The following is a 72,089-nucleotide window of genomic DNA, read 5'->3' on the forward strand; positions in this document are numbered from 1 at the left end:
GCTATAGAAATCGTTCACACACTAAAATCGTGGAGAAACTACTGTGTACAACGAGCTATCATATTACGAACTAGTGATCCTCGAAAAGATTCCGCAGCCATCGTCCACCAGAAACATTGTTTACTTTATTTTCCTATGGCCACTATATGCTCCTTTCTCTTACCCTCTATCTCCATCTCTCTCTTATATATTTTCCTGACTTATATCTGGAATCAAAACATATTCCAGAATTTTCTTTCTGCGTGATTAGTGTTCTGTGTCTAGGAACAATCATTTCCTCGCGAAGATCACGATTATGGCGCAATAGTTGACAGAAGCAGCAGGCGACACTCGTCGCTATTTCTGGCAAAACGGCCGACACATCCTTTTTTCGCATTTTCGCACTCGCTGTCAAGGATGAGCGGGTTTGCTTCAATCAGCAAAATATGGCCGCCGATGTCTATTTACTGAGCAGTCGTGCCTGTCGCCATCCCACTTGCTGGCTTCGCGGGTGATAATATCAGACACAAAAAGGCACACCGAAAGAGAGAAGAACTCCCAAATACTCTAGCCCCGCCTAAATAAAAAAAAAAAAAAAAACGTAAACACCGTCGCCATGTTACCCTAGGAAAGGTTAAAATCGCGACAGTGTTTACGTTTTATGTAAAAAAAAGCATGGCGTGTAGTACAGGCCGGATTCTTACACGAGGTACAAGGTGAGCCCTGGGAACCTATCTGCTGCCCTAGAGTACTTCGTGAACAACATGCTACAATGTTCGCGCCAAGGCCCCACCAAAAGGACGTGATCTCTGTCATGCTCGACGGGGAGAAAACGTTCGTGCCAAAGCGCTTCCTGACTCGCTCAATCCGAAAGGCCTTTCGTGTGGACAAAGACAAGTATGCTGATTCCGGCGTTGGGCTAACGAAATTTTATTCCTTGCGCCCTAAATAGGTCAAATGTATTCCTCTCCAGGAAGTCCGCGTTTGTGTGCGCTGCGCCAATTACTACCTTCGTATTGCCGCTGTGCAGAACGTTACAGGCTCAACAGTCAACACTGGTGAAATGAACTCGGCATTTCTGTGCGACCCAGCAACAGAACTGTGCCTTCAAGGAGACTGTGATCACTGCCCAAAAGGCCAGTTTCTTACACTCCAGGAACTTGATATCCCGGAGGATGAAGAGATTGTGCTTGCAACATGGGAGTCCGGTGACCTTCTGAAAAAAATATTGGACACTAAAACTTTCTTAAGTGTCGTTCAGGTAACGGTTGAAAGTTGGGCATTTCACAAGCATATCCAACAAACGAAAACTAAAGCGACCTACGATGAAAAGCTCTGCATGCAACGCCGAAGCATGATCTTTCATTTTGACTTTGCTGAAATCTGGACTATCGTGCTCCTGACGAAGTTCAAGCATACCACTGGAAGAAAAAAGAAATTACGATATTTACAGGTGTAGTGACGACAAGAAAATCTACAAACAGCTTTGCTATCATCAGTGAGGACCTGTAGGACGACGCCACTCACTTGGCTCCACTCACGCCGCTCACTTGGCTCCAGAAAAAGTGAAAAAGTAGGTTGAAGACAACGTTGCGGTATGCTTGCACGTGTCGTACGAAAATGACGGGGCCGCCAGTCATTTTAAGAATCGCTACAAGCTTCACCAGTTCGCACAGAATGCTTGCCCACATGTCCAGTGATTATTACCTGCATCATAACATGGGGAAATGCATGCGACGGAGTTAGCCGACTCGTGAACCACCAAACTGCGCTGAGCATCCTGAGAGAACATTCAATAAATGGTGTTCAGACGGACAGGACAATGATGAGCGTTCTATCCGAGAAACTGGGTGCATCTTGCGTATCTGGACGAAAATGAGATTGTTCGGTATCGTAAAAAATTTAAAAAAAAGATGAGTGGCTCGCGGTGCGCGCTTTTTCTGGCTTAAAGTCTTGGCACAGGTGTCGATTGTGCAAGTCATCAACAGAAGGAACCTGTGACATATATGCCACACGGACAGCCGGGTCTGGTTAGGAGAAAATTTATTAAATGGGTACATTGAAGAAATCTTTAGCGTAAGGTGCCGAATTTGATTCCCCAAGGACTATTTATTTTGAATGCAGGAACATCTTATTTATCACAGGTTTCTTTGCGGGGTATTTAACCTACTGTTGTAATTGGTGGTAGCTTAAAATCTTTATCTGATCACCATATGAGAATCACAAAACGTTCTCCCCACGCAGGATAATATATCTCGGCTTGCAACGATCCATTCCTACACCGAGAGTATTGAAGCTCTTAAAGTTCAGTGCGTCGTTTGTTTGTTGTTTCCAAAAAAAATATTAGAATTCTTCTAACTGTATCGTTTTAGTTATTCACTTTCAAACGTGCCACCTCCATCAGTGCGCGTTAATGCAACTGTACACCTCTTTATGCCTTACGATTTGTCCTGTCCCCAATTTTTTTCTGGTCAAAACTAAGTGTGAATTCGTTTATACCAGACATTAGGCCATAGCTTATAAAAATATCTGTTGATTTAAAATGTTGACCAGCCACCCTTCTTCGATCTTATCTGAAATCACCCAGCAACAACTGCACATGATTGCATAACAAACAAACAAAGCAACAAAAAATACCTAATCACGTAATTCAAAAATGGTTGCCAACGACAGCCCGAAGACGTTCGGGATCGGTCTCGGTGACGATGTCATTGGGGAGCGCGATGGACCAGGGGAAATAAGTACACAAGTAAGATGGACCTGGGGAAGTAGGTACACAAGTAAGATGAAGACTGGCAGGTGTAGCGGTCAATTTTGCAAGACAGATTAAAACGATGTGCATTTTTTTTAATTTTCTATGTGACCAAACAAAGGCGTTGAAATGTGCCATTGTTCCCATTGCTAAGCAGTCGAAACTCAATGAGAAACGAAACAATAATTCTTCAAGTAAAAAAGCCTCAACAATGAAACGGGACAAATGGCGCCTTCGCTCATAAAAAAAAGAAGAAAGAAAATTTACAAAAACAATAAAAAAAGCAAAAAGGTCCAGAAAACGACCTAATTTGAGAACGTTACTTAGCGGCGATCGAATTTCGGTGAGCCCCGTTTGCTTTGCAGAAAATAAGATCTACAGCCGCCCCACGCTCTGGCAGTTTGTCATGCCTGACGTGCCCCGTTAGGGGACACACGAGGGGAAGCGCCCCGTGTCGATGCCGATAAGGTTTCCCTTTTTTTTTTCAGAGCTTTAGCCTTTCGTTGGGGCCTAGTTGGTATGCAGCGACGGGGTTTGGAAAGTGGACCGCACCGAGATGTTGACACAAGGCACCAGAGTATGATGCATCAGAGTTGCAAAAAAGGCCGTACGTTTTATAAAAATACTTTTCATGAATAAATACCTTTATTCAGAAAATATCAGACATTACATTATGCACAAACTTTGCACACCTATTTCTCGTTTTCTAATTTTTTTATTCGGATCCAAATAGCACTGAATTGCCTTTTACCAGATCTCTGTATACGGGAAATTGGACCGGATTGGCCATTCAGAAAAAGAGGCTGTAGTAGACCAATAGACGAAAACGAATGAAAAGGTTATATTATTTATACAGCGAAATAAAATTTTAGAAATAAGAAGAAAGACTGTCAGAAGCAGCTGAACCGTCCCTAAACCTTTAACATAACGCAAAAGTAAACAGGTATAAAAAGTAGTATTATACATTTGTTTAAAAAAAAAACAAAAAAAAAACTTTGCCGAACTTTTAAAACATTAAAACTTACGTAAACCCGGTCCTATAAAAATATATATATATTTTTTTAAATATGAGTACGGTCAATTGGGCCGAGTCACCATCTGCGCATATTTAGACGTGACTGCATTTAATAAAAAAAAACCTTGGCAAACTTTTACAACGTAGCAAAAATAAGTAAACTCTTTTCCTATAAAAAATATATATATATAAATATATATATCAAATATTGACACGTTCAATTGGGCCGAGTCACCATCGGCCCATATTTAGACGTTACCCCATATTCCATAGAAACTATAAAAAAAACATTCCATAAACGCGTGGCGGCGTTGATCAGCCGAGCTTGTATTCGTCCGGTTTTTCTTTCACCGTGATAACCTTATTTTGCTTGATTCATTTTAGATGGAAATTCCATCACATTACGATTCTTTTTTGCGTATCATCAACCGTTGCTGTCACGGCAATTGTTATATGTGGTGCCATCTCTCGGAAGGAGCAGACTACCCGATGGTTGCCGCCATTCGGGCTTTTACCTCTGGGTGGTTCTCTTTAAGACAAAAAAGCCAAACTTCATTTTTTTGCAAGTGACCACACAAAAAATTGAAAAGATATTAAACTCTATACTAACAGGAGTCAATTTGCTAAGATCGCCACGCCTGGTATTCGATGTGTGTGTCACCCAATAATCGACATAAAAGAATAAGCTGTTTTATATTTGAATACAGCTTCTTACTAAGTTGCGATAAATTATTTCAAAATAATTAATTGGCGTTTGCCGTATCTACTTACATTGTTGCGAATCGGTCTTGCATGTCCACAATTTTTTCAAGCTTGGGTTTCAATAAACAAACTTTATCGTCCAGTCATTACGCAGTTTCTTGCTACTTAAATGTTTTAAAGTATAAAATAGTAATGATTTGATGTGTTTATTTTTGTCTGTTTGTTTTTCGAGGATCTAGAAAAAATTTTCTTTCTTTACCATGACGTATAATAAAAGTAAATAAATGCGATGAACATTTCCCGATAGTAACTGAGTGTAATATTTTTGTAAATCCCAGCGGTGATGTCGGTAACTAGCAAGTTCTCTGATAATTCGTATATCCGACTCAATGAAGGGTTTTCTTAATGTTACAGACGATATGTACAATCCTCCCGAGCCGCCATAGAAGGCCAAATTTTGATATAATCCTTAATTCCTTAAGAAAATAGCCATATTATATTAAAATGTAAGGCCGCGCTAATTACCAATCTTTAAGCGTGCTTGGGAATGGGTAGGAAAAGATTGCTCGAGCCCAGAGAGAATATGCTGCCCCATCTCGCGACTTCTCGGGTTCACCAAATCCTTCTTCCGAACTTGTTAGCATCATACGGGTAATTGGCTGAGAATTAGTATCATCCATCGAAAGTGGAGAATTCCAAGTGTTCGGGTGGTTTAGCGTTTTTTGAAGCTTTGACGTACCGCCGAGGCGGTGTTGGGGACGTTGCCATCAACGAGCCTCAAAAGGACATGGCAGCAGTTAGAGTGTCTTTAGAGAAGAATGTTTAACCTTAAACAGGACCACGGGTGCCACGTCATATGCTTACATCCAGAGCCTACATCACCTTAGAGAAACAAAACAAAAAAACATGGAGGGTTGTTTCAGTTTCGCCTTTAAAAACATAACGCGTTAGCTAATCATAAAATCTCGCACTCTTTCCCAAGCCGCGCAAGCGTCTCGGCGTGACCAAGTCATTAGCATGTTTTGATCGCCACCGAAGGGTCGTGCTTCCAAACCCCGCCTAAAATTCTTTAATTTTTTCTTTTAAGAAAATAATTAGTTTATGAAGTAAAAACCTTTGAGACATTCGCTTCCCTTTAATTCGGATCGCATGTCGTGTTTTAGTCACTTTCATTCCACGCGTGATGTCTAGTTTCACGTGAGCGCTGTGGGTTGTTTGAAACTCCCGCGCGCGGTCATGTCGCTTTCACGTCATTACCCTATTGACCAATCAGGATTTTCCTATCACGACGCTACCGATGCATGCAGGTTTTTCTGTGACACGAGCTCCTTAACCGCATCACGTTAATAACGAAGGACAACCTCTGTAGGAAGAGAGTTGTTATTGGGAGACTAAATAAGAGGAGAGATTCTAATGGCCGTGATGCTTTTCTGCGCAATTCAACCACCATAGAAGAAGAAACCGAGCAGGTTTCTACAAGTTGGAACAATTTTTCCGGTCTTTGGTTGGGCTATTTCTTTTTTTTTTCTCATTATTTTTCCACCCGACCAGACAAATATCTTTGTGAGCTGTCTACTTTCCGAACTTTCTGGCAGGTGGAAAGAACAGATTAAATTTTTGATATTCAAAAAGGAATTTCACACACTTGGAATTATTTTTCAATGTTTTATATTGTATTTTCTTTTTGTTTAATCATAAACTTAAGAACCGAAAGAGAAACGTAGTGTTTTTTTTTTCGCTTGTTATTAACGCGACTTAGGGGAGACATGTAACCTATTATGCACACAATATTAAAAAATGTTCAACATTGGTTAGTGTATAAATTGCTGGCGTAGCTTTCTGAATGCATATCTTAAACTGGAGAAGTATGGCAAAAAAGAGAAAACAACAATGCGATTGGTATTGTGTGTTATATGCCGTGTTGTCCGCTTTTTTTCTTGCCGTCGTGTCCAGTTTAAATTATGCGGGACTTACTCCAGTTTGCTAGCTCGCTAACTTTGTCTTCCATCTGAAGGCAACTAGATTGGGGCGAATGATGCATTTTGAGAGCAGCTATCAGCAAAGGATTGCGATTGCAATGCAGAGCAGAACCACACATCCCGAACAAAGAAAATGCACACAATCAAAACGTAGCGGAGCACACTTTCTTCCCCAAGCAGAAATCCGGTGCTTTCCAGTCAATCTGTGCGATCTTATAAAATACTAAGCTCCTAAATTTGCAGCTACCCTAACGCGATCAACTGGGAAGACTTTTTTAGGGGCGCAATTTTCCTCCATTCAGGACTTGCCTTTTTCTTCTGGTTCTAAAGGATCTTACGTTTCAGGATTAAAAGCGCTAAAAAACGAGCTCTACTACTGCGCTCTACTGTGTGCGTGTCTTCTTTTACTGGCCCTCGTTTTTTTAGCGCTTTTAATCCTGAAATGTACAACCAAGTAGCCCAAGTGAATACCCTTTTAAGGGATCTTACGTGCAGAGCAGGAAGCTGTAACGTTTGGCGCGTTCGAGATGATAAACGCAAAACTACGCAGGCACAATTGAGTGAAAAAAATTTACGGGTATGAAAGAATGGGAACTAGTGTGCGTGTCAGCGTATACAAAATACAATTTGGGGAATTCATGCATCTGTGCCAACACACCAATAGGCGTATGGTATGCGCACCTGTAACGAACTGATACTCAAAGGGGTACTCCGGTGTTTTCTTCATAATATCCGATTTGCCTTAAAATTGGCTTAATATACAGGAAATGTTTGCTGTAATAGTAACCCAAATATAGAGGGGCCAAAACATTTTTTTTCCGCACAGGTATTGAATTTATAATTTTGGTCCACACCGTGTTCCTCAAAGTAAAAGTTCCCACTGACGACAATAAAAAAAAAGTGACGTCACGGCAAGGCAGGTGTTTACTCTTTAGACTCTAAAGTTTGTGTCCGGGTGATTCCAAGCAGTTCCATGGGGTCAAATAAACTCTATGTAACCTCGCTCTAACACCAGTGCAGCAGCACGAATTAAATGCTCGGCATAGTTCTTTTTTTATACTTCCCGATCGACATGCAAGCCTGCCTTCCACTGACCTCACGCCACTGAAAAGCACGGGTATATTTAAATGTTGGTTTTGACATTCTTTTCGCTTGCCAAATTCACAAAAACTGCTTTGAATATCACGATACTAAATACAATACGGGAAGGAGTAAAAGCTGGTGCTTCATAAGTTATATTTATTTGGTGTGGCTAAAAAAATCAACGTAGTGCACCTTCATACAGACCTCCCGGAGTTTTTTTTGACGCGAAACCAAAATCTCACCTTCACCAGACAAGCGCAATAAGCTGAGTAATTGTTTAAAAAAATAAACTTCATATTAAATTTGAAGATTGCAAGCCTAGGGAACACGCAATGTTGCAGAAAGTGCGGCACTTCATCAAAAATATTTTAACGTATTTTCTCAGCTAACCAATACTATCTTGTATTAGTGTAAACTAAGGTGGAATAAAAATTGTCAGTTTGATCAAAATTCGGGTGCCACTAAATCCAGTGTTCTTTAATTGTGTGCTCACCTATGTTCGCTGTAACTAGTTTGTAATGACTATTTTAAATCTCAGTCGACTATCTCCGCTAATAATACGCGAGCCTTTCGGCTTATGCGGGCGTTCTGTCAAATATATATAAAATTAGGTTAAACTTCATTGAGTTGACCTTCACGACACCTCCAGCGTATGATGCATTGGCTGATACGTGAAAAAACTAGAAAGTTTATATTGGCACAACGGACAATGTCAGAATTTTAACTGAAATTATAAAAGAATACACAACCAGGCGACCATTTTAGTTGTAAATGATCCAAAAGACAAGAATGCCGGTTTTGCCATACTTATTTTAATAAGAAGAATTTTATTACGCCTTTTTTGTAGGTTACCTCAAAAGCCTTTTCCTGTCGCTGAAAAATTCCAGGAACTATTGCATTCTGAATGAAATTACAATGAATTCTTCACTCTCCCGAGACTCAGGACTTAAGAGCCGTGGCATTTCTGTGTCATTAAAGAATACTACTAGTACCACCACTACTTGCCTCCCCCATGGACGGGGCTAAGACTCCCAACAAAGTGAGATTGAACAAAGTGCAACAAAATTGGCACTGAAGATTACTTTGATTGAATAAATAAAGAAACAAAAAAAAACGAATTGAACGTGAGCAGTGCAATTAAACATAAACGGACAAGTAGCCTTTAGTCAATTTGAAAACTATGTCCAAAGGTACACCCGAGTCGATTTGCTTGATGAGCTCACGCAATAAAACAATCACTGCTCTGAAAGGGAAGCGAATTGTTGAATGCCATCGATAATTGCCCGCGATATTATTCAAGGTTTCATAAGCATTTTGCTTAATTTCAACAATCGAAAATGACGTTTGTTTTCAACCAATGTTTGTCCCCTTGTTGCTAGGCGATGCCATAAGATATCACTTTGGTGCACCTGCTGTAGGACAGAATACTGCAGCATTCAACCGCGTTACGTCCCACACTCTAGCTCCAAGGAGCTATCCGGGAAAAACTATAGAAAGTTTTTTTTTAGTCTTTTAGATACAAAATGGGTTTGGCAAATTCTTATAATCACAATACTATTAGACGCTGATTACATTTACTGAATACTTCACACACATAGATGCGCACGTGAAACTCCAGGCCTTTCCTTGCATGAAATCATCCACAAACTATGCTGATATGGCTTAGGCGCGCTTGAAGACAAGTATAAACGCTTGTTAGACTGGAGAAGTCACATTTTAAGGAAAAACTAGCTTTTCTTCCGTTTTTGGCAAGTTGGCGCGGCGCTCGGTTCACTAAAAAAATTTCCTATTTCTTTTTAATATGGGTTTATACATCTTCCTTGTAGAAGACAAGCCAAGGAGTGGATATAAAGACTGTCGGAGCAGAGAGGACTCTTCAGGTGAGCCACAGTGTCGCGATCTTGACATAAGCAGACAGCGCGACGCTAGTTCGTTTTACGCTGCCCCACTGGTTAGAATATGTGACTCCTCTTCTAGCCTGTTCCATACAGTCCGCTGGTAGGCAGGCTACAGATGAAGAGGTATATGGTGTTTACGTCTCTGCGGCCGGACTCCAGTGTGGTTTCCTAAACAAAATTCAGTTTCGTGCGGTTATGGTAAAAGTCAACACTTTCTCATTAACGAAGGTACAAGACAACGCAAATAAAATAAACATCACTATATATTGGAAGCTTGAAAATATTTGGAAGACCAAATATATATCGGTTGAATAGTAGAAACAAAAATATAAACAACAAATAAAGCAAGGCAAAACAGCACTTAGTCCATAGAGCACACATGATATATTTATAACAGTTAAAATATAAATGGGTATTTAATTTTAATTAGAACTGATTTTAAAAGAAAAGAGAGGTGAGACTCAAACATGATCCGTCTTTCCCATGTATTTATCACTGTCGGTAGACATTGCAGGAAGGAAATTGCCACAGTAAGTTGAATAACTAAAATTTCTTTTTAACATTTCAATTATCGGCTTTAGGGGGTCGTTTTTGAATTGCAGTACGTAAGGTAGTTGCTGTTTGAGGCCAGACCAATTTAAACAATTTGCGAAAAGGTAATGGCATCTGCTATGCTAATGGATCAATTTTCGCGTTTTCTCTTGCCGATTTAACGAAGTGTGCAGGGAAAAAAAGCGAGTCAAGCCCTGCCCACAAGGACGCTTGGAAGAGGGACGTAGTTGTTTAGGTAACGTGGTTACTTCTGCCGTCGAAGCAACAACCAAGCACACATCACCTAGATTGATACGACATGACTTATTCAACGGCGCCTTTCTTCCACTCCTTTTGTTGCCACGCCTTGTGACGAGCTGATGAGCTCAAGTTTTAAGTCAGGTGGGAAAAAAACTTTAACATTGATGGTCGATTAGTATTCACAAAACCACTTCCTATTGGAGAGTTATTTATTTCATTCTGGGCCCTGATAGTAGTTCAAGTCAATAGTGCAATTCTAACATTAACTTTAAAAGCAATAACTAAAAATATAGCATAATTTAGTTAACTTTACCACGTTTCATACTTAAGAAAAACGCTGTCAAATTTGCTGTCGCGGGCATGGAGCTTGGTCTCGTTGCGTTGTCAATCAAACCAAACTATATATGAAGCCACACCCTCGCGCCAGTTGCTTTGACAGCGTTGTAGATTAAGTATGAAACGGAGTATAGTCAACGTACCATAACGATTATCTCCTGAAATAATGTTCATCTGTATGGATAAATACATGGGAAAAAAGGGCATGTGTTCCTCCTGTATTTACAAGGGGAAGAAAATTCAAAGAGAAGATATCGGGTAAATCTCACCACATACTTAATCAAAAAATTTAATTACAATCAAATACTTTGAATATTACGAAAAGGCAATTTAGACGACCTTCTCTGAATTATTTTACCCTTAATTACTGTTCGCAATGTCTTAGAAAGAGCTTGGAATGACATTTCTTTGCAAATCCAGCAAAACACGCCGCTTCAGAGGCCAAACAATTTAGAAGTCACTGACTAGACCATGACGTAAGCGAACGAGAAGAAAACTAAGAATAGAAACAATACAAACATAAGATCAAACACAAGTATCTTTAGGCTTCAGAGGCACTCAGATAATATAATTGTGTGTGTGTGAATGCATCAAGATATACATTCGCACTTGGATATTTATATGCGCAAGTGTGTGTCTTTTTTTTTTTAAATTGTGCTGGTGTATTTTCAAAAATACCCATACATCGACCTGTGGAAGAAAAAAAAAAGCACACACTGCGTCGCAGATGCAAAAAGCAAGTGACGAGCGCTATATTAGTGCCCCTTTTAGATAATCTCATCTGCACGTTTCAGACTTCTGGGACGTAAACAAAGACCCCGGCTGGCACGTTCCATTTTGTTGCTGCGCGAATCTTAAAAAAAGGGGTAAACCAAAAAGGCTGCGCGAAACGGAGACAGTTGACAAACGACTATGGCTTGACCCAGAACGCCATCAAAAGAAACACACCAAAAAAGCGAACCCAAGATTGAGAAAAAAAAATTCCGAGTCGGCCTGATGTGACAGTTTAATGAGATCATTAGGGTGATTTATTTTTATAAATTTGACAACTCACTTCTCGCTTTACTCTTTGTGCGCGAAAATGTACAGGCGACAACATTTGAAGAGAATGCCTACGTACAAACGACCGAACTAATAATATAGCTGAAGTGGAAATTGAACACTCGAGTACGCTGAAGCGGAAATATATCGAACGGCCCTATGGAAAAGTCAAATTACATGTAGTTCAAATATATATGACTATAAATAAAAATAAAAAAATAAATGATTGTTTGGATAAACACTAAAAGCCACAACCAAGTCAGTTCAGATATTGCTCCTTCCTGAAACAGCGATGTATGATATGGAGCAAAACTGATGTATTTTGATTGTACAGAAATGTGACTTTTTGGAGTGGTCTATTATTACGACAACTTTTACTTTCCTCGAAGGGAAGTGAAGGAGATTGACTTTGGTCCTACTTTAGAGCACATACACGCCTCTTCCGCGGGTAAGGTCGAAGTGGAAATAAAATTGCTTCCAGAAGCCCACATAGCTGCTAGAAGAACATTCGCAAGCGAAACCACACACGGCTGAATAATAGATTGCGCAGCTATCGAAACGCGCAGTCTAAAAACAACGATAGTGCTTCATAAATGACACATTGAGCAATATATGAAGCTAGATAAAGAGCTGAAGAAGAAACGAAAAAGAGCACAAACAGGAAGCGAGTGGATGAAAATACAATCGAGTAATTTGCCCTCAAAATGTTTTAAAAAAAGCAGAAGAAAAACATGATTTTGATGTTATGGTTGCCAAGGATATATTGAGCTTTGGGGTTGCACCCCGGAACTCAATAGAACATACGCGTGAGGAATTCATTTTGGTGCGCCGAGCAGAGCCGGGTCTTTGAGGACCCATATTTTGAGGCAAGTACTCCGGTGCCTGCCACTCAGACGTAAGCCCCCGTTTACGTCCAGCAGGTGCCACGTGTTCAAATGGGTTCACGACCCCATCTAGAACCTTCCCCCCCCCTTGGTTTCCCCCGCTCCCACTCTAACCCTCTGCGGAACAAGTAAAGAGGCACGAGCTTTATGTTTCCCGTTATTGGGGCAGGGGCTGTACGAGATCGTTCTTCTACTTGAAAACGCTCGGAATGCGATTGGTTCTTATTAGTCCGTCAGTGGCTCATGCGATCCCAACTGTCTAGTTTTTTAACCATCGCTGTAAAATAGTACGAAACAATCAGAGATCCACATGTGCCAGACGGGATGGTATATATTCTTTGCCTTAAATATATTTCTCTAATCGGTCTTGTTTCCCTAAACCTTAAAACAATGTTTTAAGGTTTTTAATATAATAATCCCACTACCTTGTATTCACTTGGGTCTTTAATTCTTAATTTTTATGTCGCGTAATTTCATAAAGCGGAGGGTGGTTATTTTGTTCCTCTCCACATAGCTATACAAAGTCGAAAATGCATCTACTTATTTCAAGATGTTGATAAAACAAATCTTACCATTGTCAATATTAAAATGTCAGAGTATGTTTATTACGACACTACAAATAGAAAAAATTCAATTTTGAAAAATACATTGCATAACCCACACACATACCATTGCCCTTCTAGTGTACAAATAAATTTAGTCCAGCAAGTATACTTTATAAACTTTCAGTGCGCGTAAACATGCGGGAAAGTTTAATTTCAATAAATGATGTGCCTCTTCAGAATGTGTGATGGAACAGCGTGATAATAACGCCCGAATATTTGTACACCCACTTCCACCTTTTAAAGTGCTTTGGATTTTTCGGGTTTTCAAAAACAAAAAAATAATAAACAGAAACGAAGACAGAAATAGTGCCGAGTATCCCCAAAAGTAAAACGCCAGCTTCAAGCTCCAGGGAGCGGAACAATTAGTTCCGGCCGACACTTCCTATCTTCCGGGAGTGACGTGTTCTTGATTAATATGAACAGAGGCCGCTGCAAAGAAGCTGCTAAACAAGCGCGTGGCGAGAAACTCTAGCTGTTCTTGTTATTTAGGGAGCGCCCATAATGGGCCTCTAATTAAAGGGGCTTTACCAGTATGTAAAGAAAGGTCTTTCCAGCTAAAATTCCTATACAATCTTTTATATGCCTTGTGGAGGTTCCACGAGATAATTGGAAGCTTAGAAATTGCTCGTGCATAGGTTTGTTTTGGGTAGATGATTACAAACACAATTCTTTTTGCTTCAATAACGGATACTTGAGCTGTGATTTCTTTCCAAAATCCTCCTGGCTTATTTATTTTTTTTTCTGACCGCCTGTTTGTCTGTTATTGGTGTACACGCTTTGCAGTCACGAACACAATATTACATGTTACATGTTGAAGAATGAAGAAATGTAGAATCCACTGGGGTGATCATCTGTGAATCCGATAGCATTTATTCTTGCACACACGGGCAACTTGGGGAAAACTGAGTTGTTGCATATTTCGCGCAACGTAAATTTCCCTCTGAATTTACCAGGGAAAATGAGTATCTTTGCAGGTGTTGCTGCTTTAGGACACGTGACATGAATTTTCTCGCCAAATTTAGCAAGGAAACAATATTGGTGCCAGGTGTCGTGACGCCTTTTTTTCTGATGAATTTAGCGAGGAAACTAAATTGCTGCAGAGGTCACTTGACGTCAATTTTCCGCAAAATTTAACAGGGAAGCTTAATTGGTGCATAGGTAGTGACGTGAATTTTACCGGTAAATTTAACGGGGAACCTGAATTGCGGCATAGGTCGCGTGACATCAGTTGTTTTGCTAAATTTAGGGGGGCTATGAATTACTGCATAGTAAGGTGAAGTAAATTTTCCGCTAAATTTACTGGGGAACTTAAAAATGTTGGCCAGGAAAGAAGATACACATCAAGCTCATAATCGGGAGTAGTAACTTAATACTGCTCTTGCATTAAAACAAATATATGCCGCAGCAATTGGGTTGCTAGTTATGAGGTGGTGGATGCAGAAACACATTTCAAAGTGGTCAACTATAGTAATTGAATCAACTGCAGCCTATTAAATAACGGCTCTCGTTCAGACTATTATAAATGACATATGAATAAGATATGGTATATATTGATGCGGGAGAAAAAAAGCCGATAAAACGTTTTAAAGCTGTATAATCTAAGCCTATATTGTTGCCATGTCTCAGAGGTATGGTGGCGTTATTTAAAGTCAATATAAGTCCAAAAACAACCCGATCATTGTGTGGCTACTGTTTACAAAAGCAATGATCACATTTTTTTTAGTATCAATTCATAAGCAGTTAAGAACAAATGCCGCATAACCGATTCAGGAGCGTCCAAAAAAATCTGTACCTGTGATAACGGCCTCTCAGAGGCTTTCAGTGTGCATGCGAAGCAAAATGCACAACGGAAAGCAACGAGCACTTGCTGGAGTCACGGCATCCAAAAGAAATGCCTTCTCGGGTAACGCAGTTATGCGAACCAAAATTTAGGTTTGGTTTGAAAATTTAGGGCCTTATAATATTCTAATAAGCCAAGGTGCAGCAAAACTTGTCATTCTTCTCAACTCAGTTTGGGTATCTTGACCCCAACTCGTCAAACAAGTGCCAAATATAAGCCTCACTGCAGGTAGTTTGGCTGTAGTCCGACATTCCTATTGGGAGCGTAAGTTCCTCTGCTTCTTTTGCAGGGGTTGTGGTGACGTCAGAACGACGAGCTCTGATTGCTCTGATTGAACTATAGAGGGGAGACCCAAAAGCATGCTGTCTCAATATCTACCCAATATCCTTCAGTCAGAGCGAATCAAAACTGGGCATCTTTCTGACGTCATCGCAACTCCTGTAAAAGAAGCAAGCAAACTTGCGCTAGGCCTAGATCACCAAAACAAATGCCAGAGTTAGACTTCGCTCCTTTTAAAGCGCAGCGCTTAGGGGCCCGTTTCCGGCTTGAGCAGCGTCGGCGTAACCGTGATGTCACGTCACCCCCCCGAGGTCACATTACCCCCCCACCCCCCCACGGTCACGTGACTCCTCCCTCCCAGGGTCACGTGACTCCCTTCCCCGAGGTCACGTGACCCCCGAGGTCACGTGACCTGGGGGGATCACGTGCCGGCTGTGAAAGGTGTCTCTTCGTATTGTTTTCTCTGCCGGGCACATTTAAGCATGCCCGCAGACACTTGTTCTCAAAGATTTCGAGCGTACGGGTGATATTTTGAACGTAGAACAAGCATCTTCGCGCGGAGCAGAAATAATAAAGCGGTACTTACTTATTTAAGATCGGAATATATTACGTGACCTTCAATTTATTTTGATCGTACATGCACTGGTAGTTATTGATCCAGAGTTAATGCATGGTTCTTCCCTTCTCTCTCTGCTTTCCAGATGTCCTTCGTTTGTAGGGAACCGTTTTTGCACGTCCAATATGGTACGATGGGCACTGCAGTACGAACCCCGCATGTGCCTCCGCAGAAGACTCACATATCCACAGTGAGTACCGGAGGGCCCGTGGTACCGTAACGGATGTGAAAAAACAGTTACCTGAAATGCTGCAACATCATTCTGGAGTTTTAGTGAACCGTTTTTGCACATCGGATACGATACGATGGGCCCTCCGCCGTACGAACTGTGCGCATGCGAGTCTTATGCGGTGGCGCCTGCGCCTTTCGTACAGGAGGGCCCATCGTGCTGTATCGGATGTGCAAGGACGGTTCGCTAAAACGCTCTATTTACTATAACGTTCCTGAAAAATTTCACGGTTTCAAAGCATGAAACGTTTCTTAACGCTGCCAACCCCCCCCCCCCCCCCTCTCAAAATGTTGATACTCCGTGCATCCGTCCATGCATTTCTAGCTATATTTAGCAGATAAAGTGGTGTCACGTGACCTCACGTGACCTATACAAATCGAGGAAATTGGCCGCACGTGACCTACACGTCAGATCAGTTCCCCCGCTAGATTTAGCGGGAGAAATGCAAGCCTTGTTGACAAAACGTCGTTGTCACCCGCTGAATAGAGTGGGAAAATTCAGGTTTTGTGGCCCAGTCACCGATCCAGTTTCCCGATTGATTCAGCAGGAAAATCGACGTCACGTAGCCTGGTGTCACGTGAACTATACAACCGTTCAGTTCCCCAGCAAAATTTAGCGCAAAAATACGCGTCATCTGACACAGAATTTCACTCACCGATTTCCTTACCAATTCCTTGTAAGGCATTTCATGCATTATACTTTTAAAACAAAGGTCATTGTCAATTTTCTCAACAAGATTAAAATAGGTAATCTAAATACAAATTCAGCAATCTAAGCTAAAATCATTGAAGCACACATGCGCCGCCATCTATACTCAAAATAATTCGTCTTATTTTGCAGGTCAATTTATTACGGGGCTCTTTCTATTGAACGACACGTTACGATATTATAGATTACAAACTTTTGTGTTGCTTTTCAAAATCTTGCTTTTTCATATATGTTCTACCTCATAACGTCATATCAAGGAACAATGCAATTAAAAGCCATCACAAAGTCAATTATCGATGTAAATAATTCTGTTAATGAGAGGGCTGTTTTCAAATTGTATGCTTTTTTCATATGACGTCCATAACATATGAGTGGTAAAATTACTCATCGAGCTTTTTGATTGGTTGAATTGACGAAGTCTTTTTTTTTGTTATGATTGCCGTAACGTTGCAATGGAAACCACAAAGAACACGTATGCGACCCAAAACAATTTTGACTGCAGAACACATCTAAATATTACCTCGACATGGTAAGAAATAATACAACATTCTTTGGCTAAGGCGGCTCGTCTAATAGGTATCCTAGAGCACAATTCATCGCAGACTTAGGTTTGATCAAAGTGATTTCAGATTGTTATAAATAATATGTATTCTTCAATGCGTGTCAAAGAAAAATGATAAAACTAGAGACCTACAACAATAACTAAATTTGAAATAATTGTACCGACAACTTCGACTGAATTTGTTTACTAAGTTTTGGACTACTGGGCTGAGCAAAGCTTCATTTTACCGGTATGCAATTAACGGGGCTCAATCGCTGAGAGTTCTAATTAAACGCGGGGCCTTTCTTAGAACTTAGCCTTCTCCAAAGTTTTTGTCTTTAAACATTGAGCAAGCAGTTCTTTTTTTTCTAAATACTGTAAAATTGAATTTACAAGTCTGCCTATCTTGCGATTGAATTTTTTAGGCATTAATTATACGCCGCCACGTTCGCGATTGGGTTCGCCCCGCCAGATTCAAGTTGGAATACTCAACAAAAATTGCGCTCTCTCCACTGCTGTTTTGTCTGAAGCTCCAAAATAGAAAACGTTATATGAATTCGGACTCATTATATCTATGTATAATTACAATTATACTATTTAATTGGGATCCTCGGATTCAACATTTTGTGCATAGGTGCGATTGTAGCTACCAGGGACTAAATTAATACATCTAATTTCAGTGATGCTTTCAGTTCACTTTGATATTTCCCAAAATATGCTCTTTTATCTCGATAAGGTTTCTCATTTAACTTATGTGATGATTATTTACATATTACGCGCCATTAAAGTCCCATTCAAAAGAATGAAGCTTTGATTTACATAATGCTTAAGTTATTTTCTTTTCAGTTCTGAGAATTTCTAATATGTAACTTCTTAAAGAACACGTTGCCATGTTCAATTAGGAGTCAATGTTTTTCAATGCGTGTTTATGAGCTTCAGTGATAAAAAACCTAGTCAGTTGCGTGGATAAAAAGCGCATCTATAATAGCAGTTTTTTTTATCTGCATGCGGCGGGAGTCGGCATTAAAAAAAATATTGACATTTAAGTTCCGTTTGCCTCCTTCGAAACTTCTGTATGGGTTAAAGATATGGGCTTTACTATGAAAATGACTTAACCTTGACTAGAAGACATTTTCGAAAACATGAGGTCATGTAATTACTAACCTGTTTTCAGCTGCAAAAATATTGTTTTACCCAATACAAACTACTGAAATATATGAGAGAGATTCGATGTCATGTAATAGTCGACTACAAAAGCAGGATACACACCACATCCAGCCCATAGAAAAGCACCCTCTCACTAAGCATTTTATGTTTTCTTTCTTAAAATAAAAGATACTTAATTTTAATTCGAATAAATCAGGAACAGTTTTGTGCCACCTTCATTCAATACGTGATATTTCGGTATTTGCTTTGCAAAAAAGGTGTGAACACTCACCCGTTCTTAATAACTAGGTAGTTTTTGTGCGATCCATAGTAATTTTCTAGGCAGCAAGCCAGTGAAAAACGTGACTTGGAAAGCCTTTCGCAAACAAAAAGCTTTTTTTTGTCTTAAGCCCAGCATTGTATGCAACGGTAAATAATAAAAGAAATATTGTTACTATTATCCGAGGTGTTTAATATTGGCCTAATGAGGTTTTACTGTAAAGCTCTGGTTAGGGCTGAGGTTAATTCTCTTGGCCCTAACTAGTCAGAGAAAAATCGAAGTTTGGTGTGTCTGGTTCCCCACATGAGTGCCAGAGTGCCACACAAAACCAAAAAGAAAAAGGTGGAAACAGAATTCGGCACTGAAGCCCAACCCTTGCATTCCCTCGGAGAATGATACCGTTAAGGTGATATGAAAATAGCCACGCACTGAAGCCTAACCCATGCACTTGTTTGGTAATTAAAGGCCTAGATGTCCAAACTCCTGTAAAAAAATTTCATGCTTGGCTATACCTTGGTTTCTTCTGGCTGTTTAGGTTCCTAATTCTCGAATAAAAAAATTTTGGCCCAATAACATCTGCCACCCGAATTACATTATGAAACAACAGCGGTAAGTCAGGTATATATGCTCCAGCTTTCATATTCGTACGCTTGCCTTTTGATGCGCTTAAACATTTTACATTTAATAAATTCATGGAAGACCGGTTGAACACGTGTCTCGAGAAACTAAAGATGCTGCTGCTTTCGCAAATTTAATCGTGCTCCAACTCAGCGACAAACTGTTTCCACTCGGGTTAAAGCTAGGGTAGCCAGCGAAAGCACTCGATTTTTAAGGGGAGGGGGGTGGGAGAGGCATGGGAAGCATGTAAGCCCGACTTCTATTCGTAAGTGCATTCTATGATTGCGACATTGTCTTGCGAATTATTCCGTTCTTTAATTCTGTTTCCTTCTACACTAATTTCATATCTACTTTATAAAGTAGTAAAACAACTAACCAGATTAAGAAGTCTGCACCGCAATCGAGCGTTTATACTTGTGCGCGAAGTAAATTTATTAACACCAAACCGCCGACCGCTTTTGCGTCCTTTAAAACTATGTTTGCCATTTGCGATAGCCACAGCTCGAGATGTTGGCATTAAATAAGTTTAGAATGCTATACAATTTTTACAAACAACAGATATCTCACTCTGTGTCACTACTTAAAATTTCATTATTTTTATTTATTTCTTCAGTTTTACTAAATTTGGACAGGTTAATAATTTTTCATAATATTATGAATACAGCGGGTGTTGTGATTAATATAATTGGTGGCTTTCTCTAAATGTCGCACCGCTATACGCCTTTTAGGGTAAACAAACAAAATAAATGAAATAAAAAATAGTAACGCGGAATCGGTCACGAGGTCATTAAGTTAACTCGGGAATCGCCATTGTCCCCATGCCTGCCGATCTTGTAGCACAAAGCCCCCGTCTTAACGGCCGCTCTCATTTTTACACTTCATGACACTGGACTTCGACGTAATACGTATTAATAAAAAAATAACATTAAATTAAATTCGTTTAATTGTTTAATTTGTTTTGAGGTACCCAATTACTGCAATTTAAGGTAGGACTATATGTCAATGTTGCCTATTGTTTTCTTTGTGATGTTTTGTGATGAAAGCTAGTACGTTGTATTACACTGTGATTGCTTGTGTTCTTTTTATATTTTTTCTTTCCACCACTGTGTGCTTCAGGCCTAGGGCTCAGATCCAGTCAAGCAGATTATACGTTTTTTTCAACTCCCATCATAATTACTTAAAAAAAAAACTAGTTTCAATATTCTTAATAATGTTAAAATAGGGAAAAAAAAGAGCAACACCTACGGGATTCCTGTTTACAAAAAAAAAATATTTCACAAAAGCAGAACCGTGTCTTTGTCGTACCTTTCTTTGGGTAAGTAGAGATAGGCAGTAGAAAGTCAAAAAGGAAGGGGAAAAGATAGAGGGAATGAAAAGAGCAGTGTGAATAGAGGAAGAAAAAAAAAAGGCAAGATCGTAGCTGGTTTTAATTGCAAGGAGTATCCCCCAATCTGCTGTGTGGCGCGCGGCATATATTTTATTTCGCGTCAACCCAGAGAAAACGATGTAAAAAAAATAGCATGGGTACATAAAATTGGTAGATATAGACCTAAAAACAAAGGCGTTTGCGTAAGGCTTTTTGCGACTTAGCGGCTAATATCTGTGATACCAACCGCTCCCGGTGTTTTGCGTCGGCTGCACAAGTAATCCCCGCAATCTGAAACAATAAAAAAAAAAAAAAACTTGTTGCCGAAACGTCACACGTGTTCGCCAACACTGGCGCCTTCATAATTCGGTATCAACAACTTCGCAACTGCCGCCGCAGATGACAGTAGCATTATGTTTTGACATGTCGCAATTTCGAATGCAATGGCGTGTCTCCCCTGTACGTTTTTTGCTGGAAAGCGTTATACGTGTAGTCCTGAGTAGAATTAGATTAACAATATCATTTACATATTTATTACAATTTCAGTTTTGAAACTGGATCGTTTAAGAGAATTGTTTTAGAAAATAAAACAAAAGTATTTTCTTTTTGTATATGTCAATATATTTGCAGTATGTACTGGCGTTTTGAAATTGCGTCAACAATACACACAGAAACTCGCATCAGGAATTTGAGGATTTTACTTTGTTTTAGAACAAATTCAACTGTCTGAAAGTAGACTTCGCTAGAGGTAAATCCAATCAATGCTGACTGTGCGCTGCCATCTTTGTTTAGAGGGCTATGGAATGCATTCTAAACATGCGTCGTGGCTTTTTTTTTCTTCTTTTTTTTGTGAAATGTTTGTCGTTTTGCGTGCGTTACAACCTAATGACTCATTATTTTTGGTCTAATGACATGCACTGGAAATGCGTAAAGAAGGCGTCAAGACCCCAAGGATAATTAGGTTAAAATGTAACGATACTCCACGTGTCTATAGACCTCTCCAGCGCTTAGCCCCACGGCGAGAAATCCTGAGCCACTTACGTGCGGATGAAAGCGCCACGTTCGCTATACCGCACAACACGGCTACAGCGAGATGCTTAGAAGGGGTTCCACAGCCCACCAGACAACGGCAGAAAAGATGTCAACGCGCAGAGGGAGCTTTTTGGAAAGGTCTACAGTTGCAGTGCGCATGTAAACAGCAGTTTTTGTATTCCTTTCTTTTTTGTTGTTGCTTTAAGTTGTCAGACTAAATATATTATCAACTATTCTCCCATTTTGCACTTCACCGGCTTGTTAATTAGGCCCTAGGGTGCAAAAACGTTCCTAAGATGCAAATAAACTCACTGGATCCTGGGAAAGTAGCCTACCCTATTTAAAATTCCATCAAGATACGCGATTTGGGACACTGACTGCCAGTCAGCAGCCTTAGTGGAACGTCATGGACCATCAGATGTCATCTGATGGTCCATCAGATGACGTCTGACTGCCACTGCCAAGGGATTTTCATCAACAAGGGCAGCATTTATATAAGAGTAAAGCTATAGGCACTCATAAATATCGCCAAATGCCTCAAAAAACAAAATGTTCGAAAAAAAAAGAAAAAAGAAAAAAAGCAGGACCATTGCGGATCGAACGCGCGACCACTTGCGTACAAATCGGACACCTTAACCCCTATCCTACGGCGTTGGTTAGAAAACTCGATTTCACCATTCGTTTTAAACGAGATGCTTCGGTTGCAAATGCAGTTAAGACTTCAGCATGTTATGCAAAGCACTCGTACATCACTCGCCGAACTTCAGTTCTACTCACCTGCCATGTAGAGTACTTTCGCGCCGTAGAACGATCCTTTTGTTCGCGCGTCTCCGGCCCAGTAGACCTGGTACACCTTGTCGTCTTCAACTACACCGCTAAAGTCCCTTACACCGTCGGAACACACAACAGGCTGGGCCTTATCGAGTAGAAATTCTACTAAAACATGAAACACTGTAGAGCCCGGGCAGGATTGACAGGTTGGAGCAAGCGGGCAAACAAAACGAGTCGAGAGCGATCGTTCATGAAAGCTCGGCGAAGCCTCTATGGGCGAAGCGAAGTAGCGTTTTCGGCGTTTCGGCGGGCTTCTGATCAAGGTTGTCGGTCGGTTGCGTGTCATATCTCTAACATCAGCGGTTTTATTGGCTCACGTCCCGAAATCGTTTTCTTGTGCATAGATTATTTTTCGTATTCATAGATTTGATGAAATAGTGGTATCCGAACGAACTTTACGTCCTTTGACCGTACGTCTGTCTGCACGTCAAAGCTTTTTGACGTACAGTCAGAGCCAATCGATGTACAATCAGAATCGCCACCAAGACATCTTGATGGAATTTCGCGGCGGCCGACTGCCACCAGGAAACCATCAGAAAGCTGACAAGTGGAGTCTGACTGGAGTTTGACTGTCGGTCAAAGTAACTTGTTGGCCAATCAGACATGTTTGACGTACAGTCAGGCACAGTCAGCGGTCCACTAGAAAACATTGACTGCCAAACAGGGTTACATTGATGGATTTTTCCTTCGGGTATGGTCGCCATCTTGGACCATGAAATGAGGAATTTTTCATTGGACCCCTCCGTTTTTGGTGAGCCGATCTAAATTCGCTGGTGAAGGCTAGCTCTATGGAGACGTTTTTTGTTTACCGAGATTTTGCTATCTACACACCGGCGAAACAAGGGTACATATTCGTGCACACCACATACTGTGCCGGTTCTTGGAGGCGCTGAAAAATAATTTTTCTGATCTGAAATACGCAAGAGGACCAATATAATTGTAAGAGATCCCTGGAGATGCGCATGATTGATACGTTGACTGCATGCACAGTGCTAAAGACGCTTAAATTGGCGAGGAACGCTTCCAGTACGATGATGCTTCATGGTGATCTTGGCGCGACTGGTTTAGAACGACCCTCTGGAAGCTTCGAAGATTTCAATGGACCAAGATGGCGATTTCCATGGCGACGTAAACAGATTAGCGAATCGCCTTTCGAGGTTTTCGTTTTTGTATGTTAGCATCTGTTTGTGTCAGGCTAGCAGGTAGGGAAGGCAATGGCTTTACTTTCCCAGGACACAATGAATTTAGTGCAACTAGAGTCACAGAATGTAGACGCGACCATGTATTGTCCGTTCAGCCTTAAGCTGAGATTGTAGCCTATGCAACAAGCGCGAGAGCTCGAGGTCGCTGCTCTAAAGCGTTCTTCCGCAAAACGACCGCTCGCGCTAGAAATAGATGTCCATAGCCTCCTCTATACTGACAAAGCCTAACAGATCGCCACAAGACGCGGCCGCCGAAATTGAAAAGGTAAAGCGACAGACAACGGATGAGAGGAGAGCAAGGTGACGGGCGCCCCGCCTCGGCGAGACGCCTAAACACACTTTTCCCGAGCGATGGAATGTCCGCTCGTGCTCCTCGAACTCCTCGCGCTACCGCCTTTTTTCTCGTGGGGTTTAAAAACCATGTTTTATGTCCTTGCCGCTGTAAAGGCTGTGCGCTGACGACCAGGTTCCCCGAGAAATGCTCTGTGCTACCAGATTCTCGCGCTCCAAATCTGCCACTGAGTACTCTATGGCTCTGTCGTCGAGCTGACAGACTTTGTGAGTATAGAGGAGGCTATGGCATGTCTCCAAACGAGGAGCGCGGGCTAGCTCGCGCTTGTAGCTTTGGCTGCATTCACAGCTTAAGGGTGAACGAAGTAAAATTCTTTCAACGGGCATAAATCTGCACTTCAGTGTTCGGCCATGGTAAAACCATGGAAGCTTGCAAGTGTGTGTCAGCATCTATCTAAACGCGGCAAAATAACGTATAAGAGAAAAAAAAAAACTAACATGTGGCCCGCGCTTTTAGTGTTCCATTAAATATAATAAAGATGCTTTCCTACTGTATCTTTTTAGTTCTTGTTTTCTTGCACAAAGTTTTATCCACCAATGTATTTCGGTGCGCGCAACGTTCGCGAAAAATCTGAAAAATCAAAATGACGCACAACTATATCGCCATTAAGGATTATCTCTTTTTTTTTTCGCCAAAGTCGCTGCGTCGAACTTAAGATATATAGGCCTATTCGCCTCCTACAATTTTTATTTGTATTTGTTTACTTTAAGAGCCCAATAACTGTCGAAGCCTACACATTGGCGCACTTATTAGTCACGGCCCAGATTAGGTCTCACCGGAAACATAAAATCTAGGACCGCAATATAATATAATTGGTACAGAAATGTTAACGGCTTAACAAGAATATCCTTATTCTACGTGGGGTTTAATTTTAATCTGATTGATTAAGATTTAATATACGAAAAAAGCCGTGAAATATACACTAATTCAGCATGGGCAGTCTAGTTACGCAACCAGGTCGACGTAATATAAGGGCTTGTTTTTCACCGAAACTCGAGAACTTATCTAGGAGTTGTCACTTAACTTTTTAATTAGTGGACAAACAGATAAGGTCCCAATAGGATACTTGCTGAGCGTAAACTAAAACCACTATATCAGTCATTTAAGAATGATTTGAAGCGCTTGGTAAGCCCGGGTGTGAGATTGATTTTCCACTAGTTGAACAGGCGTAAAGCTGGCGGTCGTAAATGCCGAATAATAATCTTTTCAACCGTGTTTTTGAACCGCCAGCTTTGCGCCTGTTGAAAGAATTGAACCTTAACAGAGCACCCCCGCGGTTATCACGTGCTTCGCATTCTTCTAAACTTGACTAATTCAGTGGTTTTTGGTAGCGCTCAGCAAGTTTGTAATGAGAACCATTAGCTTGTTTTAATATATTAAAACGTTATATAGCATTTGTTGTTGTTAGTTACTCGACATATTTGGACAAGCATTCAATTATGTTCGGTACCCTTGGCAATATAACTCTACTACAAAACTGCAATGTAATACCTCTCAAGGCATTTTAAAGCATGACGTAGTTTTGTCACTAGCCCCCCCCCCCCCCCCCCCCCCGGCCACCAATCCCCAACTTTTGTCCGTCCATCCGTCTGTCCTTCCGTGCGTCTATTTTCCGCTAAACCTAGCGGGGAAAGTGGCACCGCTTGGCGTCACTTGAGGTAGCGTGACGTATAGACTTTGGGGCAATTGAGGAAACGTGGTATAAACGTAAACTCAGTTTCCCCTTTAAGTTCAGCGGAAAGATTTATGTCCTGGGGCTAAAACATCAATATAGTTTCCCAGATAAGTTTAAAGGGAAATTGACTTCACCTGGCCTATGCACGAATTGAGCTAACCACTAAATATAGCTAGAAAATCCACATATTGTGACCTAGATACCAATCTAGTATCTCCACTACATTTATAGCTACAAATTGACGTCACATTACATGACGTCACGTGACCTATACCAACCTTTAGATTCCTCTAAAATTTTGGGCGAAAATATACCTCACGTGACACACCGATTCCGTCATCAATTCTCTTACCAATTATTTATGAAATGTCGCAGCAATTTTTTCTTTAAGATAATCCTGATTGAATTAAAAATGAAACACTGTGTATGCATAACACGAGCAAAGATAGGAACGTTTTATTCTTAGGATGTGCCATCGTTTATTCTCTGCAATGGACATTGTAGAACATGAATGGCTAAAGAGCTGTATGGACACATCTGCATGAAACAAAGCCTTTTTACATTTTTATGGAACAACTTAATTTTACACAATCCTAAATACAAATATGTTACCACTGCTTCACGGCGAAATTGACTTTAAACTTAACACAATACCTCCTCCCGTAATTTTGAATATGTACGTGGTTTGGTTTCTGATGTTATAAAATATATCGCTCCTTCCTCAAACATAAAGCACGAAACTTAAGCATTTTGCATCAGTCGGTATTAGGGTTAATCCAGACACAATCCAGGTCACCTCCGCAAAGATACTATCGAATGCTCTGCAGACATACACATGTAAAATATGTCGCACAACACCCCGACGCTTTAGCAGACATGTAGATGATACTAAAGAAAAGTAACTAAATACCGTTACTCGTTTCTCGCTCAGGAAGAAACCAAATACATTACTCGTTACCGTTTTTCAAAAGAAACGCGTTATTTTACTTTAAAAGTACCGAGTTACTTTTCTCGTTACTTTGACAACCAAATACAGAACTGGTTTTGTTTCATGGTGTATTGTTTTTTTTGTTTTTTCAGCTATCGTTGCACTAAAGCAGTAGCTGCGTCTCCAAGTTTTCATACGTTATGTTTTCATGTTTCCTTGTAAATATATCTCCGGCGACGCTGGAGAGTTGCTTTACTGACGCGCTGGAATTAACAGCAGTGTTCTGTTCAGGAAGACCTGGCGCATCTGGGACTCCCCCCTCTCTCTCTTTTTCTCTCTGCTTCCAATTTTCGAATTGAAAAGTGGGTTTTGGGCCCTCTCGTGTTGGCAAACCCCTGGTTTACATTCGGTTTGTGCACGATTCTAGAAGGTTCCACCAACAAACCTTATTGTGTTTTTCTGGTGAAGGACATTAGAGTTCGACTGGCGTGTTCAGCGATAAAAGTTGCTATACGGTCCTACTGTTTAGTGTCTTCCGCGTTCAACATTTGCTTTTGTCTCAATAGACGCATACTCTGGTTAACATTAAAACGAGTATGCTTAAGCGGAGTTGTACTCGCTACATATGAAAAGCAACGAAATTTCATTACTCCTTACCTGGCATGATAATTAACCCAATAGGTGAGCCTTTCCTTTTCGAAAACAGTAACTTAATACGTTTTTTTTATTAAAAAAAGTAACTGGATAGGAGTAACTAGTTACTGGTAACGCGTTATTTGCATGCCTGCTCTTTAGCAATATAGTATGTGTCAAATATACGTAAACAAATCGACACCTGAGATTTATATTCATACTAATATACTAATTCATTTTAGGCCTACAAACACGACTGAATTATTACCACGGCCGCGTATAGTGCAAATCCAGTCAACGTACGACGTTGCAAGACACGCACCTCCGTAGCATCGCAACGCAACAAAACGAAAATTGTGCTTAAACGAATGCTACCGCAACAACGGTTGCACAATTCGGATCCTGCACCAGAAGACCGGTGCCCCTTCCGGACTCCCAAATTGGTTTAACGGAAGGATTGCTTCAGCGGAAATGTTTCGACAGAACCTAACCGGCTTCACCAACTTTCATCCTATTCTCCAGAACCACAGAGATGCATTTATATTTATCTTCATTGTTCTTACTTTTTAGGTTGATTAATTGCCACCGTATTCTGTTTTTCGTTGAACGGAAGGATTGCTTCAGCGGAAATGTTTCGACATAACCTAACCGGCTTCACCAACTTTCATCCTATTCTCCGGAACCAGAGAGATACAGTTATATTTATCTTCATTTGTTCTTACTTTTTAGGTTGATTAATTGCCATCGTATTTTGTTTTTTACAAAATAGGAAAGCTCCTCAACAACACGACTGGAGACACCAGGAGAACACATGCTGAATTCATTAGTTCATCTTGTCTGGTGTACCTTTCTCATCTTTAATATTTTCTTGTTCGCCCTTGCTTTACCTGTCCGCCTTTCTTCTCAAATATTATTTTGCCTTTTATTCTCTTACGTGCATTCAGTCTTTTTGTCCCTTTTGTTACTTATTTTTCCTTTCTCACTCATTCGTTTTCTAACTTCCACTATTTTTCCTTTCGTAAACATAAGGTACCTTTCTTCACAATTTTTTTTGAAGGCAAGACACTCTTTCAACACTGATACAGCTGCGACTGAAACGCCGAAGAGGGATACATTCTTTACGAAAAGTTAATACACAGAAATAGTACCTACGTCCGCTCCTTCCCTTTCTATTTTTAAACCTAGAAGGAAGGTACTTCGAATTAAAGTTTTCAACACCAGAAAGGCATTGGATGTAGCCCTTTACACGTTGTGTCTGCTCTTTTCTTCCACTGGTCTTTTGTCCTTTTTGTGCTCTTTTAATATCATCTTAACGTGACCAACCAACTAGCCCAACTACACACCTTGTTGCTTGCACAGGCATGCCTACTTTCGAATTCAAATAAAATAGCTAAACGTTCGGTCGTTTCTCAGCTTCAAGGGAATCTTACACCATTTCGCAGCCCAAACAGCAGAAGGGCTAGTGCTTTGTGGGATACTGTAAACTGCATTGAGAGCCCTACCGACAAACCCAGTATAACTGTTCACTATCTAGATTATGTAACTGGAAATCTAACTGGAGCCGTTTCTGTAAACCTGAAATCCAGATTGCAGACAAAGAAAACAATTTTCCAAACCCTGAAGTACAGATAGAATCCAGGTAGATTTTCAATTTCCAAATCAAGATCGCCAAAGGTTATACTGGATTTTTCGGTAGGGAAACCGGACTGCTTTATAAAATTTGAGGGCTGTTATGTATAGGCCTAAACCTATTAGATAGCTTTTTGTTTTTTGTCTGCTGTGTCAACTTTCTAAAAATAATTGAAGCTCCCTCGATTTTATTAAATTGAGGCCGGAAAAATATTTGTTGAAATGATTGCACCGACCTTACGTATTCTGACCTTCATAAGTAAGTTTAATTTGTGCCGAACATTTTGAACTTAGTGTAGTTAATTCTACCTCAGTGTTACCTGACTTTATTGCGTTCTGACTATGCACGAAATCGGGAATATATATATATATATAATTATATTAATATAAAATAAAATGCACAAGAAACAACAAGAATCGACTGGAATTCTCTAAGTTAGCCTATAAAGACAAAATCTAACCAAAGAGGGCTCCAGTCTTATCCATGGGTGCCTGGGAGCTTCGTGTGTTGAAAACTCGGCCACGCACGAGGCAATATTATAATATTCTAGTATCCAAGAAAAAAGGCCGTTAAAACTTTGTAGAAAACACTAAACTTCGTAGCTGAGAAAACAAAATTATAATATATTTCCTCCTGCCTAGCGCATCTGATTGGACAAATATGGAAAGTCAATTTCTAAGATTAGTATATATTAGGTACATTTATAAACTTTTTCTTCAATGTTAAATATTATATCTAATCACGCTCGTCACTTCCGTTGCGAACACCTAACAAATCGCCTATTAATTTTATTTTTTGAAATATAATTTTTGAATCTTCGTTTAGAGCTGATCACAGTTCATCCAAGGACAACTTCGGTTTTCTTCTGTACACCACTTTGTGTTTAATCAGATAAGAAATCTATCGTTGACAGAAAAACAAATTAATAAAAATAGTGTGACTGACCAACATGAGGTGTCTTTTTTGCGGTTAAAAAATATTAGGACAACCAAAGCAAAGACGCGGAGGTTTGGTGCCCATTCACTATATTGCATTATTATAAATAAGTGCCAAGAGTGCTTTTAGTTTGGGCTCCTTCCCTCCGAACCCACCCTTGCTACAATCAGTTTTATTACGTGGGGGCTTCAATGAGACCTTGTTTAAATGCTGTTTTATTATTTAAAACCTAATGCCATCAAAAGTGTTGAAGAAATAGGTTTTGCAGGCAAACTTCCCCCGAGTGACTGAAGCGACTACGGGAGACGTATTTAAAGTCTGTGCCACTCTAGCAGTGACTCTATCTACCCAAAGCTGACACCCCGTTCGCACACTTAAACGCCACTGTCGAAGCCTGGGCTTCGCTGTGCCGTTGACGGTGTCAGGCTGGAATCGAAATCAATCGTTTGGCTTGACATATGGTTTCAATTATAAACTTGCTGAGCGTGGTCCAAAACCCCTAAATCAGTCATTTTTAGAAAGTCTTTGAGCGAGTGTGAAACGCAGTAGTGCGCTGAAGTTACCACTCATGAAGCAGGTACAAGGCTGGAGTTAGATAAGAGAAGAAAAAATTGCGCGGGCGCCTTACCGAAACCGCTAGCCTTTTACCTGCTTCACGAGTTGTAACTTTAGTGCACTACTACGCTTCTCACGAGCCGAAATTCTTTCTGAAAATGATTGACTTAGGGGTTTTCAATGACGCTGAGCAAGTTTCTACTTGAAACCAAATGTCTATTTTCATGAATTGAAAGGTTAAGTAGTGAATTTAAATTAATTACCCGACTTATCGCAAAGATTAGCCACCCACATAAAGTCCCCCTGGGCGTATAACTCACTCGCACAAACCAGATAAGTGTAGCTTTCATGGCTTTTTTAAGAACACATCTGCAATAATAAAAAGACACCTTGTATATGAAGGTTGCCTTATTATATGGGGAAATATCTGGCGTGATATGGGAGGCAGATATACCCTGATTTGGCCTACCTAGATACGATCGATGAAAACAAATTGGGCATATCTGGCCTGATTTGCCTTATATAAACAGACGTGCTTGATATGGCCAGATCTGCCCATTTTTTGCTATAACCATGTTTGTTTTTGTTTTTTATATAAGTCCAGATATTCCAACCACGTAAGGGGTAAGACGTATGGGTTGTCAATAGGCATTTCCCATGGTACCTTCCTTAGTTTGGCATTAATGCGCGCTGTCTTAATGGCGGTTATTCATGGTTTCTCGTCACACGGTAAAACCGAATTGAAAGTGATGCGACCTGTACACACAAGATGGAACACATTGTGTATATGACACCGAGTTTGCCGCGTGGCTCGTCATACACCGTTTCACCTTTCGGTGGACCGCAGCAGGTGCTAAAAGCCCTTCCAACCAATCCAGCGCTGCCAATATACCACTACTCCGTGCCCTGCGCGTCGCTGCGCTCTTTCCGATGGCCAAGGGACACTTGTACGGCGTTGCATTGGCGTCGAGGGCACGTAGCGTCCGCTGCGGCACACCGTACCGAGAAACAGAGTTTAGCGAATGTGCCACATTCACTTCACTAATAAGAACAATAGCAATTATATTTGCGAAATTCTAGCCCGGGGAGCGCAGAAGATTGTATTATTTATACTGTGCAAGCCTGCGGCGTCTGGTGAAGCGATTCTGCATTGTGTTCCATTGTATTGAACGAAAAAAGGCAAATCAGTGGCGCGGCTTTCGGTATTGGTGCTTTTCATGCCGGCTGAATAGGTGTTGCGTGTCTGGCGTATTTCAACTAAGTTCAACGTTCTGTGCCTTTTTACTTTGTGACGATCCTTTGGTCTGACTGCGCCCTGACACCCACAAAACAAAAACGGGACGCAGAACAGAGCCCTGTGGGATTCCGGATGGGACCGCCACATAGTTTGATCGCTTGCCATTGTTGGTACCTGATTTCTTTCTTCGAAATAAAGAATCGGCGAACCATGCAAGCATGTTAAGAGAATTGTTTAATGTTGAGAGTTAATGCCCAATGAATGCGTAAGGCACCACGTTGAAGACCACCTTAAAATAAAGAAGTGTGTAATCCATTTGGAGCCCACTATTAAAACAAGTTGTAACGTGATGGTGAAATTCAATCCAGCTGCATTTAACAGGGACAACTCCTTTTTGAATTTCTGAATCAATGATGACAGGAAGCCTGTGGTAGCCCTTTTGAGCATAATTATAACCAATAGCCGTAGAGGACTTTACACCGAAACCGACTTCACTACTTAAATATTTCGAACACTGTATGGATGATTGCGAGTTTTGTAAAGTTGGACACAACAGCCAAAGAATCTAAGTTTCAGTAAAAAATTAACCTGAAAGAATCTTTCCTATATCATAAGAATGGTACGTGGATGCATGACGTCGTACGAGCAAGGACTTTTCTGGAGGTACTCCTAGCAACAAGTTTAATGCCGCGTTCTGTTGCCTGGGCGAGGGCGCAAATCCTTTATCCAATCTTAGATCCAAGTGCGACGGTTTGTTTGCCGACTGCTCTCTTCTGATGCAAAATCATTCCGCAACCTCAACCGACTCTCGCGGAATCTCTAGCCCGCTTTGAAAGACCTTTAATCCTGTGAGCACTTCAGCGCAGCTGGTTTAAACACAATTTATTTGGAGAAAGAACTTGCTTCGGAAACTTCGAAAAACGCAGTTCACTTGACAAATTTTGAAAACGTATGATAAATAAGTAAATATGGTTTATTTGCTGCAATATGGTAAAAAAAAGATGTTGAAACGTAGTTGTGTTACAAAATTTATTTTAACCAGAGTGCAGCGAGAGTATATTTTATATTTCAACGTACAATTACCCACGCAACTGTATCCTGAATTGGGCTGATTGAGGCAGCCTAACCTTGTGCCATATGATATTGGTCGGAAGAAATTAAGAATATGCTACGAGAAAATTATCTGTTTTTTTACTGAAGGAACGTATTCTGTCGAGACTGCTCGAAATAATCGAATGGCCTAAAAATATAAAACCCGTGGTTTTCATGAGTTTCCATATTTACCATAAACATTCTCACTCTAAAATGTTAATCGATTATAGCTCGAAAGAAGAGCGCGAGCACTAAGTTGAAAAGACAATTCGAGTTTTTGTATTTTGTCAAATCTCTAATAATAAATAAAGCAAGGTAAAAGCAGTTCAATATGGGAGGCTTTAAGATTTATTGTCGCATTCGCTTCTTCCGTTTTCACCGGTAAGACACAAAGTGGTAACACGACACACAAATTGGGAACGAATTGAATCGGAATTCCGAAATCTGCTTGTGTGACCTGGTGAGATACCACGAAAAAGCTCTAATTTCTGAGAACGTTCAGGTTTTTTTCGAATTCTGAATTCTTAGAACATCCCAATGTGCTTCCTTTGTAGTCACTTAAGATTGGCGCTAATTAAACCTAACATGGGCGTGTAGGTGTTTCGTGTCACCATCTGTTTCCATTTTTCTGATTCTCAAGCAGAAGACGCTATGAGATGCGTCAGTTAGCAGTGAAATAGCGGGTGTTAGTAGGCCGTTCAGGTGGTCTCGCTTTGAAACATAGCTACTTCCCATATTATGCGGATGCTATTAGGCTAAAATTGACACAGCTCTTGTACCTAGAACACAATGGCTGTGATCTTGCTATTTTATAAAAATTTAATTTGCTACAATAATTGTTCAACTAGACTAAGCACTTTATTATTGATATAAAAAATTGCTTCCTACATTCACGATTCTCTCATCGAGTGTTCTGTCGAGGTATGTCTTATATTGCAAAAAAAGAAAAAAAAAAGTAAGCGTTAGTGCGCAAAAAACTCTCTACTCCATCAAGAGGTTTTACGGAAAAAATAATTGTATCCGAAGCGCTTATACCCAATACAGAACACAAAATGCCAAGCTCCGAAGAAATCCCGATGCCGGATTTATTGAGCCCTGAGCCTGGGGTCTGTGCGTACGGTTCGAAGAGGGCTTCCCGCGCTACACTAACTGTATTACGGCCTTACAAACCGCAGCATTTAGCTCCAAATGACGGTGGTATTGACGCATGCGTTTTTACTTTCGCAGAAAGTCTTGCTAATCCTTTTAAGGGTCGATAAAATGAATCATTCGCAAATAGCTATCCTTTTTTCACAGTATTCGTGCATGCTACACTAATGCCCAACTGGAGCATTCTCAAAAGTCATAAGTTTGAAAAGCAAACTCGAAAACATCTTATGAACGCGGTGAAAACATCGCTCGTTCCCTAGCCAACCTGGCAGACGAAGTCATTTGTAAAAAGGTACTGTGCGTTCCTTGGCGGTGATGTGGAACAAACCGGTTTGTTATCGTTTTTTGCCTCGACGGAGCAAACATCGAGCCGAGTAGCGTCTGTGCAAGTTATTTCTACCAAGGCCAACATTTTCCGGAAATCATAACCTGCACACTTCGTTTTGCGACGTTAGCTACTTCACAGCGCCTCGGCTGCTGAGTGAGATACTCGATAGGTGATAATACATACCATGGCAAACGCTGCGACTCTATCGGGCAAGTAGACTCGTATTAGTGCGCAATTTAGTAGCCTGTTTCAACAACCTAGCCGACGGCAAAACGGCCGTACTAGCAAAACAAAAAAGGTGTTTTGACTTTATAGCTTTTGGTAGCGTTCCTTCCGCTCGTAAGGTATATTCTGACTTTGACGTACGCTTTCTAGAACACCGCGGCGGAGATCCCTCCGCTTCAACGCGTTCATAAACTGCTATTGCCGTCGTTTGGCACAAACCTGCGGTTAATGACGAAGAATGTTCTAAGCAACACGTGTTGCGCGAGTACCAAGTTTTAGATTAGGAAACCGGGTCCGCGACAGTTTGCCATTAACCGCCTAGCAAAGAGTCGTCTGTTGCGCCGCCTTTGTCCAAGCCAAGGAGAGAACTTTATCTGGCAGCTGAGAGGCTGCTCCTTTTGCTACTATATATATAGCACAGCCTTAGCGTGAACTAGGCCAAGCGCGCAGAGCCAGCAGAAAGTGTTCACCACAAAGTACCTGCGACAATGCTGACGATGCTCGCCGAATAATGCGGGCACACTACCTTTTTTTTCTTCTTTATTTTGTTTATTGTCATCTCTCTTCTGTTTGTTCCAGGCGGTGAAGGTGAAAGTGAGATTTTGGCTTTAATTGCTTAATTCCTTCAGAAATATATTTAAAAAAATATATTTACGCGACCGTGGCTATGCAACTTTTTTAAACTCTAGGGGCCCTATACTTCGCTTCACAATAAGTCAAGGCACAGCCGACACCATGACTTGATGAGATCAATCAGAGAACGTCTAAAGCCCACCATCACAGTGTTCGTTAGTTACGTTTCTGTGCTTGTTCTATTATTGCTGAACAAGTCATAAACAGAAATGGCCTGGTGACTCAAGCTTTTGACGAGGCTTCATCCTATTTCTCGTAGCGTTGGCTGCGTCTGGACTTAAGCTGAAACAAAGTGTAGACTCTTAAAACACATAGTTGGTCCTGAAGTTTACGCAGCACACCGACTGCACCATCGCGACAGTAATGCTACCATTTGTTCGCCGAAGTTCAATCGACGCGCTTCGCAAACGTTCGCCTCCAACTTTGCTTGTCCACTCAAGAATCCAAAACGTCCTGCATGCAAAAAAAAAAAAAAAACATAATTAAGATTGAGTTTGCGACGCACAATTTCACTTGATATTCGGAAACGAGACACGAGCCTTGGGTTTCACGTCCTCTGTCGTCAACAAGTGTGTTTGCGTCGAATGGGAGGGTTGTGGTGCCGTGTAAGTGGTGTGTGCCATGGTAAGGGAAATTGTGGCGCAAAGCCGAAGATTCATAGTTTTTTTTTTTTATTTTAGAAAAGGACGAGCATCGATGCCAGCAATAAATTAAATAGAATTCCAGATAGACTTTCAAGTTACAAGTTGTTTGCAAGTATGTATAGCGGTTTCGCAGGTTTCAGTTATCCCTTTACTTTGCTATTGACGTTGTGCTTCGCTAGATAATGTGGTGCTAAACCACTTCGCTATTTTCTGTATTCTCGAGGAGTTATCTAAGGTAACCTGTAAAATAAGCTACGGGTTTTGTTAGTTGTAGCAGGCTAGCTACCGACTTCGTATATTGTACAATGTGTTCACATTGTCTGACGGTGGCGAAAATCGCTTGTGCCGCAGTCAACTTCACCGCTTGGCTGTAGTTGTATACAATGCAAATAGTGTTAAATTGTTGCTAGATATTGTGCGGTTACGTCAAACTCATGTCTAAAATATCTAGTACGTAGTAGAATTGTGGGTTAGAATAGCAACATCACAGTATTTATTCATATATTTTAAATGTTTGCCATAAGTCGAGCAGCGGTTATGATATATCTTTTAAAGCCACTACCGATTTAGGACAAGTGACACTTAAGCGTAGTTAAAAATATATACGTTTTATGGTTCCTAGGCTCACGTAAATAGTTTTTCTGTAAATGATGGTTGCTGAATTCTCATCTCTTCAGATTAAAATTTGAGTGTTCTTTTTTATAATAAATATGATATATTCAGACACATACTGTGCCAAAATATATTTATAATTGATTGTGTATTTTAAACCCAGTGTGCCTTACATACTTTATTGATTAATATTTTCGGTGTACGATTTATTTAGTTGAATGCATGTTTTTATAGTGGGCCTTTTAATTACACCGCTGGCTTTTCAGATTTTTAGAGATCACCCTGTATTTTTGTTATAATTTTATTGCGTTTCTTTTATACAATTCTCATGCGGGTATTGTGAAATCGACTACTTCTAATATTGACATTTCAAAACAAGTTATTCATTGAGGTGGTGGAGTATATAATGAACTTAGAAATAAATATATCATTTTAAGCATCTGAAAACAGGGCACTTTTATTAGACTTTACAGATGTGCTTTAAAAAAAGACATGAGCATTAAAGTACTATGGTCGGGTAAAGCAAGTTCCACTCTCAGGAGGACTCGCTAGCTAATCACCAGGATATCTAAGGTATTAATAAAAATATGTAATTTTGTTTTAACTGGTTGAAATATACATCTGGTCTTAGTAAGAGACATTCTAAGCTTCATCAAACACGCACTAAGTTATTACTGGTTAGAAAGACATGTGAATTACGATAGTGCCCTAAAGTTTCCTCTGGGGCATCAAAAACACTGCTGGCGGCTCAAAATAATAATAAGACAACAACATGTGGCACGACACGGAAAAACCACGCTGGCATTTTTTTATTCAGCACATCCAGTTTCTCGTGTTTTGCCTGAGTAGTAAGTGTAGAACACCACCGCACATCCTACGCGCTCCAAGTGTTTCTGAAGTTCACTAATTTTGTGGTTCACGATTACTTTCAGCAAGCTTGTTAGTGAAGCCATATCTTGAGCAACTAAGAAGCTCATTAAAAATTGTAATTGTTTATCTTATTTGTGACTATTATTCCTCTATATTATGGCTCTTGGCCGCGAAACTCATTCGCTCATATCACAGTTGTGTGGCTTTTAAAAGCTATTTTGAAACAGTTTGTAATTAAAGGAAAAAAATCAATGCCCAATTAGAGCGCAGCTCTTGAAGAAGGGGAGACGGTACGGAGGGCAGGGTATGCCCCTCCTTCTCTTCTCCTCCTCCCCTCCGCCTCTCCCGCTCGCCTCCCAATTAGCGATATATTTTCGCTAAATTTCCCGCTAAATTTAGCGGAAACATTCCCCGAAATTTAGCGGGAAATTTCCCATAATGACATCACACGTGACGTCACGTCTGACGTCACGAGGATAAAAGTTTCCCGCTAAATGCGGCAGGAAAATTTTCCTACTAAATTTAGCACAAAATTTACGGCCAAATTTAGAATTTAGCAAGACATTTTACCGAAAACTTTAGCGAAAGGGTTTCCCGCACAATTTAGCGGGAAAACTTTACACTCGTGATGTCAAACGTGACGTCACGTGTTACGTGATTGTTGACGTACGATCCAGTTATAATTGTAATAACTGAAACCTGGCTTAACAGAACTATGGCGAACAAAACAAATCGTGCCTCCAGGGTATGAAATAGTTCGAAAGGATAGGCAAACTTTGGGCGGAGGTGCTGCAATAGTGTTTAAGTCAGGAATTTCTTTTGTTGAAATGGAAGCACAGAAACAGGCCGAAGCACTTTGGTGTAAGGTAAAGCACATCACTCCTAGTTAGTATTGGGAGCGCCATACAGGATCGCGTTCACGTTTGACCTAGTCCAGATAGTGCAATCTTATACTAGAATTCAAGGAAATTCAATGTTTATACTTGATTACATTCTGCTTAGCGTTGAAGTACTAGACAGAATCTCCGATCATAAACGGGTGCTGCTAGAGCTACCCCTACATTTACACAGGTTTCAAGTTGCGAAGACTAAGGCGCTTGATTTCAATCATGCAGACGACGTTAGTATTATAAATACATTGGATAGGACCCTTGAGAATTTCACTGATCATTCAGAGCATTTTAACGCGAATATAAATCAGCTTTGGCATCATTTTAAAACTATTGTGGATCAATGTTTAACTAATTTTGTCCCATACAAAATGAAGACTATTAAGCGCAAGCGGCCTTGGATTAATCGGAAAATAATACATTTGAAACGTAGGATTGCGCGTACTCGTTAAAGGGCAAGTCCACTGGATCAGAGATAGGAAAACTAGCTGTAACAACTCTGTCCTGGGAACTAAACGTATGTTATCTGAGGCAAGGTTTCGCTATCTTAATACAACTCTAGAAAGATTATTTATGTCGTCTCCGACGAAGTTTTGGAAATATCTATTAGGCAAGCAAGAGACTGGTACTGCCTTTAAAATAAACGATGAGATAATTGAAGAGCCCAAAAAAAGAGCCGCCAGTTTTAATGAACATTTTACATCTGTTTTTACTCGCGATGATGGACGACTGCCAAATTGCATTGTTGATCAGGCTCTCCCAGAGTTGTATGACCTCATCTAAACTAAAGAAGGCATCCTTAATTAGCTTCTTAACGTTGATCATAAAAATTCAATGGGACCAGATTTAATTCCAAGTGCTTTTCTGGTACTTAGCGAGTTGATCGCTAAGTACTTGCTGATAATATTTAAAAGTCATTAGAATAGAGTGCTGCTCCTAGAGAATGAAAAATGGCTAAAATTATACCGGTTTTTAAATCGGGCGATAGGAAAAAAATGTTACGAAATATAGGCCCATTTTTATAACGAATCAGTGTTGTAAGCTGTTAGATAATATGATTTCTAGGCACACTTTCGATTACGTTGAAAAGGTAAATAAATATCTTAGCGGCAAGTCACCATTGATTTAAAAGAGGCCTGTCTTCAGTAACCCAGTTGGTAGACATAATGCATGATCTTGGTAGGGTAATGAATAGCAGTGAACAGGTAAATGTTTTATTCCTGGACTTTAGTAAAGCCTTCGATAAAGTTACTCGCAACAAGCTTTATCTAAAACTGAATACCATGCCTAACTCAAATAAATTATTGAAATCGTTAACCTCATACATAGAAGGAAGAAAACAGTACGTTTGTTTTAAAGGTTATGAATCTGATTCCCTTCCCGTTGACCCCGGCGTGCCCCAGGGCTCGGTGCTGGGGTTCTTACTTTTCCTATTTTATAACAGCGATATCACTAAAACATAGATGTCAAGATAAAGTAATTCGCCGACGATGGCGTTTTATACAAGAAAGTTAAGTCCTGTCAGTATCAAATAGTTGTAAATAATTCCTTAGAGAGGATACAGTCTTGGTGTAGGGAATGGCAAATGAAACTGGATACCCCAAAAACAGTTTCAATGTCAATTACGCGGAAGAAGTGTCCCCTGGAGTTTTCCTATTGCATTGACGGTCAACTTATTCAACGTGTCGAAGAATGTAAGTACTTAGGGTTGTATTTTAGAAATATACTATTATGGGACAAACACATTGATTACATTAAAACAAAGCGACCCCGCGGCTTTGGCCTTGAAACGTCTTTTGAAGCATTCTTTCCCTAGCATAAAACTTAGTCTATACAACGATGTTAAGGCCAATCTTAGATTATGCAAATATTGTCTATGACCTTTTCATTAAAATTAATACCAATAAGCTAGAAGGTGTACAAAAAAAGCAATACGGATTGTTTACAACCAATATTAGGCGCGAAGCTCCCCTTCAGAAATGTTGCAACAAGCTAACCTGCTAACATTAAGCGAAGGAGTGCGGATTGATAGATTAAATATGCTATTTTTAATGATTCAGGGCAAATTAATTATCGATACTTCCAGACATATTACAATTTCAGGAAGATTAAGCACCAGATCATCTCATGCACGCTCAATACTGGACTATATTGGACACATTAAAATACTAGTTTTTCCTTAGGACCATTTTTGAATGAAACAAGCTGCCCGTTGATGTTGCCAATTCAGACTCTGTTGACTGTTTTATCGATAAAGCCACTGTCTTTTTTTCAAAATAGCCTGAAATTTATTTTTCTTATGCTTAGATGACTTGTTAATAGCTATTGTTTTTAATGGTGGGTGCTATATATAGTGCACAATGTTTTAGCCCTTATTTTCGCACGTTGATATCACCAATTGAGACTCTGTCTTATTAATGCTAATTGTTTTGTATGCTGGGTGCCATTTATATTTTTATTTATAGTATATAATGTTTTGGACCACATTATTCCTGGTGTTCAATCGTATTCTTCTTATTTGTATTTTTGTGCCTCTCCTACCACGGCCCTTTTGGGCCAGGTAGTATTGATAAATAAAATTTAAAAAAAAGATATGGGAAACGTTGTGCTAAATTTAGAGAAGACTTTTTCTCCGAAACTTACTAAAAATGTTCTCGAAAATGTAACTGAAAACTGTGGTCGGTTTGCCATTGCTGCATACCCGACCCGGAGGAATAACACGGAGCCAACGGTTTCAACAACAAGAAACTACATTTAATAAGACAAACACGATCACAATACTAACATAGTGTGTCACCTGTCGGCGGTAATCGGCCGACTGCCCTCGCGCCGCTTCTGCCTCGCCTTATCTAGGCGAGCGGCACGAGGCGCGCGTGGCCGGCTGCTTGCCGCCACCATGCGGCCGAATGATGGCCGAGGTATTTTGGGTACCAGGCAACCGTGAACCCCCACAAAAGTGACCCTCGTGACGTAACACGTGACGTCACGTTTGACGTTATTATGGGAAACGTCCCATAATGCAATGTGCAGTTACGCTGACGCCGACGTTGTTCAGCCTAGAAACAAGCGCCTAAAAGCTGATCTCTAATAAAAAAAAACAAAAAAAAACATATATCTACTTGTCGACACTCATGTAAGAAGATGGCCCATCCGACTAATAGATCCAAATTTAGATGCAGGTAAATATAACCGAGTTTTATAGAAACCCGTGTCTAGAATATTGATAATGAAGGTAATTTAAAGGATGGTGAAAACTACGCCGACTTTACATAACAAATATAGCAATTTAATCAGACGTTTCGTATCCCGTGCAAAGTTGATGTAGTTTGTTTCATCATGATGAGCCCCGACCTCTGGAACACTCTTGCACTTACATTAAATGCAAAAGATGGAAGACATTTTTTTAATGAGCTCAGAAATGGCGCGTAAGTAATCGTGCTACAATACCGGACGCGAAAATGGAGTAATCAGTTCTTTGTGAAATATAACGTTCTCAACTTTTTACTCGTAAATTTATGGCTAACTTGAGAGGAAACATAGCATCGCGATTTGTCCGGAATTCATTCTGAGTTGCTGCCTTCCAAAATTGCTTCACATAACACAAGTCCTCTGCTTGTCATCAATTCTTCCAGAAACAATTGGATGCATGAAGGCGAACATTTTGAAGTGCCCGAGATTACCTTTGAATAGCATCAACGTTTTATTTTATTTTTATCCAGCTATGTTTTGGTAATTTCTTAAAAAGGACTTCATCATTAAACGACAAAGAAACACGCGTTGTACGGGCATTGTTAGGAATGGAATCACTGAAGAAGTATTGAACGAGGAATGACAGATGGCTTTATTCGCGAAGGAATGAAGGAAAGTTTTCCTGGACGAAATTGTTGAATATTTAAGGAAGCATTGTATAATGTTGTACGCAGCACTGTTCCATTACTTCTCAAAAGCTTTTTTTTTATATGCGCAAGTGAACTGCAGTAAAAGAAATGCGTTCATCTGCCTCGACTAATTCAAATGCAATGAGACTTTTGTTTTCTAGGAAAAGAAGCATTGTTCTAATCTTGATTTGAGTGCATTAGAAATAAAATTCTAAATATGAGATTTATCGGCACTGTTTTATGGACCATATGAATTGTTCATATTGTGCCTATTTGCAGTACAAAGTAATCTACTGCCCCTGCATCTATGACAAAATACCGGCTGGGTTTGCTTTAAATGGTATTTGATTGCAAATCGCTCTAAATGGTTTATTGCAACTGCATTTGTTTTTTGCAATGACCGAAATTATGCTATTGATATAGAGGGTGAATTTTGAATAAACCACCGCATGTTTAACTGGGATATTGGACATGAGACAGTAGAAAAAAAACATTACAATAACTTGATATTTTAAGTAACTCTGCAACACTTGAATAATTCGATAACTGAAAACGGGCTTTGGGAAACACGACTTTAGTTTTCGCATTTTTGTCGCTTGATTCTGAAACAAAAAGCGCCACGTATCCTAAAGCCAACACTGTGTAAAATGGCAGGTACTTGCTTAGATATCGACTCATCACCTGGGCAACGAGACGCGGGCGTATCCACTAATGACAGGCTTCCGAATAAAAACAAGATGCACGAAACGACTACGTCACTAGTCTACGTGTCGTTGGAGGAAGGGTCCCCGAGCGCTTGTCATTCTTTCATTTCGGAGTCCGAAATGAACACGCGCAAAAGCTCTTCGACGAATATTTCAAAACCGGTTTTCCACTTCTAGGTGACTGTATTAAAAACCGAAAAGTGAACATAACTCGCAAATTAAATAAGAAGTTTTGTTTTACACACGAAAGAAGGAACAAGTAGTATAGAGCACATAACCGTCCTAATTGCTTATTATTTCGTGCGTAAAAAATTAACCTTACCAGCACGCTCGCCTTTCAGTTATATAATATTATTATTGCTTTTTACATATTGTAGTTAATCATTCTTGTGCTTGTGACGTATGTCTCCCATAGACTGTCCGTCGAAATTCATACACAAGCAAAAAAAAAAGAACAGTGTTTATGCAACAGTCACCTACATTTTTGTGGTTCCGATTAAACATAAAGCACCCTGTATGCTGTCTTTCTTCAGTTTTATAAATCGATTTATGTTTAGAATATGAATCTACGCATTATTATTCAAGTTTTTTTATAAAACGTTTGGCACGTGTAACATAAAAAATAAATAATACAAAAAATTTAAGCACATAGGAGGAAGAGAGATGAACAAAGTAAAATCCTCCACTTCAAGAAAAGAAAAACATGGATTGAAGTAGAAAAAATTTAATTTTGAGCCACGCTCGAATAAATATCCGAAACTGACCTTGCTACTGTAAATATAGTAGTGTTTCTGCTCGGGGTTTTTGGCTGTAACAGAACCATATATGTCCCGAATTCGTGCACCTTTCTCTTTAGTAAATACTTGAAAATCAACCTAGATAGGGACTATTTATGGCGCCAATGTGCTGTGACTATAATACGATATAAACATTTTATATGTGAAATTTTGTGGTGACTTTATAATGTAAAAAGTAGTAAGTTTTATTGTGTGGCGATTTCTGGTAGACGGAGTGCCCTCTCATAAATTGTTTGAATCAAAACGACATTTCTAGTTCATAATGGCTGGGAATAATGTATTTATTTAAATAAATTCATCCACCGCTGGTGCATTTTGTAAACAGTTTTATGTAAAAAATGGTATTAGATAAATTTAGCGTTCTACAAGGTTTTTTACAGAAAGGCTTTACTTTCCACTAGTGTGTTGTATTGATTCATTTGCTTTAAAAGGTGGCGAACCAGCTTAACAAACACAGTCGCAGAAGAATGTTCACTTGTCGTTGTATTAAGACAGGTCAACCCAAGAACTTCTGAAGCCTAGTGTTCACTGACGTGTCAATTATTCAATCCACTTATGTCCGTTTGCGTTCCGGTATTATCTCATTGCAAGATAAAACAGTAGCAAACAATATGGACGTAACGATGACCAAGCTTTCTTCGCCGCTCTATAAACCTCTGTTGTATGCTCAGTTGCTGAAGTCCTTGTTCATGCAACCTTGCGGCGTAATCATATATGGAACGCGAGAAAAGCTTCCCAAAGGGGGACACACACTCACGTTGCCTCCATGTTTTTAATTTACGTGTATTTCTTCCTGCATTTTTTAAGTTAAATATGGCATACTTTGTTGCCTTGCACACGACAATAGGTATGATAATTAAAAAAAAATGAAAGCCGTTTACAACTCCCTGTAACGCCGAATTAGAGCGCAGCTCTTGAGGAGGAGCATGTAAGGGTACTGAGAGGAGGGTGTATTCCTCCTTCCTCCCCCTCACCTCGTCATCCTGCCTGTTAGTCCGTCACGGGGGCCACGTGGCCCCCGTGAGGTCACGTGACCCCCGTGACGTCACGGGGGTCACATGAACTTAGAGGGGGGTCACGTGACCTCGGGGGGGTCACAGAACCTCGGGGGGGTCACGGGACCTCAGGGCGGAGGGAGGGGGGTTACGCCGAAGTCGCGGTTACGCCGACAGCGACGGCGACGTCACTCAAGCCGGAAACGGGCGTCTAAGAGCTGCGCTCTAATAAAAAATGGCATGCTTGTATGTCAGAAATATTAATTTCCCCTTTGGCTACCGACGAGTCCCTAACTACAGAGATGGGAGGAAGACGGGGGCAAGTGTGTAGTAGAGTCGATGAATAACCATAAATGGGGAAACAAAGAACTAAAATAAAATGAAGGCGAAGCAAAATTAACGCAGCATTGTCGCATAAAAATTCCTTCCTTACCGTTTTATCTGAGGTTGTGCGGCGTTGAATAAAAAGCAACCAAGATATTTCTTGTCTCTTAGGCTGAAGTATGATCCCACACATCGTTCAGGAACATACGTTTTGGTATGCGCGGATAATTAACGTCGATATATTAACCATTCGCTAAGAGGTTTAACTTTTGCCATAAGCCCAACCTCAACATTATATATAGTTATGCGCGATAGCGCAAAAATTAAATTATATTTTGTTATGGGCGATGTACCGGAAGCCTTCCAAAATAAAGCCTAAGTTCTGACGAATTGATTTTAACATCAGCACCCTCCGCTGCACATCGAATCGCAGACCCCCCCTCCCTTTTTTTGAAAACACAAACGCACGCACACACATATATATATTTATGCAATGTTCTTTTAGGAAACGCGGAAACAAGCGATAAGAGATCAGCCTTTGTGAATGATGAAGTACCCTTGTCGGGGAGGTGCGCCTGAAATTGATCTCAGCTTGGTTATAATTCTTCGATTAATTTCGTCGCATCTAGGTTTCTCATTCGGAACCTTCCTATGCAGGAAGGTGGATATTCCGTGAGTAATTAATCAGAAAAACTTTTGTCCATATTGCATTTAGTGAATATTATGATTGCTTTACGCACCCAGGGGCTACGCACTTGATTACAAAAGCAATATAGAAGTATTAGTACCTTAGGCGTGCAAATAATTTAAACTGCCGAAAGAGGCCTCACGCCTCTTGCGCCGAGTTAGTTTAAAGCACGAAGCTAAAATAAGTACAAGAGGCAAAAAAGGGAGAAAAGAGCGAGAGAAATGTATAAGGTGCTTAAACAAATTTAAAAAATTGCGAGAAAAAACTTTTACCTTAGGCAAATGATTGGTTAATTTCTAATAAAAAAATGTTTACGTTCCTCCTGTTAACCTAATTTCTATCTTTCTTTTGCATCGACTTCGGATCTTAAGAGCACTAGAAGAGGGAGGTTGGCAGAGGAGAAAAAAAACGTTCTAATTATAATTAAGATTACATATATGTAATGAAGTGAGAAGAAAAGAAACTCCCTCTTACCTTCGAGTAGCTGCATCCAACATTTATTTGGCAGGTAAGCATACATTTTGAACATAACGTTTTTTAGAGCCTTGTGTCCACACATTGTGATAACTGCAACCTGCGAGCTAAAAAGAAAACCTTGGTATATTGCTGAAACAACATGGTTTGCTCGTATGCGAATAATTGAGAAAAGTTTAGCTCACACGCCCTCAACGTTTTATTAGACCTTGGTTACGGAGGAAAGCCTTTTTTTTAATATTCCAGAAATGTTAGTTCTTTTAAAAATATTGCTTTCACTGCATATGATTGATGTCATAATCAACTTCAAACTTTGGAGCCGAGATTTTAGGAATGTCACAAAAAAATCATAGTGTAATTTTTTTGCTTTATTATGGTAGATTTTTACTAAAAGGCTGTACATGTGTGTCCACCTACTAGTGTAAAAGAGAGAGTGTTTTTTTTTTAAATATTAATCAACATACGTCAATCCACTGCGAGAACAGCAAGCGTGCCGACATGCATGAATGAGTTCATTTAGTAGTTTTTGCCTTCTTATGCTTTACTTTTTTTATCTTAAAAGCCGCGAATGCTGCAAGAAGGCGGTTTGTGCAGGTGAATTATATGGCCAGCGGCACATGGTGCTAATCTTCCGGATAAACCGAAATATCCGAAAATCGTTAAATAATTTTTTTAATACAAATATGTGGTTATACTTATAAATCCGCTGTGCCTCATCGAAACCACTACCTTAATAATTTTTAGAAATTATTCGAGACAATGGCAAATGCAATAGTGCGGTAAAGTTTTACCACCCGTCCAACCGGCAGGCTCCTGGTAGGAAGACGTGGGTCGTAGAAAACGGAAAAACGGCGCTTGACCATTATCGCACCGCTAGCCTTGCTCCTGCTGTCCGAGTAATAACTTTAGCTCTCAAACGTTCTTCCCACATGCTCCTACTTATTTTATTTGACAGATTTAGGTGGCTTTGATGACGCTCAGCAAGTTTCTGATTAAAACTGTGTGTTTGTTTTTACTAATTAAAATTAGATTAGGATATTTTAGTTAACTAACCGACCTATGATGACAATTAATCCCACATATTTTCCGCCCCTGGCTTTATAACTCACCTGCATGAACCACAATAGTGTGGATTCTATGGCTTTAAAAATAAAAAAAAGACATTTACTATCTAAATGAAAATACCCTTTATAAGTCAAGTCAAGTAGCCTACAAAAAGATGCAATAAATTTAAAGATACTCAGGCTGCCATGAACATGGTATAATCAATATAAGTTACGCAAGTACGTCTCTGACTAAAATCCCCGCATTTATGCAAGAGTTCATCATAACCCAGGTAGCACACCATGTCGGCCGATACAGGGATTACGTCGGCCAGTACTGGGAGCGGTACGGCGGATCCCGGCCAGGGACGCCGGTGAGAAACCGACCCTGGCCGATATCGGGGACTCGTTGTCTAAACTGGCCAGCACCAGCCGGAAAGTTCCCGATACCGGCCGACATCGTTTTCTTGCTGTAGTCACTGGCCAGTCTAGCCATGGAGTTTCCGGTGACTGGCCGACATCGTTTTCTTGCTGTATTCACCGGCCAGTCTGGCCATGGAGTTTCCGGTGACTGGCCGATATCGTTTTCTTGCTGTAGTCACTGGCCAGTCTAGCCATGGAGTTTCCGGTGACTGGCCGACATCGTTTTCTTGCTGTAGTCAGCGGCCAGTCTAGCCGTGGAGTCTCCGCTGACTGGCCGACATCGTTTTCTTTCTGTTATCACCGGCCAGTTCAGCCACTGAGTTTTCGGTGACTGACCGACATCGTTTTTTCGCTGCTTTCACAGGCCATTCGAGCCGTGCAAGTTTTGATATGTAACCGACATGGCTTTTTCGCTCATATGGAAACTATATGATGGTTACAAATGACCGTTAGGTTGGGCATGTCTTCAATATGCTAAAAGGTGACACCTAATATTATTCTTGGCCTAGTATTAACGCCGCGTCATCCTTAAACCAGTTAACAAAGGCTTATTTCAGTTTTGTTAAAAAAGACGGGATCAAACATGGCTGTGGAATGAAAATTTAATTTGGTTTACATCTATTAATTTTTTAGAGAGCAGCTCTTAGGCGCCCGTTTCCGGCTTGAGCGGCATCGCCGTCGCAGTCGCCGTCGGCGTAACCGCGCGTTGCATTATGGGAAACGTCCCATAATGCAACGCGCGGGTCTCACTCGTGACCCGCGCATTGCATTGCATTATGGGACGTTTCCCATAATGACGGCGTGTGTGACGTCACGAGGGTCCCGCGTGTTGCATTATGGGAAGCGTCCCATGATGCAACGCGCGGTCGGCGACGGCGACGCCAACATCGCCGTCGGTGTAAACGCGCGTTGCGTTATGGGAAACGTCCCATAATGCAACGCGCCGTCTCATTTGTGACCCGCGCATTGCATTATGGGAGGCGTCTCATAATGCAACGCGCGGGCCGGCGACGCCAACGTCGCCGTCGGCGTAACTACGCGTTGAGCCATGGGAAACGTCCTATAATGCAATGTGCAGTCGCATTCGTGACCCGCGCATTGCATTATGGGACGTTTCCTATAATGACGTCGCAATTGACGTCACGTGTGACGTCACAAGGGTCCCGCACGTTGCATTATGAAAAAAGTCCAATGATGCAACGCGCGGGTCACTCGTGACCTGCGCGTTGCATCGTGGCGGCGAAACTTGCTTTCGACGAGTTGGGCATTTTTCCTGCGGCACTGCGCTTCCGTAAAAATTTCCACATGTTCTCAACGACAAGTCTCAGGGCTTACACAGGGTTTTAAAGAGCTTCTTCGACGAATGACTACGAACGAGTAGAAAACGTGTCTTCAGCATGTTGCCGCCAGCCTCCGCAACGCTCCGAAAACGCGATTTTTCAACATGAAAATCGCCGATCGGTGGCTTCACTCCCTCGCTGCAGCTGCAGCGACCAAGCGGGGATGCGCGATCCAGCCCTTCGCCCAGGCAGATGCCGAGCGCTCCACGCAAGCGGTCGTTGAGCGGTCGGCCTCAGTAAGCGATCCTCCCAGTTGCACGCGCTGCCACCGCTTTCATAGCGTCTGCCCTCGCTTTTTAACAGTTTCGGTTCTCATTGCTATCTTGCTGAAAGCATGAAGTTCTGATCGGAACTTCATGCTTTGACAAAAAATGTTGATTGTTACTACTTTATTAACGGTGACCCCGACTTTGAGGCAGTATTTATTTTACCTTACAGTTATATAAACCCGATGAAGACAACTACAAGTATTTTTGTACGAGCCGCAGGATGCAATAGACCCTTTGCAATAATCCCAAAAGCCCGCGCGCGCCGCGCTTCAAATAATTGGAGTCCTCGGTACGCCCCTCCTCCGGCTACCACGTGGCATACGCGAGCAGGCACAGGTTACCACGGCAACAAAGCAGCCGAGTTGGGCCGTTGGTTCGGCGAGTGACGATCCGACGGCTGCCCCCTTCGTATCTCTCTCCTTTGTACCGGTTCTGTCGTCTGCTGCACCAACCCTTTGTCCAACCTGGTCGAAACCTGCCATGGTTGCGGTGCAAACTAAATGGATTTGGTGGCACTTCAATACGTGAAGGTAAGTTCCGACGAATAACGTGTTGGAATGAGTTCACCTTTCGCGATGCCTTTACGCTTCCACAGATACGGTATGCCGGCAGCGACGTACGACTCGGCGGGATGGCTGCAACGGCTGCTGGCGGTAGCTGCCGGGACGCGCGAGCAGTCGCGGAGGCGCAACGAGAAAGCGCGTGCGCGTGATCTGTACCGAGGGTTCCCAAAATTTCCTGCCGTCGTGGCGCTGTACGTTTTGCAAAGGGTCTATTAAGCAATACCAAACAAGTATGCCGTAAAGCGACCGTCATCTCCGAAGGCGAGTTCCATCTGAAAGGAATTTGTCGTATTGTCTTCTAGCAAACGACATACCTAGCTCTCCATCCGAATAGGTGCGCACAACGTCTTCGACGTAACGCCATATCTTGGGCCTCTTCGCCGGCAAGGCGAATGAGTCGGCAAAGACTTCGCCGAGAACGGCTGCCTCGTCGTCACTCGAGCTGGAGCTAAGCTTGTATCTCCGTCGCTGTCGCTGATTTCGCTGCTACTGCGTTTTATTAGACCTCCTGAAATTAACTGCAGCGATGTCAGCGCCGCAGTATGCTCGAGCCAGTCGGTCATGACAAGAGGAACGAAAGCAAGCACAGCAAGAGAGCCCACCGAGCAATCGAAACAAAAAAAACAGCGAAACTCCTTCATTCCCCCGCGGCAACGTTAATAACGAAACTGAAATGTTGCGAGTGACTACAGATCGTACTCCTCTGAGAAAGGCTGCGCGGAGAACTACTCCGGGTCCGGGCGGTCTGTCCGAGGAAGACACAGTTTAGGCGGCACATTCGTTTCTTACATCTTTCTGCATGATCACAATCGAAACATCACGTGCACCCTATATTCAACCAGAAAGGGTCACTACATTTAACTCTTACGCGCTTATTAAAACCAGATCTGCTTCTCGCTACCACTGCTAGGAGATTCTATAGACTACTTCCATAAACCCCTGCGTGCAACACGGCGCACGTTGCTCTTTGGAAACTTATAGTTGGCCAGGGAGGAGAGTGGCATGGTTTCGGTTTCGATCGGCAGCGTGGACTATTAACGGCCGTGATCTCACGTTTTTTGGTCACGAGAGCATCATTTTTGCTCTCTAAACTAACCTAAATGGCCAGACCTCGAATCTATAGCACAAGCCCGAGACGTATAGCTTGTCTTCACACATGCTTGTTGCATTTTTGTACACTATCGAGCCTTTCTGTTTGCATTTCGAGATATATCTGAACGAGCCAGTGCTGGAAATCTCGACGCTGCGTAGCTCGGGGTTGCTTGTGTACGAGTCAACAAGCTGTAACGACCAATAAGTTTGCATACATCAAACTCGCACCTTTACAGCTGGTCAGGAAGTTTGTTTGTTTTGTGCGTCCATAGACGAAATATTATTTTTTGCAACTACTCTTTTTCTTAATACGCCTAAGTACGTGAGGTAAAACTTGGAGGCGCCATTGAAAAGCTCAATTTGAATACACATCTTATCTCTTATCTGTACTGACCCGCAGCACTGCACGAAGCTAAGTCCCCACCCGCTTGCATTCCACTAATATTCAACATCGCGTATGCACATAAAATTTTTCTGCAATCATATAGGCACATTCCCACACACAAACCGTTTTAAGAAAGCAAAAGTCGAGCAATTGTGTGAAAAATGTCGCACCGTTCGCCGGAAGTGCGTCGGACGGGTGTGAACCTCTATGCGGTGTACCAAAGGAACGAAATTATTCAAAGCGCATTTGACGGTTGCTAATGGCCGTAATATTTATGTGTTTGCTTTCTTCCTGACTGAGTATGCCGAGATAATTTCAAACACACCGTTCAGACACAGATCTTGGGCGTCAGTAAAAGCTCGTCCAAAAAGGTTTAGCGAAGAGTAGGAGACGCTTTTTAGAGCCTCCGTCGTAGCTAGCCGACCTCAGCGTTTGCGAAAACCTAATTTCCTATCAGCGTAAAATTTGAGTGGGCGATATATGATGACACGAGGAAGACATCATAGTAATTTGTGTGCAGTAATTTGTGTGCAAGGAAATTGCCCCAGTTTTCGTTTTATATCGTTCGAGAATGAATCAGATAATCGAAAACTCAAGCGGCGCATTCGGTCACGGCGTGATAGCATGAAAGGAAGCTGCTCAATCGAAACCGAAACTGAGTGGCCAACTAGTTCCCAGGGGGCACTTCGTCGAAGCGTCGTGTATTTCTTCGTGCCCCCGTTTTTTTTTTTTTTTTTTTTTTTTTTTTTTTTTATAGAGTAGCACAGTAGCACAATTATATATTTGCGACTTTGTGTCGCAATATATAATTGTCGCAAAAAATAATACTTCGACTAGAACAGACCTCATCTATGGTGGCTGGAAGGGGAAGTGTGGCGGCCGGGAGCGGAGGGCTGCACAGAGTTGCGATGAAAATAATAGAGGGCGCTGCGCGCACGAGGCGAGTTAGCGCTGGCATGCGGAGCATAGGAACAGAGCGCGGCGCGATATTTTCCCCTTGCTGCGAATACTGTAAAATAGTTGATACGCAAATAAAAGACAACTAGACGTTTTCTTCGAGAGCTGAATCTACTGACGCCTTATTACGCAATAGAAAGGAAAGAAAAAAAAAACTATTTTTGATTTACATTTAGAACGCTGGAGCAGGTGAACATCCACTGGGGAAATTAGACTTTTTTTTACTTGATAACTTTATGAATCGTGAACACTTCATATGCTTCAAAGTGCAGCCGAAGAAAAATGTGACGAACAAGGCATAGAATGTAGACCTCACTTTTATTTTTTCATATAATACGTCAAGAATACATGCCAAAGGAAGAAACTACTTGCTTCTGAAGCAGCCTTTGTTTTGACCTTTTTCTTTCTCTGAAGAGCGCATGGACAGGCGTTAGTAAGCGCGCCGAGTTTTTTTTTTTTTTTTTTCAATAAGTTAGCAAGAAATGTCCAAGAAAAGTGCGCATGCAGACATATGTTTGAATGCCGCTTGATCTGGAGATGCCACACACTGAACTACAGGTTTTCCCGCTCATCCTGATCCAAACGACGTCCAATTTAATGCCAGTACCACCCAATTTAACCCAAGCGCCACACAATTTAATCCTTGCGCTACCCACTTTAGTCCCGGGGTCAGTCATTTTAATCCACGATATATAGTATATGCACTAATTGCATTCAGTGGTCGTGTTTTGCTTACACATTTGGTAACTTAGAATAATTGTTTATACACTTTGATTTTGTGGGGGACAACTGATCATTTGATCACTATTGTGACTACTTGGAGTTACTGTCCCACTTTTGACGAGGCAAAATTGATATGTTTATTACTCTTTTTGTAACCTGGAGTTATGGCGCACTCGCTTTTATTTTAGCTTGCAATTTATGATTACTCTTTTGATTACTTCGGGCTATTATTGCTCCAATAAGTTCAGTTGACATTGTTATTCCTCTTTTAATTACTTCGAGTTACTTTTGACCCATTAGCCATTAATTCAAATTAAACTCCATTGTAATGACTCTTTATTAATTACTTTCCGCTAATATTCAGCAAATTGAATTTTTATGTGATGATTATTGACATTATGATTACTCTTGATTAATTTGAGTTACTCTGAATTCAATTGACTTTAATTCGGCCTAAATGACACTTGGTGACTCTTGTTTACTTTGTATAATTATAGCGCCAATTTATCGGTTGTAGCTCATTAAGTCATTAATAGTAGTCTTTTGATTACTTCAAGTTGCTTTTATAATTTTGGGAACTAAGATTTAATAAAATTATTTATTATTCGCTCAACTGACATTGCAATAACTTGTTTTATTACTTTGAGTTACTATTAACCAAATGGACTTTAATTCCGCCTGATTGACATTTTGCTACTGGTTTGATTACTTCCTGTTATTATACCTCCAAATGATCTATAATGAACTCAGTTGAGATTATTATTACTCTTTTTATTCCTTTGAGTTACTTTTAAACCAGTGGACTTGAATTAGACCCAAATGACATTAGGACGACTCTTGATTACTTTGAGCTTATCTTAATACACATATTTATTATGAGCCTAATGCATATTATGATTACTCACAGCCAAAACAGTAGAACAACCAAAACAGCCGAACTTGTAGCAGCCTGAGAAGAGCGCCGGCGCCCGCGAACCAACAGATCACCCGAGACCAGGGTGTCGAACCGGAACCGAACCGAACCAAAAACCGGAACAGAACCGTTATTTTTAGCCGAACCGGAACTGAACCGAACCGAAATCTTCGCCGCCATCTTGGAACTGAACCGGAACTGAACCGGAAAAAAATATAACGGTAACCGGTTCAAAATGGTTCACGGTATTTTTTTTTTGTTAGTATTACAAATTTATTATTTGGGAATAAAAAAATTGGCACGTGTATTCCTCTACGTATTGATCAAATCGTCATATACAGAATTGCAATGTATAATAAATCCTGGTTTTTTGCGGCACTTTCTTATTGGCACTATGATTAGGCATGTGTCACATCGTAAAGTGACGTCATGATGTCAAGACATGTTGTCAATTAATGTCACATCACGTGACCCCGTGACGTCACGTGACTCACCGCGTCAAGTCGATTCAAATTGAGGACGTCGCTAGATCTATTAACGTTGTTGATACCGTGACGTCACATGACATCACAACTTCGCACTGAGAGTCACGTGACACCATGATGTACCCGATTGTCGTGATCCCGAGTCGGATGCTCTGGTTCATGACAACCAGCATCGCCAAACATTCGGGTAACGGCTCGTGTTCAACTCAAAGATTATGATGGGCCCGAGTCCCACTAGAGCTAGAAACAGAAACAAAAGACAGCGACAAGCCTCAGAGACATGCAGCATGTTCGCGATGGTACCTTTATACGGCTTTGAGTTGTTCGGTGCTCGCGAAGTTAGCACGAGCGTTTACAAGCTTGCAAATGGTACCATCGTGTGCATAATACTCGTGTTTGAGCATAGCCTTCTTTATTCTACAAAGCCTGTCAAATCGCGAAATACTCTGGTCTAAGGCTAGCCGCTGTCGTTTGTTTCTGTTTGTCGCTTTAGTGGGGCTCGGGCATTATAGCCCAACTAAAACTATATCTGAAGATCAGCCCATGCTCTCTGCTTTGCCAACCCTGCGTATGACTATGATAAACACTGACGGTGTATATACTAGGACCAGATCACGTGGCTGATAGTCCAGATTGCGAGTTGAGGAGGGGAAAGCTGTTTCCTTTCTTTCTTTCGACTGTCTGCCATTTCGCGAAGGGGCAAACTAATGGATGATTTTGCAAGTTATCAACGTCAGGGATTACATCTTAGCGGTATTTATTGAATTTAAGGTAAAACAAAAATGCTGCACGACCCATTTTACATGTATGCACACCATTGAGGCTCCCAAACATGTTTTCGTTATTGCTGAACTGCCCCAGAAAGTTGTCCCGAGAATAGAAGTGTCAAAGGGTCTAAATGTGACGTGTTAGTCCGACGTTACATGTAACTATTAGCGTGTACGGGAGGGATACCTGAGAAGAAAGATCCTAGTGGCCTCACGCCGGGGACAGCCGAACGTTGGCAGCCGCTCTAAGTCTCACAGGAGTGTCGTTCTCAAGTTCTCCAAGTTTCGACCGCCCTGTATTTTGTTTAAACTTCAAAGTGTGGTGCAAAGTAAAAGCAAGGAAGAATTACTGTTAACAAGTGACACAAATATAATTGTCGAGTGAACACCACTCAATACGGAGCAGGCGATCCCTAAGGAATAAAAAGTATCTTGAGGAGCAACTAAAAAAAAAGGGAGTGGGGAGGGGGGTAGTTTTAAAGCATACTATTCGTAAAGATTCCCCTGCCCCACATTTTCGGCGCAGACTAGAAAGCGTGGCCTGGAAACGATAGTGACAGATGGGTAGTTGGTACAACTTTTATTTGTAAATACACTCTTGCCAGAAAGCACGTTTTCGTCGTGCCAGATACTCGCGCCGTGCCTAACGACGATGCACCAACAAGAAAAATGTGTGCCTCTCAAATACATAGCTTGCACTGAGCGCGAAACTTTTGTAGCGTGCATTTTGCCCCACCGGATTTGATTTTCTCAGCAAGAACAACTCGCAATGACAACCAGTATCCAGTGTGATTACCTCACGTGCAAACCATGTTAAATACTTCAGCTTTCTGGTGAAGTGCGACGTTCGCAAGACCAGCAGTAGACGTCCAAGGTGTAAAGTTGTGTAGTATTTATAGCAGTCTCGCGATGATATACGGCAGCCTAATGAAATGTTGGAGCACATGACTGATAAAGCACAGAGTCGTGAAGTAAGGTTCCAAAACAAAACACCCTAAGATAACATTAGCCTCCCGAGGCAGTATCTCGCGACGTTTCGAGCTGAGGCAAGCTGATGCCCAAAAGTGATTTATATTAGGATTCTAAAAATCTTCGTTTGCCCTGCGCGGAATCTATGTTTAATTAGGAATATCATTTTCTGCATTTCTGTGTATCTCTTTTTGCAGTAAAGCGTTATGTAAGGGATTATTTAGACAAAATTGCGTGTCATCTCCTTATTTCTGCCCATTTCGTGTATTGGCCTTCCGATATATCATGTGACCACAGCGTTTTTTGGCATACCCTGCCACCCAGTATTTTACACTGCAAAACAGCTAACAAAAGCACGTTGCCGAAGACTCAACAGCTGGCGTATTTTCGAGTATCGTCCTTCCGTGTCCATCTCAGGCGGTTATGTGAACTTCATAAAGTCAAATTTATCGATGATAATAAAAATATACTTAATTCCTGTCTGAAGATTTGGCAGCACAAATAGAAGATCCTCACCTCAAAGATATGTAAGTAAATGCACCTTTAAATTATCTGAACGATGTTCTGCAAATCTTTTTTGCCGCTTTTATCCTCTATAGACACGTTATAGGTGATTTGGAAAAGCTTTAAATAATTTTTTTTTATTTTGAAGCTAATTTAAATAACTATGTGTTCCTCACGCATATATAACTTCTGAAATATATAGAAGTTTATTATCGCGTTTTTTATGTGTTTTTATTATCGCGTTTTTTTACTGGAACGAATGGTGGAACTATGACAATTGCACACTTAAACTCTCAGAAAGTGTCCGATTAAGTAGCTTCCGAATTGAGTAGAGCATGAAATCCCACTTTGTTCTATTTAACAAAAATCATCAATTAGCGAGGGTGATGCTTATTTGCAAATTAAATTGACCGGCATTTTGTCAAGAGCAAACCTCAACATCCAGGCTATGCCAGTTTATCCAATTCGATCTCAGTACGAAGGTGCTCATAGATTAGAGTGAACAATTTCAGCCACTCCTTTTCGCATGATTCGTCGCCCGCATCATGGTGCTGAGAGCAAACAATGCTAGTTAGAAAAACAAGCATTGCGATTGTCGCTTAGTGTTTCTATAAAATATAGACTGGAAGGACTTGTCCCGTGACTTTCGTGACATTTTGAAAATTATATTGCATTAAGCTCAGTATCTCGTCATCATATATATATTGTGAAACGTACTCCGTAAAACACATTTTATGGTATATATGGCAACGAGGTGCCCATTTCATGATTTTATTCACTGTAATTAATTCCTTAGTTCAAGGGCAAAACCACGATTCAACATCTAATACTGCGATACAAAGTTGTACCAATCACGGGTATTTTAGGCAACCAACTTCACTTCGTCAAAAACATTTCGATTCAGGTACAATGTACGTGACTCTGGTAAACGAAGGGATGTTGAGTCGTATAAACACGACGTTTTGTATGTTAATGTAGATTTTCTTTTCTTGTTGTGTAGGAATAAATAACAGAATTTTATAATTTTGGTACCTGAAAATCAAACTGGATTGAACAAACGATAAAAAAAAAGAAAACTATATACTGTAAACGACTTAGTTTTCGTGGGCTCAATATTTCGCGATTTAGGTCAAAGCTGAAGTTTTGGAATAATTCGCGGGTTGTAATTTTCTCGACGCGGTGGAATCTCAATATAAACTTCAATGTATTTACATTTTACCGAAATTGTTCGCGGGACCCATTTTTCGCGAATTGTAGGCGATTCGCGAAATTCTCAAAAATAGGTCCTCGCAAAAATCAGATCGTTTGCAGCAGTTAGTTTCACGGCCTAAATAGTGCCTATTGACAGAACAACGCGGAAAATATATTCTCGATTTAGTGGTTCAAACCGGTTCGTACCGGTTCGAACCGGTTTGAACCGTTATTTTTTGCGCCCCGGAACTGAACCGGAACTGAACCGAAAGCCGTGAACCCGAACCCGAACCGAACCGATAAAAATATCGGTTCGACACTCTGCCCGAGACCGCTGACTCGCCTGCAGACTGCAGCGCCCCTCTCGGCGGCGAAGATTTTCATCGCAACTCGCGCCCCTCTCTGACACTGCGCGCATACGGCGCCCGTCACACTTCCCCTTCCAGCCACCATACCTCATCCAGCATCGAGCCAGCTGTTGATAGACTTTGCTAGAAAGCCGATCCAGCATCCAATCCAAAGCCGGACAAGGTGAAGGTGAGCAAACACAAATGGCGAGCGGGACGTTGGCGTGGTTCGCGGCATGGTTCAGGTACGGTGGCTCCAGGGTTGAAAAATTGTATGTGACCGTGGTGGCGAGTGAAAGCGCTGCATGTAAATCTATGCGGGGCAGAAGTCGCTCGAAGTTACCGCCTGTGCTTTGATTTTGATGTTCGTGTTCTGTCGGTTTCGTCGTATGTAGGCCTAGTGAACCAACTTCCGCTCAACAACGCTTGCTGGTGGTTGACTCGACGGTGTTGACGGCCCTTCGCCGTATCCCGACGATCGTTTCGTCGGCATGTCCCGCAAGACGGAGTAGCCGTCAAGTAAGAGAAAGTACGAGCAGCAGGAAAGGGATGCGGCCGCGTATTATTTCGTAGTGGCGAGCGGCGGCACTTTTCTGTTTACGTTCGCGCACGTTTTTGCATCGGCTTCTGCCCGTTCGTGGTGTAGATGCCCTTTGCCTTTCGTTGCATCACGCTGTTTCCACGCTTCGAGCGCACCTTCGGGGCTCCCGGCCGAGTATGGACGAGTGTCGCGCCGCTAGCCCGGCGAGACGGCCGCGGCCTACGTGTGTTGTTGTAAGCGTTGAAGTAAAATTAAGGCGGGGGGGGGGGGGGGGGGAATAGTCAGTCGTGTACGCGCGCTAGGCGCATTTTTCACTGACTTGGGGTAGGGTGAGAGGGGAGAAAAGTGGGGGAGAAGATAGAAGTAGGAGTCGGGCGTCAGCAGCGTCGTCTCACCGTCCCGCTAGCTCGTCATCCCATCGTCGCGCTTAATCCGTCAGTGAGTGTATGTGTGTGTGTGGGGGGGGGGGGGGGGGAGGGGTATAGCACTGGTGGCTGGCACCGCGCTGTGTCCGGTGATCAAGGCGGTCTCCGGGGGCGACAACCAACACGGCGACCGCGCCGTGTTGGTGGAGGCATGCTAGCTCGCCGAGACGCTGCTGGCGGGGCATCGGTTTGTGCCGTCCGCGAGACGCTTGTCCGTTATTTTATTTATCCTTGCATCAGGTTTTAGATTATGACGGTAACCTTGCATTGTTTGCCATACTTCGCAAAGCCGTAACAATTTTTCTGCAGGCGACTCCTAGAGCCACTCGTCAAATTTTGCAGCACGCAATGCAACTTTTTTTTTTTTTTTCGACGCTTCTTTTCACCTAAAGTCCTGATAACGTTCTAGCACACGTTTTTGATCTGCCCTCTGTTAGCATGCTTGACCAGGTTAGCTTGCGTGCAGTTGCTCAATTTAGTTAGCTCCATAATCTTCGTAGTGACACATGCACAATTACAGTAGTGACCGAGTCCTTCAGTACGCTACTGGTCACAAAACTTTGTCGTAATGCTGTGGGAAAGCATTGCATGCTGACAAGAACGGCCGTGGTGCTGTCCTACTCTGGAGAGGTTCGACGGACAGCTTAGAGGCTTGTTTTTAGGTGCAGCAAGTTCGCTTCGGCGCCGTGCTGTGCAGCTTCTGTTTGTACCTTGAAATGTTGTACCAATGGCCCGATTTTGGTGTTTTATGAGATTGAGATCTCGGCAGGCTTGTACTGAGGGAGCTGACCTTTCTTTAACAGACACGTCGCCTGCTAACGTGAGTAAAGAGGGAGGATTTGTCTGCCCTAGAGTGTCATTTGCTGCGGGAAACAAGACGCCGTTGCGTCGTCTGCTACCAGAACCGAAGAAAGGTGGATCATCTGTTACACGCTGTATGCTGCAAGTGAAACGATAGAAAACAAAGTTGCATTTGGAACTTCTGCTATTTAACAAGGGGAGCAATTGATGACCTGTGCTTTACTTGGAAGTGCCAATTCACTCTAAAGCGTCATATGCCTAGGCGCGAGGTATCATGTGACCACAGAGCAGCCACTTGCAGCCAATTTTGTTTTCTATACCAGGGAAAGTGTTCTTAACGGGATTCTCTCCCATTCTTAGACGGTTGATAGTTTAAAAAAAAAGGCCGTCCTGAAAGCGCAGAAAATGGCAGTTCCAACAAGGGTACAGGCACCAAGCTAGGCCTAATAGGCACGGACCTATATATCAGATTTTTAAACTGGTGCTTATCGCAGCCAAGCGCAGCGCGTCTCGCGTTCGTCGCCGACGAATCATTATTGTTATTTCCTTTGATTGTCAAAACACATCATAAAACTTTGTGGGAGCATTCATTTTGACCGTACAAGCCAAAACTGTGAAGTTCTAAAAATTGGGGCCGTGTCTCCTTTTCAGAAAGTTTATTTGATTAACACTTTTTTTTAAATTAAATTTATGAATATTGCATACAAATTATAACGTCTCTTAAATTTTTACAAAAACTTGAAACACTCACTGTGTCTGGCAACCGTTTCAAAGCTACCCAAACCATCCGAAACACCTGAAGGTTCAAGCGTTCTTCTGAAACTTCCCGAAACCCAAGTTTCTGAAAAAGTTTCTTCGCATCATCAGTGCATAATGTTGATCAGCAAAATGGATAATGCTTTCTTATGCCTTGGTTATCTTGCAGCCTTCGACGCTCAGCTGGTTAGGCCGTGATAGACCTGCACATCCAGAATGGGCACCTAGAGCAGCAGAACAGGGAACTGCAAGTCTGTTGGGCAGGTGCTCGGGCACGTGGCGTCTTTCAAGCACCAGGGAGAGCAGGCGAGGCCCGGGGAACAGGCGACGCCCCAGGAACTGGCCAGGCCTGAACCACCCGAGCTGTTCCTGATGCCTCTCCGCAACATGGAACAGCTTAGTGCTGCAGAAGCGCAGCTGAAGAACTTCACCAACAGTATACTGCCGGTATTTATCTGTCCTCTTTTTCACAATATTGACGGGCATAAGGCTGCGATTCTTACTTTGTGGTTTAACTTGGGTTATCTGAAGATTTATGCAAATGGGGTGGGAATGTGGACTCAAGCCTTTTACCGTAATATTTCAAATGGATGCCCACCCAAACTATGTTTTAAGCACAGTCGATGGCAAATTAAAAATGAGTAAGTTGCCCTACTTTCAATATGGGCCTTCTGTTATTTATAACAGCAGAGTGCATGCACAGCCAATGCACAATGGAAGGCTATTTATTGTAAGGGGTACCCTTAAACTGAACCCTGCGATAGAATTGTGTCAAGGTGACTCAACGCCAGTTGCACGTTTTGCAAGTCAGCTTTAGTAGCCTGCGTAAAGTTTTTGCAATTGTTAAACTTAGTTTCATAGAGGCTACTGAAGGGAGAAATGATGGACGGTGGCCACCAAAAATGAAATATTTGTGCATCATTACATTTTTGAACAGTTCTTTCCACCCGAAGGTCGTTTAGACAAGAGGCCTTCATGTGCATCCTCATTGAAGGGCATTTTATGTCTTTTTCAACTGCCGCTTCTTGAAATATTTTTAAGTAAAACATTTCACAACGGGGGAAGTAAAATCGCCCAACACATTTGCCTTTGGGTGCTTACAATATGTCGGCCTGCAAATAATCATAAATCATGCTGATTTGCTACGACACTTCTGCCCGTTTTATCCTTAGAAGTTAAATTCCGCACCTGCAACAACTCTCGCCGTGAGTATGTGTGCGGAGCACGCACAAACCTGCCTGCGTGCTTTTTGTGTTTAATGCTTGCTTGACAGAAGGATCGAGATGCTGTAGTACATATTGGGCTTCTTTTGGTTTTGTTCCTGTTCTCACTTGAGGCTATAGTCAAGAGATCTAAATATTTAGGGCGATAAATTCATTTGTGCTTTCGGCATCTGCTACAGAAGTAAAGGTACATGCTTGAAAATAACTTTTAGCCTGGTCTAAAATCGCTTTTGAGCGTGCCCACCATATGTGTATGCCCAAACAAATTTGTAAGGGGTTGCCAGGTAAATCTTAATTAATTCCATCTTTACTTTACATTAGTAGTGCATTTCCAAAATGAGATGTTAACCAGTCCTAACCGAAGGTCACCCTATGAGAGGAAATCAAATTTTCCAAGGTGAAAGAGTAACTGTCATTGCATCCGCCACTTTATTCAGGGGTTGTGAGTGCATGCGTAGCTGTGTCTCCAGGCATAGCATACGGTAGTCGCACAAGCGATTATTACACGAGGCGAGCTTGAGCTGAGTAAGTTGGTTCATTGGCCTACAGGGCCACAACTGAGTCAGCACTAAACAAAAATATGGAAAGGTAACTACTCATACTGTGCTGCTGTTGCCATTTTTTGCAACTATGATGACGGTTTTGGTCAATTCCTGCCTTTTTATGTCTTTTTCAATTCCAGTCTTCGTAAAGTCGCAAAATAGGTGATAAATTTGTAGGGTGACTAGCCGGCAGCTAGACTAAGCTTTAACAGTCAAGATGCGCAGGGTCTTGAATGCACTGTTTTGAGAACCACATACATTATTAAAATTACTGAGTGGATGCTGATGGGCAAAGAGGATCCATCAAAACGTTTGCAAAATTTGAACGTTGCAACAAATTGGACTGACTAATGAGATTTAGCGTATGGAGGGAAATATTTTAATCTTTGTGGTTTCGTCTAAGACAGGTAGAGTTGCCATATATTCTTATATTTTTTATTCTCTCTCTAGTAAATATTGTAACATTTTGATGCATGTATAGTGTGGCTTGCTGCATTTACCTGGGCATTCACATTCTCTTACTTGAGACATGTTCATACCATTGTATCTGCATATAAATAACTTTATTGACATATTGAGAACACATTTTGTCTTTCTAGGAGGAGCAGCTCGTGTCTCTAGGAGACAGCAAGAACCTGCAGAAGGTGGTGCGAGAGATAGTGGGACACCTGTTGTCAAAGCAAGTCCAGGAGCAGTTCTTCGGCCCTTCTGGGCTACCAAGGAAAGTCAAGGTTCAAGGACGCCATGATGTGTAAGGTGGTCATCGGTAATGCATATTCTTTACTAGCTATTAAATTGATGGTATCTCTATTGGAGCTCAATAGACAAGCACAATCTTTGAAATATGTTGACAATTAAAGGGAAACTAAAACACTTCTTGACAAAAAAAACGAGTTATAGGTGACTTCTGGCATATTTTTGTCCTGTGAATCTGAATATCGCTTTCGCTTTCGTTTTCCCCGAAGGTGTAACTAGACGCGAGAAAACACGAAAAACCTCAGAGCAGTCGTAACGTCGTACTAGGATCTTTGGGGCGCCAAGCACGTGTCGCTCGTGTGGGCGGCGTGTGCAATTGCAAGCTTGCCAGTTGTATTTTTCCACACTGACGCCAGTTGTGGCGTCTATTTCTGACCTTTTTACAAATACAAGAGTTCACGTGCATAGGTTTGACAGGAGCTGAAGATGAGCGAAAGCAGAAATTCCGAAAACTCCCGGCATGACGTCACGCCCCGGGAAGGAGGGGCTTCAGCTGTACTTTAGAAATTAATTTCTGCAGCCTCCGTGCACCAGATTTAAAAAATAAACTGGATATTCGTGATCTTGGAGGCCATATCAAGACGATTTTGGTGTTCTTCCTCAAATACAGAACAGCTTCAGTTTCCCGTTAAGTCTTGCAATATGCAAAATTTAAGTCGTCAATTCCTGTCGTTTTTTTTTTTTTTTTTTTTAAATTTGACTTGCATTATCTATTATGAATATCTCCTGTGTTAGCATTCTCGGAACCTTCATGCTGAAAAGCAGCGTTTTGAAGGAACTGTAAAAAAAGGTTTTTGTTGGTCTTGTCTTGTTATCCTGTTAGTTTCCAAGTTGAAAATCTAATGACGACCATTTAGAGGCCTTGGTCTGTAGAGTGTCAGTTGGGGAAGTTTTGCTCTTTTTTTTTAACCACTCATCTCTGCACTCCACCCCTTCTCGCCCCCCGCCCCGTCTCGCCCCCCATTTCAGATTAATAGGATGTTGCGTGAAATAACCATATGCCTCCATAGAATCTGCACCTTAGCGTGGTAGCCAAACCCACAATCTCCACCTCTGTGGTGCTCTCTTTCTGTTACCTTTGAATTGCAGGCTAGGTGAGGGACCTATATTTACACGAAGGAAACGCTCACAAACTGCAGTGTGTGAGCAGCACCCTGTGTGTAGCTAATATGCAAGATATTGGCTTCCCCTATCCCTCAACTAATATGTGTGATCTGACAATTCTCTTTACAGGTGCCATACAAAGTTGTACTCGTGCAGCGTGGACGCGGTGCAGAAGTGGCTGACGGGCAGGGAGGCGGGCAATGGCAATAGAGTTAAAAAGACGGACACTCCACTGGTGGTTCCAACCGCTTTTGACGATGAGGGACACTCTGGCTGAGGAGCTAGCTGCTATGGATGCACGAGTCACAATAAAGGGTGTCACGGTAAAACAAATTTTGTATGTTCCCTTCTTGTACTACCCACAATATGCATCTGGGCGACAGATGAATGGGACATGTCGTCTCAACGACTATACAATAATTGCCATGAGTATACTGTATACATGGAGGAAGTCAATTGTTCACACAGAATTGTTTCTTAAAATTGCACAAATACTAAACCGGCTGTTCTCAGTTCAAGTCCAAAAAACATGTTAAAAACGGTCAGCACCTATAAAAGATATGAAAACCAATAAAATAGTTTGGACTGAGAAATTTAGCATTTCCACGTTTAAGTCAATTTGATCTACTGAGAAGTTAGCTGTTCAAAAATTCAGTAGGATGTCATTCCTGCGCTTTAAAGCCCGACACAGCTAGCATTCTGCTGGTTCTATGCTGGGTACACTGAATGACGCATACGCTGGTGCTGATCCGCAATTTCGCAGGCACTGACCCGCAAGTACGCTGGCACTGATCTGTTTTTACGCTGGGACTAATCCGCAATTGGACTGGCTCTGACCCGGAAACACGCTGGCACACTGATGGTTTCCTACCGTACCACCGGTTCCATGCCGGGGATCTGTGTCGGGAGCTCACTGGGACTCACCAAGTTTAAATAGTAACCTTGTTGTAATCCTACATATCCGTGATATAGACCGCAGGCGACATTTAAGAGTCCAAATGACTTCTTTCACTTTACTAACACCAGCTAGTGCCAATCCCTAATATTTATCACTCCACAATTCGCCTAAGATTTTTGTTACATGTCACTGCTGCTGTCAAAATGATCCTACCTTTCAAAACCAAAATATTGTAGGGGGTTTTATTCTAATCATGTCATATAACACCTGAGATTGTGCGAAAGCAGTACGTTGATAACTTTACAATATTAATAAAGAGGCACGTTGAATGAAAGAAAAAGCTGCATTCACGACTCTTAAAGGTCATATAAAAAAGCACAATTCCCGAAAGTGAGAAGTCGTTTTGTAAACACAACTCCAAATGACGTTGACAGCTACTACACGCTGAATATATTTGCTGCCTAAGGAAGAAAAAAAAAATACGCCGATAAAATATTGGCTTGCGTAGTTTAATAAGACTGATTACGGCTAAGCAACTGTGCTGCTGCCTGGGGCGATCCGTGATGTAAGATTCTTCCATGGAACAAGACTTTTCTTTGCACGTGCTCTGTGCAGAGGAGGTCGCCAAGGTAACCAATGGGCTCACATATCCAGAAGGGGTTGCATCATAGCTTGGAGACAGCAGCGAGGGTCTCGTAAAAATAAAATCGTCGTCCACGAAGATAATGAGGTTACTGTGAAGTAATATTATTAGTCAGAAGCTATGGCTCATGTCCCTTCCTTGCTAGCTTCGAAGTACGCTAGACTCGCCCAATTAATATCCAGTGGGTCGGCGGAAGGGGCCCTTTTAGGACGCGATTTCAGTGACCTAAAGTAGTAGAAAATAGCAATTTTAATTAGATAAGTGTTACGCAAGCAGAACTTGTTGTAATTAGTTTTTCAGTGGCAACATCGTCGCTCTGCTCATGCCGCAAGCTAGTGCATTAGACATTGTTTCAGTGACACTTTTGTACTGAAGTTGAGGTGGTGGAACAATTTTTCATTTCAGATAAGGGAAAGATCGAGAGCAGAACCGCTAGAGTGTCTGTGCGCTTGAGCTGCAAGCAGGTTAAAAAAATAGTCTTTCTTCTTTTTAATTATGAGCGGGTCTCAGAACGTTTCATAAGCTTTCTTAAAACTTTCGTCGCTAGCGCGTCCGTAAAGATGTAATGTAAGCTATCTTGATTCTGCGAGGCATAATAACGGTTTTGTCATAAAGAGTAAAAAGCAAAAAACACACAACACTCCGCGATCAGCCAATATACTAGAAACAAAAGCGTCGGTATGGTCAGATTACCAAAATTTATGGCTGTGGAGGTCCATAAGATAACTCTATTGTCTTTATCTTGTAAACTAGTGTACATTACAGCAGGTGGTTTGAAAGCAGTGTTTACTCCATATAATCTATTAGTACGCGTTGGTCCGCTGGCAGGAAACATTTTACAGTGCCCCACGTGACAAATCAGGAAAACAAATTTTGAGACCGTGAATTGTGTTAAAAATGCAATAAACCACATCACAAAATAATTTGTATGAAAAGCTTTACCTATCAAGAATGATTTAAGTCAAGCATGAAGCTGCAACACTTTTTTTATATTGACATTTAAGTGGGGACTGCATAGAAAATACACGTGAGCAAGCGGATAAACTGAGTTGCGTTTCTTTTAACTACCTTTCGACATGTGAGCATGCCAAGTTGCCACATCAAGAGCACACATGGTCTCTACAGTTCATATAACACTCAGTATTAATTTCTTTTCATAGATAAAATGCAATTTATTGTGGTCACAAATCAGGTAAACATATGCACTATGCATCTTCGTCGGTCAATAGCGTTCTGTACTTTGTGTCTTGGGTTTTAAATATTAATCTGTGTTCGGGGTCATAGTTCCTATTTCAGGTGCCGAGGACTCAGAAGCACTGGGTTTTCAGGAAAAAAACAACGGTGTTTTTCCTAGACTACAAGTATAGTGCACCGCCCAATCCTCAGTCCCTGCCTGAATGCAGCGATAGCGGTTGGGGTATCAGAACAAGTGTTTTTATCTGATACAAATCTTATACGTGTTTTGCGGAACATTTTAGTACGCAAATTGCGGCCAACAAAACCTGCGAGCGCATGGAGATGACTTAGCGACCTCAAGGCCATTATTTTATTAAACATGTTCAAGAGGGGCTTATACTTACCGAATCTTTTCACGCCGAATTTATGGATCTTGACATTTTTTTTTGAATTGCTGGAGTTACGTTCGGGAAAACCTTAACAATTTGTGATGTCTTTCTATGTTTTGCTTTTGTTTTCTGCGGTGAAAAAAAGAAAACTGACCCTTCCTCCGAAACGCAAGCCCACACGTAGGCATGCATGCGTCCATGAGTTAATATACACTAACTAAATGAGCGCGCCATCTCGTGGATGCTGTTCCTGTTATCCGAGTCGGCCATTGTTTATGCACACACTCGGAGCATGTATTGGTCCCGAGGGCTACGTCAGCGCTCGGCGTGACCACGGCTCAGCTCGTATTGGGCACGAGCGCTGCGTCACCGTTCGGCCACGACTCGGATCCGATCACGGGCTTCGTGTCCCACGAAATGGCGACTGTCAGTGTTGCTTCGTTGGGCTTTTCCTAGAAATAGTCTATTGCAAACCCGTTTGCGTTTGAAGAACCGGTTCACATTTTGATGAATGCGATTCTTTATAGAAGCCCGGAATCGCAGTGTGCATACCCTACGCCAGTTGACCTACTTTCAGCGAGCTTCGTCGACTGAGCCCCGTTCCAACGTATTTCGACGGCGCTCTTTCGTCGGAACGAGCGTACATGTTGGAGATAGAAACACCGCACCACAAGGAACGCTTTATTCGAGGTTGTAATTGAGCGACCTCTGAATCTCGAAATTCATTAGAGTGAGCGACTGCTTCGGTGGTCGCGATGCGAAGTAACGTTCATGAGAGAATGAGAGAGACGAATCGCTTGTTCCTAATGCGAACGTATTGGCGAAGCTGCCCTGCCGTGTATAAATTAACCTTAACGAGGTGTATTAAACAATCCACCGCATCTGCCGCTCGAGAGTACAGAAGTGCTGAGAACATGGAAGAGGTTTGCATTAACATGCGTGATGTTCGCTGTAGAGTAAGATAATACCGAATATCCGCTATATTTTACAGCCAAATTACTCGTTTTGATGGGATCTCTATATTTAAAAGAACAACGCAGCAGTCCTTTTATCAAACATAAATAAGCGTTTTCCACCGCTTTTATTTGCAGATTATCAGTGACATTAAAGCTAAAACAAAATTTGACACAAAAAACTATATCTATTTAGCGCAAATGAGAACAATTATGTTGGAGTTGCCCCGCGCATACTGTTTTATAGGAGAGGAGGAAAAGTAGATGAGGACCGGGCGGTGGGTGAATCTGAAATGTATTATGTCCCAAAACAATAAATTCTGCGGCTTGCTGCTCAAATAATTTATTAAATCGGATAATTTAATTTGCATATTCTTGTAAAAGGCCAATTCTGCCACTTTGAACGTTCTCATTGAAACTTTTGCGTGTCCAAGTGTGCGTCCTCCAGACAGCCGTCACGTCGCTGATAGTCACCCATCCAGCTCTGGCAAGTCACAATGCACAACGAAATATCTCGAGACCCGAAGGACGTAACCACAAAGCAACGTGACGACGAAAAACTGATTCCCAAAGACAGATCAAACCCGGTGACCTCGCCCGAGTCTCAGGGAGCCGAGGCAGCTGGAAGATGGGATCCGCGGGTTCACCCTGGCAGATCTCGTTCCGTTCCGACCCCCTATTTTCCCGTCTACTTCAGCTAACTTACTTGCATCTTCGCCCTTTTTTTATATCTGAGTCTCAATGCTCCTAATGCAAAAATAAGCCAAGAAGTAAACGGACATGAAAGTATCGTGAAATGCCGTTTCTGCTCGATTTCACGCACGACCCATCCCTTCGGATTTGCCTGGGGCTTCCTCGGAGGCGCTGCAAAGAATCCCCGCTACTCTTCTTTCATTGTTATGGCGAGGGCTTGCTTCGCTTCTGTCTCGCATTCGAGTCCACGAGAAACGTTGCTAGAAAAAAAACAATATGACAGGAGCGTCGCTGACGCGTTGGCAAGAAAGTCTCATGACCCTGTCTTCTGTGCGGTAGTTTAGTTTGTGTAGCGAATAGAATTCTCTCGATGAAGGATGGCAAACGAAATGCGCGCCATGGGTAAAATATGTTGTCTTTTGGATGTCCGTTTTCATAATGATGGATACTGGTTGTGACTGACAGTGGCGCTTGACTATTTCGACAGAAAGGTGGACAAAATGTGATCTTATTGCGTGCGTCACGCGAAAGGTCTATTAGTTATGTCTCCTGAGGAGTGCTTTTCTTGACAGCTTCCACGAGACTGGTAACTGACCACCATCAGAAATCAGGTTATGACATAAAGGAAAGTATTAAATATGGCACCGAATTTTTATCGGATGATGTAGCAAATGTGTAGGAATAGTTTCAATCGTATGGGAACAGAATAGCGCAAATTCTGGACGAAAGAGCGTAAAAAATAGACTCTTTAACCTCAATAAACACCCTTATAATATGCCTGCGCGTCTACTTACCCACAAAAAACTCAAAACGCCAATTGCTGTGATCTACGAAATCAGCTCAGAGAATGATGAGAGACGCTTTACATTGTGTAATGCCACATCGCAGACTTCATTTTGAGGTCTAAACAAATTTTCCTGCTCATCATACGCTTTGCTGATTTCGTACCTCGTAGAGATCGGCTCTTTGAGTGTGTTGCAGGTAAGTAGATGCACAGACATTTCTTAGAGTGAACTGTTCATTAGATTATAAAGGAAGCGACTAAAGGGCATCATTTGGCAATACTCGTGCCCGTCAATGTCCAAAGAAAAACTCAGGGAAGGACGCCGTTTTAACCCAAACTTTTTCTATACTTAGTGCGAACAGCCCTAAGCAACTAGAGTGTTGGCACTACGGAACGAAGGCTTAAAAAAACAAGAAAAAAAAGTTTCTGGTTTCTAACCAGAATAATGTATATTTCAGCCGATACGAGCTGGACACAAAAGACGCTGCTAAGCGAAGTAGTTGGACATTACAAGGCTGCTGCCGTGAGCGGAAGGAAGCCGGTGATAAAAGCTGCCTCTGAAAAACTAACCTGAGTGACGAAGCAGCAATATAGAGATAGATGGGAGATGAATCGGAACCTTTTAAGCGAAGACTCTTTGCTTTCTTTCTTTTTAAACTATAGTCAACGAGGACTTTAAATAACGCAGCATGTGGCAAGTGCCGGGTCTCTTCGTATAACTCCGCACCCAATGACAATGCAGTAAGAAAGTTTGCGAATGAACCAGAAATCGTAATAAGACACTGCGATACTACCCTCCATGATTATGACACATCATTAATCACAAGATGATATAAAATTTTATAAAATCGCTGGTGCCATATCTGATTTGCAGTACGAATTCTTGGTAACATTGCTATATCTTTAATTAAGGATATACAACGTCCAGGGACATTTTTGTCTTCATAGTGGGCGCGTATAAGACGAACATATTTTAGAATGCATGCATCGGGGTTGTGATTTCATAAGCCATTCCTATTCGGGAAATGAATCATTGGCATGTTGTGCAGGAAAAATGTGCACGACATAAGGTGACGGTTGAATGTTTTTATTATAAGCGCGGATTTATATTTTTTTGCTCTCAATCTTTCTATACTTTTTCCAGATTACCTGTGCCAAAAATAGAGCGTGTAAACGTTATAGATTTTTTTTTGTTTTGTTTTGTTAAGGATTGCGAATTTCGGTTCGAATCAAAGAGCGTAGTGCCATTCCTTCATTTTGACACTGTTAAAGTATCCAGTTTTTGTGGCTTTCATTCACACTGTAAAGGTTGGGAAGGACGAAGCGCTATTTGAATCGAACCGGTATTTGCGCACCCTCCTTTTTTCTTGCCTTTTGCCGTCGCGTAGTGTTATTTTTGTCTTGAACTAGGCGAGACCTGAAGCGGTGTAGTTGATTCTTTCATGGTGGTAATTGTGGAGTTAAAAGAAAGAGACTTTGTATTTATTTTTAGGTAATTCATTTTCTCTGTAACATTTTATGACAGTGAAATTACAACATTCACGACGTCATTAGACAGTCCCTCCTCACAAAGTAGCGCGTACGGGAGTGCTTGCACTCCGAAATTAACTAATATACTTGTTTTTCGGCCAGGGCACGTTTAAACAACGTTCACTACATCTCAGTGCAATCACGTGAATTCGTTCGTATCGTGCCCCTTCTAACTCCAAGTTCTGACACCTCATGAATAAGAGAAACTAATAGGAACGCTATAGCTTGTTATTATAAATAATAGTTGTGACGGAGAACAAAGCATTGATGACCGGTAATATAGCAACCGGTTTAAAAAGCGGAAGCGCATTTTCCCTGACCGTCACCAAAGAAAAATTTGTTCCGCGCGTACAATCCGCAACGGCACTCCAAGAAGATGGTTAGAACTAGGGATCGCAATTTTTCTCCTCTCTTGTGCTTTTCTAGCAGATGTTGATGGGTTTTAAACCCTTCACACCTGTAAATAAAAGTCCTCGCCATTTAGTTAAAACCAAGACCTAAAACAATATTCAGTTTCAATATCTTCTTTTTTTCTCCGGACGTCCACGTCCAAACCCGTGTGCTCATCAAGAAAATCACTGAAGTGTAAATACCTCAGAAATGACTTCAGGAGCAGCCTTTCCTGTTCTGCCTTATGTGAGACCTTCCGAATGCTTACGGGTATGTTATTTAAAAAGAAAAGAGTGAAGTATCAACTAAAAGTGTATAAATGATAAAATTCACAGCATTGTTTCTTCCCTCCTTCTCCCAATGGACAACACGAAAAAAAAACTGTAAAGCCTTACTATCTCAGAGTTCTAAGTCGTTTTAGAACATACACATAAATACCACCTAAAAGCAGCCAACAAGAGCAAAGTTCGCCTTGAATCCTGTAGGCCAAAGACAAACACAGATGTGACAA

Source organism: Ixodes scapularis, unplaced genomic scaffold (genome assembly GCF_016920785.2).
Source record: "Ixodes scapularis isolate PalLabHiFi unplaced genomic scaffold, ASM1692078v2 PGA_scaffold11__112_contigs__length_91849675, whole genome shotgun sequence".
Classification (NCBI taxonomy): domain Eukaryota; kingdom Metazoa; phylum Arthropoda; class Arachnida; order Ixodida; family Ixodidae; genus Ixodes; species Ixodes scapularis.